At 37.5% G+C, this 60,948-nt stretch overlaps 2 protein-coding genes and 1 long non-coding RNA gene across 3 annotated transcripts; 2 read left to right on the forward strand and 1 right to left on the reverse strand.

Moving 5' to 3' along the window:
* The first annotated feature begins 6,251 nt into the window (after positions 1-6,251).
* Positions 6,252-7,624, forward strand: LOC117294259. The gene is made up of 3 exons (XR_004519511.1): positions 6,252-6,271; positions 6,830-6,923; positions 7,471-7,624. It is a non-coding gene; the product is annotated as an uncharacterized LOC117294259 (long non-coding RNA).
* Positions 7,625-10,477: 2,853 nt separating this feature from the next.
* Positions 10,478-18,402, forward strand: LOC117295174 (charged multivesicular body protein 3-like). The gene is made up of 5 exons (XM_033777748.1): positions 10,478-10,927; positions 12,069-12,129; positions 13,824-14,003; positions 15,237-15,470; positions 17,500-18,402. The coding sequence occupies exons 1-5, from the start codon at positions 10,883-10,885 to the stop codon at positions 17,634-17,636; spliced, it is 657 nt and encodes a 218-aa protein (XP_033633639.1). The 5' UTR covers positions 10,478-10,882; the 3' UTR covers positions 17,637-18,402.
* A 5,926-nt stretch (positions 18,403-24,328) lies between these two features.
* LOC117294711 (atrial natriuretic peptide receptor 1-like) lies at positions 24,329-58,160 on the reverse strand. The gene is made up of 19 exons (XM_033777222.1): positions 57,467-58,160; positions 53,575-53,821; positions 52,494-52,590; positions 49,437-49,563; positions 42,846-42,916; positions 42,078-42,219; positions 40,016-40,091; positions 37,194-37,284; positions 36,131-36,364; positions 35,406-35,591; positions 34,675-34,846; positions 31,910-32,056; positions 30,739-30,952; positions 29,025-29,168; positions 28,182-28,374; positions 26,884-27,058; positions 26,159-26,349; positions 25,692-25,783; positions 24,329-25,037 (listed from the first exon to the last, which is right to left on the reverse strand). Exons 1-19 carry the CDS (start codon positions 58,158-58,160, stop codon positions 24,329-24,331), a joined length of 4,002 nt encoding a protein of 1,333 aa, XP_033633113.1.
* Positions 58,161-60,948: the final 2,788 nt, after the last annotated feature.

The raw sequence follows: 60,948 nt of genomic DNA on the forward strand, positions 1-60,948 counted from the left end.
GTCTGCAGTTCTGCTGGGGATGTTGTGCTACCTGCTCCTGACAACATCCCAGAGGGTGCCTGGCTATGAGCTACATCCCAGAGGGTGCCTGACTACAAGCCACATCCCAGAGGGTGCCTGACTACAAGCCACATCGCAGAGGGTGCCTGACTACAAGCTACATCCCAGAGGGTGCCTGACTACAAGCCACAACAAGATTTGTGAAGATTTTACATTTCGTTGGCCTGTTTAATTCATTCTTGGAAGTATATGTGCTTTTCGAATTGTTGTCAACGTACTTGAAATGAGGTACTTCATTACAAGTATGTAGACAGAATACATGTTAAACTTGTATCGAGGTACTATACAAGTTCATGTATTCACATACAAAAACTGCATGTTTGTAATGAGGTACTTCATTACAATCATGTAATTATAACATGCTTGCAATGAAGTACCTTATTGCAAGTATGTAAACGTTTCATGTGCGTAATGAAGTACCGCATTACAACCGTGAAACAAGTTAAGTTAATTTGTAATGCAGTTTGCTCATTACAAAATACAAAACAACATAAGTTTATTTGTAGTAAATTCATAACAAATAAAAAGAGAACAATATGTTTAAGGAGTGTGTTTAAGTGTTTATTAGACATTAAGTTTTGTATTGTTACTACTTAATTTGTCTTTCAATTATTTATTAGTATAAATGTTTACATGGTATTTGTTTTGGGGTAGCTTACATGGTGGCCACCATGTTGTTTTGTTGGTAACTCTTAAAGCTTTTAATGTGAAAGGTCATGACATTGTGTTGTGTGAATATGGAGGTTGTTTAAGAGTACTCATTACCGAGGTTATTTAATTACAAAGGTCATGACAATGTCATAGAGTCCTCATTTACGAGGTGATTTAATTACAAAGGTCATGACAATGTCATAGAGTACTCATTAACGAGGTGATGTAATTACAAAGGTCATGACAATGTCATAGAGTACTCATTAACGAGGTGATTTAATTACAAAGGTCTTGACATTGTCTTAGCTGTATAGAGTACTCATTAATAGGTTAATATAATTATAATTATAAAAGTTAAAACATTGTCTTAGCTGTATAGAGTACTCATTAACAAGGTTTTATAATTACAAAGGTCATGACATTGTCTTAGCTGTATAGAGTACTCATTAACAAGGTTTTATTATTACAAAGGTCATGACATTGTCTTAGCTGTAAAGAGTACTCATTAACAAGGTTTTATCATTACAAAGGTCATGACATTGTCTTAGCTGTATAGAGTACTCATTAACAAGGTTTTATAATTACAAAGGTCATGACATTATCTTATCTGTATAGAGTACTCATTAACAAGGTTTTATCATTACAAAGGTCATGACATTGTCTTAGCTGTAAAGAGTACTCATAAACAAGGTTTTATAATTACAAAGGTCATGACATTATCTTATCTGTATAGAGTACTCATTAACAAGGTTTTATAATTAAAAAGGTCATGACATTGTCTTAGCTGTATAGAGTACTCATTAACAAGGTTTTATAATTACAAAGGTCATGACATTATCTTATCTGTATAGAGTACTCATTAAAAAGGTTTTATAATTACAAAGGTCATGACATTGTCTTAGCTCTATAGAGTACTCATTAACAAGGTTTTATAATAACAAAGGTCATGACATTGTCTTAGCTGTATAGAGTACTCATTAACAAGGTTTTATTATTACAAAGGTCATGACATTGTCTTAGCTGTAAAGAGTACTCATTAACAAGGTTTTATTATTACAAAGGTCATGACATTGTCTTAGCTGTATAGAGTACTCATTAACAAGGTTTTATAATTACAAAGGTCATGACATTATCTTATCTGTATAGAGTACTCATTAACAAGGTTTTATAATTACAAAGGTCATGACATTGTCTTAGCTGTATAGAGTACTCATTAACAAGGTTTTATAATAACAAAGGTCATGACATTGTCTTAGCTGTATAGAGTACTCATTAACAAGGTTTTATAATTACAAAGGTCATGACATTGTCTTAGCTGTATAGAGTACTCATTAAAAGGTTTTATAATTACAAAGGTCATGACATTGTCTTAGCTGTATAGAGTACTCATTAACAAGGTTTTATAATTACAAAGGTCATGACATTGTCTTAGCTGTATAGAGTACTCATTAACAAGGTTTTATACAAACAAGGCCATGACATTGTCTTAGCTATAAAGAGTACTCATTAACAAGGTTTTATCATTACAAAGGTCATGACATTGTCTTAGCTGTAAAGAGTACTCATTAACAAGGTTTTATAATTACAAAGGTCATGACATTATCTTATCTGTATAGAGTACTCATTAACAAGGTTTTATCATTACAAAGGTCATGACATTGTCTTAGCTGTAAAGAGTACTCATAAACAAGGTTTTATAATTACAAAGGTCATGACATTATCTTATCTGTATAGAGTACTCATTAACAAGGTTTTATAATTAAAAAGGTCATGACATTGTCTTAGCTGTATAGAGTACTCATTAACAAGGTTTTATAATTACAAAGGTCATGACATTATCTTATCTGTATAGAGTACTCATTAAAAAGGTTTTATAATTACAAAGGTCATGACATTGTCTTAGCTCTATAGAGTACTCATTAACAAGGTTTTATAATAACAAAGGTCATGACATTGTCTTAGCTGTATAGAGTACTCATTAACAAGGTTTTATTATTACAAAGGTCATGACATTGTCTTAGCTGTAAAGAGTACTCATTAACAAGGTTTTATTATTACAAAGGTCATGACATTGTCTTAGCTGTATAGAGTACTCATTAACAAGGTTTTATAATTACAAAGGTCATGACATTGTCTTAGCTGTATAGAGTACTCATTAACAAGGTTTTATAATTACAAAGGTCATGACATTGTCTTAGCTGTATAGAGTACTCATTAACAAGGTTTTATAATTACAAAGGTCATGACATTGTCTTAGCTGTATAGAGTACTCATTAACAAGGTTTTATAATTACAAAGGTCATGACATTGTCTTAGCTGTATAGAGTACTCATTAAAAGGTTTTATAATTACAAAGGTCATGACATTGTCTTAGCTGTATAGAGTACTCATTAACAAGGTTTTATAATTACAAAGGTCATGACATTGTCTTAGCTGTATAGAGTACTCATTAACAAGGTTTTATAAATACAAGGCATGACATTGTCTTAGCTGTAAAGAGTACTCATTAACAAGGTTTTATCATTACAAAGGTCATGACATTGTCTTAGCTGTAAAGAATACTCATTAACAAGGTTTTATAATTACAAAGGTCATGACATTATCTTATCTGTATAGAGTACTCATTAACAAGGTTTATAATTACAAAGGTCATGACATTGTCTTAGCTGTATAGAGTACTCATTAACAAGGTTGTATGTATACAAAGGTCATGCCATTGTCTTAGCTGTATAGAGTACTCATGGACAAGGTTTTATAATATAATAATAACATAAAATAATAATAATAATAAATAATAATTAGAGGGGGTAACATTACAAAGAAGCAATTGTTGTAATGGTTACACACTCAGATGTATTACGATCCCTTTTGTGGGGTGGGAGATGACAACCTTCACGTGGTCCACCCTGTTGTTAACTAATTGTCATCAGCTGTATATACGTATGTATATATAGCTCTATGCATCTAACCAATCTACCCCATCAGGTAAGATGGAATTTGACTCGATGAACTTTCAAGAATGTTCATGATCAGTCCATGAACATGCCTTAAACAGTTCACAACATGTTCATTAGAGCAGTTCATGAACCATGTTCAAGAACTGTTTATCTGTTCAATTGATGGACATTTGATAGGGGAACAAAAGGGAAGCGACGAGTTCTTTATTGGCCGTTTAAAACCAGCAGGGTCGTTGCCAGGTGATAAAGGCCCGAGCAGAAGGCGAGGGCCTATATCGCACGGCAACATACGTTTAAGAACAAGTCACTACTCTTTTATTCCCATTCATAAATGCCCTTTTGTTAAAAAGCGCGCTCAGAAATAGATATTCGCGCGCGCTTAGAAATAGATTACGCCCTGTTACTAAAAGCTATGAATTGCGCGTTCGGCATGAGTATATTGGCGTACGTAGGCCTGACACGCGGAAGCCGGCCGGTTATAAACAGCTCCAGCTGGGCCCAATTTCATGGCTCTGCTTACCGTAAGCAAAAAATCAGCGCTTACGGAAGCAGGGAATTCTGTGTATACGGCAAGCGTATTTCATGGGTTAGCGGCGAATTTTGGCTTTTGCGCGTGCCTACTCCACGTTTCTAGGCGTTCTACGCTTAAAAGGCTAGCTCAGAAAGCCGGTTATAAACAGCTCCAGCAGGGCCCAATTTCATGGCACTGCTTACCGTGAGCAAAGAATCGGCGCTTGCGGAAGCAGGGAATTATGTGTATACGGCAAGCGTATTTCATGGGTTAGCGGCGAATTTTGGCTTTTGTGCGTGCCTACTGCACGTTTCTAGGCATTCTACGCTTGAAAGGCTAGCACAGAAAGCCGGTTATAAACAGCTCCAGCTGGGCCCAATTTCATGGCACTGCTTACCGTGAGCAAAGAATCAGCGCTTACGGAAGCAGTGAATTCTGTGTATAGGGCAAGCGTATTGGGAATAGTGTCATCAGTGGTCATTTCAACTTGGTTTTTAATAGGTGGTTCCTCAGATGTTTAACCCAGGAGGGGGGGGGGGTGTCTGGCGGGCCCAATTCAGCAAATCTCAAGTCTGGCGGCTGATACTGGTATTAATTATAGTATTATTGGTCCTTTCTCTATCTGGTCATTTCAACTGCAGTTCCTCTGTTGTTTAACCCAGGGGGAGGGGGGAGTTGCAGGCCAATGCAGCGAAATTATTGTACTACTACTAGCATACTTGTTGTTATTAAATTATGGGCTCTCACGTTTTTAAAGAATACCAGGTCGACGCGTGGGGCCAGGGCTGGAGCTCCAGAAAGGGGGAGTTTTTAGAATTATGTATTTCAAGAGGCGGTATCACTGAGTATGGATTGAATTTTTGGTGCGTCTTCATAAACTCTTGGAGTATCAAGAAGACGATAGGCCTACCCATGCCGGATTAACATGAGTTGAGATTTGAGAGTTTGGTGTTATTTACCGAGCTTTGTTTGTTTGTTTTGATTGACTGTTTGCAGGGAAGAGGTTGAATCAAGGAAGAGGCTGAGTGAGAAGAATGCAGAGGACTTGAAGCATATGGATAAAAGACGAAGAGACAACCAGGTTATTACAGTTTGGAGAAATCTTTCCATAAAGCTTTGTCCTTTTTCTTGAAACTGTACTTAATTTTGGTCCAATTCCAATCCATCAAGTAATTTATTTATTTGTTTATTTATTTATTCACTTAGGCTTTAAAAACTTCAAAACACACAGCAACAATAAGTAGAAATGTGTAATTTTTACATTATTAGTAAAATAATTAGAGACATATCAACAAAAAGCAAGCAGAAGCCTATAGGGATTGCCCAATAGGGAACCAAATCACTATCCAGTTCTTGAATTGGTCTCAACGTTTTGACTAGCTTTCTCTAGTCATCGTCAAGAGATTGACTCCGCGGTAGTGCAGTTAATTATGATCCTATAAAGCTAAAGTAGTTGTCCCAGCCAATTTTCTATACCTTCCGCCCGGGTATAGTTACAAAATAGGACAGTTCTTTCCAGAACAAGTCTCTCAAAAATCTGATAATCTACTCTTTGTGGTAGTAGAATAAAGAAAGACAGTTCTCTAAGAACAAACTCTACCTGGCAAGTAGAAACACACATGGTGTTACCGCAAACCAAATATATATTGATACCTCACCATGCAGTGCCTAAATTCTTTTGTACCCTTTTCACTGATGAAAGAGGTTTCTAAAAAAATAATTGCCTTGTTAGTGATTTCCAATCCATGTTTAGTTTCACCTCACATGTAGGTACTTGTGAAATTTGTGTGTAATTTCTTTTCCCAAAAGACTTTGATGCTTTATTTGTCGTTAAAAAGACAAATAGTTAATTATTTTCTGCAAATTATTTATTATGACCCATCAAAATGAACTAGGCATATCTGAGCTGTTAAGGAAGTGGTGGTTCTCAAATGTAATACCGTAAAAAATTAACTATGCCTAGTGATCAAATGCACACAAAACGTGCAACTACACAGCTGATGTAAATTTGTCCGATATTTGTCGTTTATTTTAGGTTGCGTAGAGAACCCTACTGAAGTACTTTCGACGAACAGTAGCGTCTAGACAAACAGTAAGTACAGTCTTTCTTATGATTTTTCTCCTGTAGATGATCAGCGTATATTAATAGAAACATGAGTCTTTAACCAATAGTTCTTTTCCGAACCAACACTACTCATAAAGAGATTCACATGTGTTATCGCAAAATGTTCTTATAGTTACAATTCCACCATACAAAGTTTCAAATCCTACTGATGGTGGTGGGCATCAAATAGGTGGGGGTGGGGGGGGGGGTGACAAGGGGAGGGGGGCACAATATCAAATGTCCCCCCATCTTTTTGACCACCTTAATCATGAAGCCCAAGTATTGCACTGTGTAAGACCAACCCTGTGTCTCGCCATGGGCATTAATCCTGGGGGCTATAAGGATGACACAACTTTTTAGAAGGGTGGGGGACACTATATCAAATGTCCCCCCTCAAAATTTACCAAAGATTGCACCACAGAGCATCTAAAATGCAGAATTTTCCCGTGCCTATATCCGCTTAGGGCTTAGATGAAGTGTCATTTTTAGTAACAATACAAAGTATGAGAATACTAGTGAATTCTTTTTTTAAACCCTGACTTGCAGCTGCCCCCAAGCCGGTTTCCAATGCATCAGCTTTCTACAGTAGAGGGCGCCAGATTGCTGGTTACTCTGCCACGGATGCATTGCTACAATCAAGGTGAGTTTATTGCGTTTTTTAAAGTGGGGCCTTAAAAAAACATGTTATTTTTTATATGGCATTAGTTCTATTTGTCCTCACAACCTGATGTTGATTTCTTTAGAGCACAACAACTTTTTTTTAGTTCGGGAGACTTCTCTACTACCTCAGATTAGATTCTCTGAATGGACCCTACCCATGAAATATGCTAATTACATTCATGCATGCGTACAGACCCTGTTGGTTGCAGACGCGCAATCGCGTCTGCGTCACGCACCCATTAGCCGTTTAAAAAAACAGCGCGATGCTCCCTCATTTTGCCAACCAAAACGTTAGTGCGCACGCGCTATGTGCAATTTACATATTTCATGGAAAGGGTCTATTGGGGAGACTTCTCAGTTCTGAAAAGAACTGTCCTGCTTCTTAAATACTACCTAGGCAGAAGGTAGGAAATCTACCTAGCAAGTAGATACGCATGTTGTTATCGCTAACATTGATACCTAGGTTATTGATACCCCACCGTGCAATGCCTCAAGTCCCATATTCTTAATGTTGTTTGTCCCCTCAGGCAAACCAACTCTAACGTCACGGTAAAGCGTACCCCTGGATTCCTGAGCGTCTCTAACTCAAAGAGGTTGTACCCGATCACAAGCTACCCGGCTGGAGGCAGAAGAGCATCCCCACAGCAGTCAAGACGTCTCAGATCAGTCTACAAGGGTAGGTCATTCACACACTTAAAAAAAAAAGTATTATTATTACTTTTTTACCCTTTCACCGATGTGTGTTAGCACTGTATACTCAGTACTTTCCCGATTGCTGTGGAAAAATATCACCAGCATGTTACTCGGGTGGGATTCGAACCCACAACCCTTGCAATTCTCGAGCAGTGTCTTACCAATAAGACTACCGTGACTGCCAGTAGCTAGAGGCAGTTTGAATCCTATGTTTTGGCAGCGGGTACCACAACGATATAATAGATGTTAACATAGGATTCGAACTGCCAATACGGGTACTGCATTAATATTCTTTAGCACCAATGTAACATTACCATCTATAACAATAATAACATTAATTAGTTTTTATCTCAAATGTCTCAATGTGCAATGTGCTTTTTATTTTTTGCTTATTTGTTGTATTATCTGGTGTCAGTTTGTGAAAACGGAAAATGCCTTTTTGCATTCCCAACATTTTTCACGGACAACATTGAAACGTGACCCAAAGCGTTGAGATCCGTTCACTCTAAGAAAATAGTTCTTCACTCGCGTGTTTAAACCGGAAACGCTTGAGAATAATTGTTATTCTTTTTTAACCCGAAAATGTTTTTTGCAGAAACTAGTTTTACTTCTGCCCTAAGAATTAGCGTTTTCAAAACACGTTTACCTCAAGATACTGTGTCTCGTATAAATATATCGAGAGTGAGTTGGCTCGGCGCCAGAATTCAACCAAACTTTGCATTGTGTTGCACCTGCTGCTGGCTGGATGGCCGAGTACAATACGCGCTGACAATCAGGTATTTTAGTGCTTGGAGCTCTGCGGATTTTTGACATTCTCTATCTCTCTCTCCGTGCTCTCAAACATCAAACTAGCCATTTTGATGTATAGTTTGGACTCAAATTGTTTCTTTGTTGCAAAGACACTCGACAGACATGACATAAGCCTACAGGGAAGTGCATACATTCGGGATAAGGCATAATATTTCGCCGCCGGGAACTGTTACCAATGACTGCAGTGGAAGCTTGAAGAGAACATGAGTACTTAGTTCCCATGCAAATACGTTACAGTTTTCTGCTGCTGCTCTGATTATCACGCACATGGGATATGGAGTTGCACAGTTTTTGCAAAACATTAATGTTATGTGGTGTTGGACTTGGCGGAGGATAGGAGCATGCAAGATTGAGACGGAAGTTTCTAGGATTGCCATGGTGTTTATCTAATGATGATCGACCGGGAATTTCTTGGATATAAATTTTTGTGCTGGTTGTAGTCTAATGATCGATTTGTGGTGAGCAAGGATTGTATCAAGACGGGGATGAGGTCACATCTGGCATAGCTAATAAGGTAGGCCTAAGTTTTGTCGAGCAAATTGAATTCGAAGTATAATATGTGTAGTGCACTGTTATGGCTACCACTAACAAAATGCACGGCCGTATTTATAGTGTCAAGTTTCATTGCACGGCACTCAAAGTATTCAAATTATACCGTTTCGGGAAATTAAAAGGGGAAAAATGATCTTGAAAATGGGTTGAAGCAACGGATTTCAACTTGTTAGCGATTTTTTAAGATATTTGTTGACATCAACACGTTGAAAAGTTTAGCCTGCGTTTATGTATATAAAAGTGTTATTATGACTATTATGAATATGAGGAAATACTTTAGGACATGACAACATTGCAGACTCGGCATCCCTCAACTTTGTTGCGCATCATACTCGCATAGTGTTGTGAGTGTGTCAGTGAGTTGGCGAATAATCTATAGGAGTAAGATCTGAAACTTTTTAACACAACCTATATATAGTATATAGGCTAACAATGAGACCACTTTGGCTGTAGGGCTTAGAGAAGTCATCATCGTCCGACCCAGAGGAGTTTGATTCCGTGGCCTCTTTCTCACAAAGCTCAGGCTGCCAACATCCGAGCTGCTATTGGGCTGAGATGGCGTGAACTGGTGTCGGATGGCGGTGGTGTCACATCGGTGCTGTCTTGACTGAATTGAATCCGTCACTCAAAGACAATGACCTGCCTCCAGTTTGTTTACTCAACTTGTAAACTTTCCTCCACAATGTTTGCTGCCGAGAGGGGACTCGATAGTTTTTGTTGTTGATTGTAGGCGCCCGTTGCTCTCATAATTATGTGCGCACTGCTGTTCTTCATAAAACAAATGAAGTGTAAAATGTGTTGCCCGAATGTGTTTGAATATCACTTGTGAGAAACGCCGTCCGGTTGAATATTACCGACGTTAGTGAATGTCAAGACGTAGAGATCTGTCTCACGGTCAGCATGTCATTATGCATCATTGTATACAAAAATATTTGCGTAAACAACAGTGTATGAAATGTGTTTGTTGGATGTTGAGGTGCTTGTTGGGGTGTTTGTTTGTTTGTATGTTTTGGGGTGTTTTTTTTTAAAGATAATAAATTCATCATTGGCAGCTCAGAATCAATCTCTTATAGTGTAGCCATAGAGCTATTTAATGTAGAGGGTCTGTAGAGTTATGTCTGTATATAGCTCTATGAGTGTAGCACAGACGTGAGTAGGTTCTTTATGTCTGTGCTGTGAGTATACCACTCATCTTATAATACCGCCCCCTATTGACAACTTACAGTGTATCATGCGAAGGTCCTTGACGTTCGTTGACGGACGTGCTACATTCCCATCAAAAGTGAATGCAACGCAAAAATTGTGGAACTACGGCTGTTCAAAGTAAAGGCGGTTGTAAAGAGTTTCCATGGGTTTCCATGGGTTTCCATGGGTTTAAATGGGTTAAATGGTTTAAATGGGTTTCCATGGGTTTAAATGTCCCAGTTCGTCAAACAGCCGTTGGTTATTTTGTTGCAAAAGTCTAGTCTTTACAGTTAACATGTGATTAAGTTATGGTGTAACTTGTTTATAGATTGGGGTCCAGACTATTTTTTTTACTAGTTCGCTTATTGAAAATTTCCTGACAACATTTCTACGGTGTTGCCATCAGTTTTTCTTGGTGATAGCTTGTTCATTCCTCCATCATGTCCATGGTTCATTCGACATGGATGAAACACTGATTATATGAAGCCACAAAGAACACAAAAATCGGAATCTGTTGATTACAAAATGACTGATTGCTGGATTAGTGAATCACTTGAGTTGTGAGTGAATTCAGAATACACAGGCCCTAACACAACAACACAAGCAAATTAGTCATCAGCAGCCAGCGCAGTGCAGTCAGTAGAGAGATCCTTAGACCTTACTTTTTTGTTATTCACGAGATTGTTCTACACATTCACCATGGGCCTGTTTGGTAAAACACCACAAAAGGATCCAAAGGAACAGGTAAGATCACTACATGCTACATAATTAACAGTTCATGTTTAGTTTAATAAAAACTTAACACAGTGTTAAAACTGTATTTAAATTAAATATAAATACAACACAGAAACTACAATTTGATTGAGTTGGGTTTCTTATATTTTTTTGTAATTAATTTTTGTATAAAATGTAATAATTACTATTACTAATCACAAATGTATCAAGGTCAGAATCAACTGGTACAAGGCCGACAAAAAAGCCTAGAACTATGACTTGGGTCAGTTCCGCTATCATCTGATTCTTGGAACATGTTGTTAATGTTATTGTTAGGCCCCTAACCTAAGGGGGGGGGCCCTACAAGTTTCCCCGCCCTTCACAATCACTAGTTGCGATGACCGTAACATTTCGACAATCGGGAGGATGAAGGACAGTAATATTATAATTTTGTCACACCTCTTTAAAAAAAAAAGTAATTTAACAATGGCATAGATATTTTTAGTAGCTCCACCACTGCCTCCTTGTCAGGGACCAGGGGTGGATTTCACATCTCGAGTTAGGACTAGGACTAGCCTAAAGTTTTTAATATCTCCTAGGACTAGTCTTAACTGAACTATTTGTGAAATCGACCCTTTCACAAAAAGTAAGGACTAGTCCTAAGTTAGGACTAGTCCTACATGTAGGAGATATTAAAAACTTTAAGGCTAGTCCATAGAAATAGAACCCGGAGAACGCTGAGCTCGGCCACCCTCTGTGACGTCTGTGGACGCAGCGTATCGATACCGCGTGATACGCGTGTATGGCAAATTAATGATCATAGCGTATGGCAAAATGGCAAGATGTCAGCGCTCATAGACCGTTTCTAGTGTGTTCATTGGTCAATGGTGATGTCATTGTATGGCAAAATTGTATGGCAAAACATTTTGCCATACACGGATGCGTAACAAAAATGGCGTATGCGAGTCCATGAAAATGGTCTTGCAACGAAACCGCACGCACAATGAGACACTCAGCATTCTCCGGGTTTTATTTCTATGGGCTTGTCCCAAGTCCAGATAAGACTAGTCTTAACTCTTTGTGAACTCCACCCCAGAGCAGAGGCTTTTGATGGATCAGGTCTGATTGAAATAAGTTTGATGATGTATGGTTTTCTTGACAATGTTATCAGGTACAAGAGTGGACAAGGAATTTAACAAAAGAAAGCCGAAAGCTTGATAGACAGATCAGATGTGAGTTTATTTATAAATAAAATATTCAGTCCTTCATTTTAAGAAATATTACTTCGGAGTTCTATAAACTGTTCTTTTTAAATTATTGAGGAATTCTAGCTGTTTGTGCTCCGAATTTGTCATAAAGCAAATTTGACGTGCTGCTTAAATTAAAAAATAACACGATATGCAGAGTTAACAGTGCAACATGCAGGATGTGAAATGGACCATGCAATACGGTTTATAATCTTTAAAGTCACCTGGAAATATATATTTTTTTCCTTTCAAACATAAGAGTATATGCTTACGAACAATAAAACAATTTGTTTAGTAATTGTTTATCACGATTTATATGTTTAAAAAATATATAAAGTTGTTTGGGGGCTGACTCCGCCTACCATTTTTGTGACGTCAATCGAGGCAGACTTTGCCTGCAATGCGTGTAGTAAACACACGTGCAAAGTACATGTACGTCCAAGTCGTGAGTTGGTACATTTCAAAAAGTGTTTTTCTGCATTCAGCAGCAATACACCTGGTCGGCATTTTGAAACTTACAAACTCACGACTTGGTCTGTACATGTACTTTGCAATTGTGTTTACTCTACGCATTACAGGCAAAGTCTGCCTCGATTGACGTCACGAACAGCGCCCTCTCGGGTCGGGGTCTACTCTTAAATTTGTAAATAACATGAGAACTGATTTTTTTAAACCTTAGTTAACTGTTTAATCACATTCCACTCATCAAAACACATATATTAGTGACAAAAGCTTTATTTTGAAAAAATACCACTTCCAGGTGACTTTAAGCAGGCTTGATGTATATCCGATTCTGATTGGTCGATCCATATCAAGAAGGAGTGTGATTAAACGTAAATCGCACTGCCCATATCACACCCTGTGTATTGTGTGTTCTAACTCCTTATATTGTGCTTTTATAAGCTCTATGCAAAACGTGGCTTTGATCTTTACTGCTTGCCAAGTTTGCTTGAAGATAAATTCATTATCACACGCACACTCCTGAAATACAAAAAAATACAGTGAGTCTGCGTCCAATATCCAACTCTTTTTTCGTATTCCACTCACGCTTGTGTGATAACTTATATTATATAACACCCAAGCAGATCTTTGCCATTTGATTGGAGGATTGTCCGTCATGTGTTAGCAAATAAAAGTACTATTGCATGCTACATCAAAGTTGTATCCTCCAATCAAAATGACAGAGATCTACTTAGATGTTATATAAAACAACTTAATGAATGTTTTTTGTTTGTGCAATATAGTTGCGATAACGTAACCCTCCTGCCGTCGTCAGGAGGGTTACGTTATCGCAACTATGTGCAAAAGTGCAACTATGTTCATTCATTGAAAGATGAAATGTTCCATTAAACTCGGCTCCGCCTCGTTGAATAGAACATTTCCATCTTTCAACTCATGAACATATTCGCACCATTGCACTCATAAACATTCGTTATTTGTATAATAATAATATCATAATATTGTTACCATGGATCAGCCAATCAGAATCGAGGATTCAAGTTTACTTAAAGGCAAACTGGTGTTACCACAAACCTTACTAGATAGTTTTTCCACCCTGCAATGTAAAACCAAACTTAAGGCCCAATTTCATAAAGCTGTTTATAAAAGCTGTTTATTGCTTAACAAATTCTTTTGCTTTGGAAAGTAATTGATGTTCTTACTTCAATCCGGGATTATAGCGATTGAAAGAGAAGAGCTCAAAGTGAAAAGATCCATCAAAGAGGCGGCCAAAAAAGGACAAAAGGATGTATGTAAAATCCTGGCTAAGGAGATCGTCAACTCAAGGAAAGCTAAGACGAGGATTCACACCTCCAAGGCACAACTCAACTCGGTCAGTATGCAGATGAAGAACCAATTAGGTAAGGAACAATACAAACTATGAATTGCAATACCCGTCATCGATCGCCGTCTTTGATGTATTTACAAGGGAAAAGTGTGCACTTTTCCTTTGTTAATAGGTTAAAGACAGTGGACACTATTGGTAATTGTCAAAGACTAGCCTTCACAGTTTGTGTATCTCAACAGTATGCATAAAATAACAAACCTGTGAAAATTTGAGCGCAATCGGTCTTCGAATTTGTGAGATAATAATGAAAGATAAAAACACCCTCCGTCACACGGAAGGTGTGTGCTTTCTGATGCTTGATTTCGAGACCTCAAAGTCTAAACTTGAGGTCTCGAAATCAAATTCGTGGAAAATTACTTCTTTCTCGAAAACTACTCCACTTCAGAGGGAGCTGTTTCTCACAGTGTTTTATACTATCAACCTCTCCCTATTACTCGTCATCAAGAACGGTTTTATGATAATAATTATTTTGAGTAATTACCAATAGTGTCCACTGCCTTTAAAGGGTGTATGTAACTTTTGTTGGACAAAAAACACATTGTCCACAGATTTACACTAAACTTACACAGTTTGAAGATAATGATAGTAGAAAGCTTCCCTGAAAATATTACGTGCTGAGGTGCTGTAGTTTTTGGAAAGTGAGTAAAACAATGTCATGAAAATAATTTTCGTCTCATGAGACGAAAATTATTTTTATCATTTACAAACGTATTTTCATGACATTGTTTTACTAATTTCTCAAAAACTACAGCACCTCAGTAAGTAATATTTAAATGGAAGCTTTCCACTATCATTATCTTCAAACCCTGTAAGTTTAATGTAAATCTATGGACATTTTGAAAAGGTACCCAAATCCTTTAAAGATGGCGATCGATGACGAGTATTGCAAATTGCAATCCATCTATTGTGACTCGCAGGGGTCACGGTCTTTCATTCAAGGACTTTCATTACACACAAAAACCTGAACAGGGGTTTGCTGGAACTATGAATAAAAGGTTGAAACCTCATCAAGGTTAGCCCTATATTGTTAAGATAATTGGTGAAAAAAGAAAGAGGAGACTGAGAAATAATTGATAAAGACTACCGAGAGTGAAGTTTCAATTGATTCGTTATTATTTGACTTTGGATCACTTACATTAGACAAATATACCGCTTGTTGTGTTTCGATGTGTGTATGGACTATATGCTCAGTACTTTCCTGAGCTCTGTGAAAGAAAATCACAGGCATTTTCTGGTTACTTTTTAGCTGTTATCCGGATGTCGGGTGCTCTATCGAAGAGCACCGAGGTCATGAAGTACATGCAACAGCTGTGTAAGGTCAGCGAGGTACAGGCAACAATGATGGAGATGTCTAAGGAGATGATGAAAGCAGGCATCATCGAGGAGATGTTAGAAGACACCTTTGAGTCTATGGAGGATGATGACCTGGAAGAAGCATCTTCGGAGGAGGTGGAGAAAATCCTCTTTGAGATCACAGCAAGTGAGTTTGTACTTCACTTTAAGTTTAATCTATTTTGTGGAATTTCATTCCATACCAACACATGTAAGCCCGGTTCATACTCCCTGAGAATATGAGTGCGATAAAAATTTTTGTCACAAATTGACAAGAGATAATTCACATCAGTTGACGTGTGCTCAACAACTGCGAAATATTCAAAGCGAGAGTGGAGCCAAAACATCACAACTTGCATCTAATTCACAATCGCAGGAAGTATGTACCAGGCATTATGATTGGAAGACTGCTTTTCAAATAAGGAATGGGAAGGGAAATATGATTTGTTCTTGAAATGCGTACAAATACACGTTTGGTAACAACTCAAAACAAATTAACTTAAAAACTGACTTGGTAACGGGCAAGTGAGCACTGTTGATAGTATAAAACATTGTCTGAAGTAACGTAGTTTTTGAGAAAGAGGTAATTTTGTTACTAAAATAATAAAAGACTTCTAACTAGAAGTCTTCTATTCCTATCTGAAAGCACACAAACTCGTGTAACAAGGGTGTTTTTTTCTTTCATCATTTTCTCGCAACTTAGATGACCAATTGAGCCCAAATTTTAACAGGCTTGTTATTTTATGCTTATGATTGGATACACCAAGTGAGAACACTGGTCTTTGACAATTACCAAACGTGTACAGGGCCTTTAAGAATGTTTTATCTTTCTTTTGTCTATCTGTTAACACCTTTGTACTGATTTTTTTTTTCTTATTGTAAACTAAAAACATGGTCTTACAGCTGGAAGGATTGTCTTTGATTTTATTGTGTATTTCCTAGCTTTTATTGATAAAGTTTTAAATGTTCTTGTTCTGATTGTCCAATGTTTTTATAATTTTATCATTGTCTCTTTTGATTATAAGTTGTATGTTTGTTGGTAATGCACTAATTAAATTGATTGGTATGGGCGCTACATAAATCAACAAATTATTATTAAAATATTTATTTACATAAAGCTTCTTTAAAGGGTCTATGTAACTTTTGTAGGACAAAAAACACAATGTCCACAGATTTACACTAAACTTACACAGTTTGAAGATAATGATAGTAGAAAGCTTCCCTGAAAATATTACGTGCTGAGGTGCTGTAGTTTTTGGGAAATGAGTAAAACAATGTCATGAAAATAATTTTCGTCTCATCAGACGAAAATTATTTCAACCATTTACAAACGTATTGTCATGACATTGTTTTACTCATTTCTCAAAAACTACAGCACCTCAGTAAGTAATTATTTGAAGGGAAGCTTTCCACTATCATTATCTTCAAACCCTGGAGGTTTAATGTAAATCTATGAACATTTTGAAAAAGTACCCAAATCCTTTAATACCTGTCATGTATTCGGTTCTCTCTATGTTTCATTAAGGGACCAACTGTTTATCAGTCTAGACTTTGATTTCACCAAACTCTTCCTAACTTAAGATTAATCGTAGTACCTAGGACAAGTTAATTTGTGTAACCATAGACGTTAGGACGCATTGAATCTATCTTAAGTTTACATAAAGCTGCTTATACCTCTGTCATGTTCTCTTTATGTATCATTAAGCGACCAACTGTTTATCAGTCTAGACTTTGATTTCACCAAACTCTTCCTAACCTAAGATTAATCGTAGTACCTAGGACAAGTTAATTTGTGTAACCATAGACGTTAGGACGCATTGAATCTATCTTAAGTTTACATAAAGCTGCTTATACACCTCTGTCATGTTCTCTTTATGTATCATTAAGCGACCAACTGTTTATCAGTCTAGACTTTGATTTCACCAAACTCTTCCTAACTTAGGATTAATCGTAGTACCTAGGACAAGTTAATTTGTGTAACCATAGACGTTAGGACGCATTGAATCTATCCTTAGGTCGAGTTACTCGTCCTAACTCAAGATAGGATTAATCCTAGCGATTCAGGGAATCAGCTGCTGACTATTTACCTTTCCATCTCTGTTTGATCCCTCTTTTTTATGGCAGGAACTTGCAATGAATCCACTATGTTAATAATCCATGTTTTTTTTTTGTTACAGATCATCTCAGCGACGCTCCCAAAGCAGTCAAGGATGACCTCCCGGCAGGAGCAACAGCTGTTGTGTCCGATGAGGAGGAAGAGGTGGCTGAAGACATCTCGGAGATGCAAGCAAGACTTGAAGCACTCCGCAGTTAAGACGGTAAACCAAGATTTCTCAACCCCAATAGAAAGTCCTTCCTCTAAAGCCCGTTTCATACTTCCTGCAAATGCGAATGCAATGGTAATTTTGACGTCACAGCTCTATTTTTGCAGTGAATGTTTCGCAGCAGTTGAGCACACTGTTGCGAATTGTTTGTTGCGAATTTGTGACGTCAAAATTCGTATCGCATTCGCATTCGCAGGAAGTATGAACTGTCTTTATGACATCACCTAAATCAAGGCTCAAATTACAATAAAATCTACACTCGGTCATAGCGATGAATTTTCACTAAAACTGAAAATGTTTCTACAAAACCAAGTATATTTCTTTTTCTTGGCAGCTTTGGAGCTTCAGTATGTAGCTTAAGTTTAAAGTTAGTCTTGAAAAGTGCGTTAAGAAAAACTTGGGAGTGCTGGATGGACTTGTTTTGTTTTGAGGTTAATGAACCAATCTTAAACATTAACTGGATCCGCTCTTGCTGTCCAGTGGAAGAACCCTGTAGAAAGATGGACACCATTTTTAGAGTCAAGAGACTGATCTTTGAGCATTACAAACCCATAAGTCAAACTTTTCGAGTTCTAGAAAAGGCAGATAATAGGAGTGCCATAAAGCCAAAAGGGGAAATTGTTAATAACTAGAGAATTTGTTGTTGTATGGGCAGAGACCATGGTCCCTTCAAAAAAAACAGACCCTGTACTACCAGCCGTCGATTTCACAAAACTCTTCCTAACTTAGGACTAATCTTAGGACTTAAGACGAGTCCCAAACCCTGCACTGTAGCATGCAGACCTTAAGATTAATCCTAAGTTAGGACGAGTTACTCATCCTAACTCGAGATAAGACGAGTCCTATTAACTCTTTGTGAAATCGACCGCAGGATCAATTAAGTGTAGCTAATGCTAAGCAATGAAATACTGTGGTTCACATGTTAGGACAAAAAACAAACAGGTGTTTGTGGCTCATTCTGAGTGTGTAAAGCAGTAAAATCTGCTGACCAGTAGAATGAATACTGAAACCACAAACTCATGACAGCGCCCTCTTGTGTTAAGAACATAATAATAGTCTTTTTTCAGAAGGGAGTTTTGTTGGTAGTCTTGTCATTAACATGGATTTAATTACAACATGACAATCTCTATCAGATTCCCTGTCCTTGACGGAGTATTGAGCATTGTTTTATAAAAAGGAGCCTGGCTATTTACGCACCAAGCCTGGGTTGGATTTCTCTTGATTTTGATATTTAGGAGAAAGATTTAGCGTAATCAGTTATTTTATGGAATTTATTTTTGTCCTAACATTTTATTTACCAAGTCATTGCTTATGGTGGAATTAAAGGATTTTTGATTTTTTTCGTTTTCCTTTTTATTTTTCCAACATTTTATTTACCAAGTCATTGCTTATGGTGGAATTAAAGGATTTTTGATTTTTTTCGTTTTCCTTTTTATTTTTCCCCAATTGTACAAATTTAAAAATGAACTTGTAGATTTCTAACTATAAAAAAGGTCTATAGCATGGTTTAAATATTTTATTGCATGTAGTATTACATTATTACATCAATGAATCATTAAAAAATTTGTACATATAAATTAACCTTGTCACTAACACCGACACATATTTGTCAAATGGTTCGATGAAAGACTTTTGAACACTAGGTAGCAGCAAACACATTGATTAAATTTCCTTTGGTTACGTGGTTCTGAGGTTGCGCTTATTTCTGAAAACAGTTTGCTGACCTAGTTAATTTTACTTAAAGCTTAAAAATATTCTTATTTTGGTAGCTGTGGCAAAACCTTCACTGGTTTCAAAGTAAGGGATGAACTTCAGGCCGTGTCCGAAACGGCGACTTCGGCTACAGCTACGGCTAGATCGCGCGCGTCTGCCTATTCTTCAACACTGGTAGACGCGCTGATCTAGACGTAGCTGTAGCCGAAGTCGCCGTTTCGGACACGGCCTCATTCTGACACCTTGACCATTATCACGCTGACACCATCTTTGTTTAGTCCCCTGTGTGCAATATTAGCAATGTATACTGATTCCAATCTACAGCAAATGCACCAGACTATGTGCTTCCAAAATACGGTGCGTTTTTAGTTTCCCCTGGTCGAACCCTGGTACTTTCGCATAGCTTTGACGCCATTCCAGGGGCTGACCCGGGTCAGCCCCCAGTGCCCTGCTTGTGGAACTGGTCACTTGGAGCTGGCCCGACTGGGTGCATGGCGTCACCATGAGAGGGCGAGTGATCGTTCGAATAGCTCTTTTAAGGGGCTCAACGGTCGACACAGGGAAGCTAATCAAACACACCCATAATGAGTGTTTAAAGGGTCCCAACACTCAAGATGAAAGTCTACTTTGATTTCTGAATTTTTGCTCTTTGAATGATCAGAAAAAATGTGATTTAATAGGCCTATAGTATAAGACCTAGAATAATTATATAAACAAGTTGGTCAACTCTTGTTCTTGAAAAAAACCCTACATTTCGAAGGGCCAAATATTATGTCTGACGATATCACATGAATAAATGCATCTAAGACTAATAGTGCACACTTCACCCAGTCAACCCCCCATTGACATACACGCTAAGGTACACTACATTATAAGTTCACTGTGTCAGCTAGACTTGTGGACAAGTCGTTAAATCGGCCCCACGCGCTGAGATAGTGCTTTCGCGAGATCACTGCTCTCGCGCGAACTGATGGCTCCCCGATTTCGACTCCGCGTTAATGAGGAGTCGAAATCGGGGAGCCATCAGTTCGCGCATGAGGAGTCGAAATCGGGGAGCCAGTTCGCGCGAGAGCAGTGATCTCGCGAGAGCACTATCTCAGCGCGTGGGGCCGATTTAACGACTTGTCCACAAGTCTATGTGTCAGCCTGCAATTATGACATCTTGATATCTTGTGCGGACTGTCTGTATCTAAGATGTACCCTCAGACAGAATTCAGACAGTGGGAGTGATGAATGTATGCATTATGTATGATTAATATGCTTTGCTTTTTGCAAAGGGACACCAACTACCTTAAAGGCCAAAATGTAACTGGCAACTGTGTGGTTTTGATGAACTAGTTGGCATAATTGTATTTATTTATTTGTGTATTTTGTGAACATAAACACATTTCCCAGAAGATTTTTTAGACTGGCCCCAAATTAAAATTAAAATTTGTAAGGCACGAAAAAGCTCAGGGCACCTCGGCAATTGTTGTGGGTGCTACATGTAGCTGCGGGTTATTTCAAGGCCTGGGTTTGGTATTGATAATTATGGTATTCTGTTTCTTTTCTGTTTATCTCTTGTTTTGGGGGGAACACCAACAAAATATGCACAAACTGTAGTTATTGTCTTGATTTGCATTGACTGATTCTTCAGAAACAAAATATTTGTGTTTATTTTAAATGGGACTGTATATCAACAAGACTTCTGCAAATATTGTGCTTAATTAACTCCCAGATTAAAACAGTTGAGGGAGCAGTTTGTTCAATACTGTGTGACATCAATACAGTGTTTACTCATTAGGAATGTCAATATTAATTTCCCTTTTGGTGATGAGGTTGGTAGTTCTTCAAATAAACCCCGGAGTTGAGTTTACGTTCTAATAACATACCACTTGGAATGTACTGTGCAAGCTCTGAAAATGCTTGAGTATTGAGGTCTGTTTACGTGCATGGTTTTTTCTTTGTATGTTTTAAATGTTATGTTATAGGCAGTGGACACTATTGGTAATTACTCAAAATATTTATCATCATAAAACCTTTCTTGATTACGAGTAATGGGGAGAGGTTGATGTATAAAACATTGTGAGAAACAGCTCCTTCTGAAGGAAGAAGTAATTTTCCACGAATTTGATTTCGCGACCTCAAGTTTAGAATTTGAGGTATATAAATCAAGCATCAGAAAGCACACAACTTCGTGTGACAAGGGTGTTTTTTCTTTCATTATCATCTCGCAAATTCGACGACCGATTGAGCTCAAATTTTCACAGGTTTGTTATTTTTTGCATATGTTGAGATACACAAAGTGAGAAGACTGGTCTTTGACAATTATTGATAGTGTCCACTGTCTTTAAAGGCACTAGACACCTTTGGTAATAGTGAAAGACCACCAGTGTTCTTACTTGCTGTATCCTATTCAACATATGCACAACATAACAAATCTGTGAAAATGTTGACTCAGTTGGTCATTGAAGTTGCAAGAGAACAAGGAAAGAAAAATACCCTTGTTGCACAAATTTGTGTGCTTTCAGATGCCTAATAAAATATTAAAAGGCTTCAGGCCTGAAGCCTTTTCTCACAATGCGTTATACTATCAACAGCTCTCCATTGCCAGATTATTGTGCAAGCACTCTATTTAGAGTCATACAATATCACAAACTTCAAAAACTTCAAAAGCTTCATGCCAGAAAATGCTTCATTGGCATTGCGTCAATGGAATCGTTGATATTTTGTACAGTGACAATTAACGCATTTGCCACATTATTGTTTGCTCGTCAACTACTACTTTTGTTTATAACCATCTGTACTAGTCAGTGAGTAAAACTGGCAAATAACGGTGAATACTCCTTTAGAATAGTTACCATTGTCACATGCCAGTAAAAAGTGCTTTCTTTGTTCAAGGGTCAGGCATGGTAAGCCTACTTTGATCTCATGTTCAGTATTTCGTAATATCAATAGATATGTTTATACCCTTAAAGGCTCTGCACGCTATTGGTTATTGTCAAAGACCAGTCTTCTCACTTGGTGTATCTCAACACATGTCCCTCGAAATCAAATTCGTGGAAATGACTTCTTTCTCGAAAACTACGCTACTTCAGAGGGAGCAGTTTCTCTCACAATGTTGTATACTATCAAAAGCTCTCCAATGCTTGTTACCAAGTAAGTTTTATGCTAACTATTTATTTGGGTAATTACCAATAGAGTCCACTGCCTTTAAATGTATATGTAAAAGACTTTACCATAAGTAGAACGGCCCTTGATCTTAAGAAGGTTTCATTTCAAAGGGTCAAATATCATGCCTGAAGCCTGAATAATAATTAAAGATCATTGTAAATATGGCCAGTTTGAAATATTAAAGTTTGCAAACTTGATAACAATTTATGGTTCTCTGAATTGTCTCCTTTGTTATATGTTGAAATTATCGACAGGTGCTTTCTCAAAATCTGTTGAATAATTTTTGCCTTCAGACCTTCGTTAAAGCCATTGGACACTTTTGGTAAACAGTAGTGTCCCAAGGCACACACTTCGTGTATCACAACTTGTATATTTAAAATAACAAACCTGTGAAAATTTAGGCTCAATCGGTCATCGGAATCGGGAGAAAATAACCGGAAAACCCAGCCTTGTTTCCACACGTTTTTGCCGTTTCATGACATGTGTTTAAAATAAATCCGTAATTCTCGATATCGAGTAATGACAATATTGTTTTAATGTTTTCTCAAAAAGTAACGCATTTAATAAAAAAATATTTCAAGAGAAGTCTTTCACCATTACCTTCTGTAAACCCTGTAATTTATTTGTAAATCTATGAACTTTTGAAAACAATTCTGTTCCGAAAGTGTCCAATGGCTTTAATGTGTTGCTGCATATAAATAATGAGCTCTGCCAATTATCACCCAAGACAACCCTGTGGCACTTTTGAATATGTAAGCCACGTGATGGCGATGGAATTGTTATACATTACAATGTCTTGGCCGAGTGATCTAGTTTAGTTGAGTTCTGGTGGAGAAGTTGTGTGGGTTCAGGTCCCGGTCATGACCTTGCCTTCAGGCAAGGTGCATTGCATAACTATAATTGCTTCTCTTCATCCAGGAGTACAAACGGATACCTGCACACTGTGGCAGCCCAGGGCTTGTACTCCCAAAGAAGTTGAGGAATGTTATTTGCTCAATGGGGAAAATGTTAAGGACATTACTAGGTTATTGTAAAATGTAACAACTTTAATAATGTATTGGCCCATGTTTGTCAGAAAATTAAAAACACTAAAAAAAAAGAGATAACACCTGTATCGTTGACCAGTTTTCAACCTGCTGAAATGGTGCTCACAGCATGTACTCATTTGTTAATATTTTAAAGAAAGCCATACCTAAAGTGCAACGATACGTTATTGTAAAATGGGCTATGTAACAAATTTCATTATAATTATTTTTAAATCAATGCAATGACCCATGTTTGTCAGAAAATTAAACACACAAGCTTACACCATGTTGTTTACTAGTTTTAAACCTGCTGAAAGGGCTTGCAGCATGTAGTATGCCTACTCATTGGTTTATATTTTAAAGAAAGTTTTACCTTGAACAAAAATAATAGAGATTTGCATCTTTTTATCCCCCTTCTTTGTACTCGATGTGGGACAACCATAATGTCTTTATTGAAGTCCTATAGGCTTTGTTCACTTTACATTTTTAATATATTATTGTTATGATAAAAATATACAGTACATAATTTAAATTTGTTTTGAATAACACTGTTCCTGTTCAATATTTATACAATCAATCCTGAAAACAGACCTTGATGGTAAACTAAATTCGGCCCGCAAATAATAAGTGTTTTTACAAAAAAAAAAACAGAAAAGGTTTGCCGAGCAGTCATGTGCCAGATCTCTTTGAGTTTTTCAAACTTGGTAAAACATTTTTTTTTAAATGCTATACTCTCTCTTTGAGTTTAATCAGTAAGCTTAGAGCCTTCAGATGATTGTTTATCTGACCCCTCATTTCAAGTCTGTGTTGCGGTTGAACTCGGTTCTTTTAACAGGTGGTGACTCTTGCGCTGTGCTTGAAATCTCACTCAGTAACTGTGGAAGTGGGACTGTGTATTTAAAGACGGAGTTTCGCTGCTTTTCGCTCGGCGAGTCGTCGTTAATCGTGATGTCGGGTAAACTCGGTACATTCGGCATGTTTGTTAACTCTTTGTCAACGCGTGGTGAGGGACTCTCAAAGGGCGACTTAACAAATTCACCACTTAGTGTTCGAACGACGACACATTTATGTGTTCTTACGTACTCGCCATCTCTTAAGGTAAGGTCGGCACTTGTTGACCTGATGATGCCACAGTTTTCTGTTGTGATGTCATTGTTTTTTGTGTTCATGTCTGATGTTTCGCCTGCTGTTGCGATGTCACTACACTGAGGTGCTCTGGTACCTTTAACGCCATTAGTGGAGTTTCTTGGGCTGCTTGAGCCTGACGTCTTTAGAATATCAGTACTATCTCGTTGCGAAAAGTCATGGTTTGCATTTCCGTTTCCCATCCGGCGTTTTCTTGGAGACGAAGCTGAGGATGATGAGGGCTCAGAACCTAACTCAGAAGGGATCTCTTCTTCAGGGACTCGACATACGATGAGAGAGTCTTTTGAGACGTCTTGTAAGTCGTTGTTGGATGGCGATAGCAGACTGTCCTCGCTTATGACCGTATCTGTTGATCTGTAGAATTTGGATAGTAAAAAATAATAGACATTGCTAATATAGCACATAATATCACCGTAAGGTCCCTATGCGCTTTCAAGACAGAAAGAAATCTGTCGAAAAAGGGAGAAAAGAGTGAAATTAATAAATAATAAATAATAAATAATAATTTATTTTTAATGTAGCGTCTTACATAAAAAATCTCAAAACGCTGTACATTGATTGAACAAAATTTGCTTCAACCAGAGTTTTGAAGTGATCAGTAGTTTCAGACTGTTTGGCATTGTGTGGTAAACCGTTCCAAGGTGACAGGTTATTTCCGTTTACTCATCTCTCACAAAAAGAGTTCATTGAAATTATAAGGAAACTGATATCTAAACAATAATTTGCCAAACTTACATTTTCGTGACTGATGCTACTCTTGACTGGAGTGGAATTTTGATATCTTGACAGGATATTTCAGTTTAATCATCTCTCACACAAAAATTTCATTGTATAAGAAAAATATTTAACTGGATATCTAAAAAATAATTTGCCAAACTTACATTTTCTTGATGGATTCTACTCTTGGCTGAGTAGAATTGTGATAGTGATCTATGACAGATATTTTCCGTTTACTCATCTCTCACCAAAAGATCGTTGTAAGGACAGTATTAAATTTGCCAAACTTACATTTTCTTGACTGAGTGAATGCCATCTTGAAGTGTGGCACTAAACTGTTCATCCTTCCCTAGCAGCCAAAACGTAGTCATCATTCCTTTGCCCTAAAAATAAATGAACAGAAAACCAATAACATTTTGCTCTAATTTGACATGCAATACAAAGCTCAATTACTCCAGCGTCTGTGGAGGAAAAACAAACTTCTTGGCACATTATATAGACAGCCATTTTGACAAAAAAGACAACAATCGACTTACAACAGTTGTAACTATTTGTGTCACTATCCCATTTACTAGAAATACATTTATCTTTTTATATAATTGGAATCTGATGATTTCCTTTTTTTGATTTTTGATTTTTGATTTTTTTTTTGGGGGGGGGGGGGTGGGGGCGGGGGGTTATGTCTTCTTCTGTACAATGTAAAAAAAAATGTGTTTAAGTATTTGAACATGGTGGGCAGGGTAGGGGGGGGTACCTACCTTAATCTTCATCTGACCTCTGACCTCCAGCAGGTACCCACCGATGTTGGTGAGCAGTGTTGCTGTACTCCAGCTGACATGAATGCGTTGTGGCATCCCATGCGATTCCATACGTGATGCGGTGTTGACCGTGTCACCAAACAGACAGAACCTGGGCATCATTAGTCCGACAACGCCTGCAGCCACCGAGCCTGGCAACATGAAAAATGATTAACGGGAAGTTAGATCTACGCTCTTTCTATATTTACTTCTTCTTATCTTGATTTGGATCGTCATACAGAAGTTTTTATGGATGCTGATTGATAAATTGCTCTGTCTGCTCTGAATACATTTGAGATGAAATGAAAGCCTTCAAGAATTATTTGCTAGGGTGGAAACATCAATGATTTTTTTTTGCATTGCTGTACCAAAGGTCCTTTTGTTTGGTAAGCAGTTTGCAACAGTTCTCTTTTCTGAAATTATAAAGATGTGAATATAGATTATTCATTTCGGTTTTACCCATGTACACCGATGTGTGTTAGCAATTAATACTCAATACTTTCCCGAGTTCTGTGGAGAAAAAAAAATCAAAGGCGTACTACTCAGGTGGGATTCGAACCCACGACCTTCCATTATAGATTGTTACTATTATTGTTCCCCCACGATAATGAGTAGATTTTAATAATAATTATATAGAAATGAAATGTCATGATATATTGGGGCAAAGACAAGTTTCCTTCCATTACCTGAGTTGATTCCAATTCTGATCTGTACTTTTCTTTCTGGTAGATGACGAACTTTGAAACTCTTGACCCCTTCTCTGACAGCGAGAGCCATACTGGCAATCTCCGAGGCGTGTTTGTTACCGTTACGGCGGGGTAAACCACTGGCAACCATGTACGCATCGCCTATGGTCTCCACCTATACAAATGGTTGTTTTAAGTTTTAGTATTCATGCAAACAAACAAAAATGCAGCATTTTATGGGTCTGTCAATTCTTTATGGAGACCTTTGAGGAACTGCTTCCTCTGAAGTAACGTAGGTTTTTAGAAAGAGGTAAATTCTCACTTAATTTCTAAAAGACTTCAGGTCTGAAGTCTTTAACATGTAGGCATTTGACTGAAAACACATTTTGATGACCAATAGTTGAGTCAAAATTTTCACAGATGTGTCATTTTATGCAAACTAGGCCTATGTTGGGATACACCAAGTGTCTTTGACAATTATCAAAAGGATACCTTTAAAATAGATATGTGTAACAAATGCTTCAGCAAGATGCTTTTATTATGAGATTATGACAATATTTTGAAAAGTATCCTTTCACCAATGTGTAACAGCAGACTACCAATAATGGTCTAACACACTTCCATATACCTTCCGACACTAAAACCTCAGAAATAGGAATACCAGTTGTACAAGTCCACAGATAGTCATGCAAGAAAGCTTGCGAGTAAAGCCTATTACATTTGCATGCACATTTTAAAACAATGACAAAAAAATCCCTTTATCCCATAAGAAAATCTTTACTTTTGCAAGCAAATGGTACCCTCTGAGGCAGAACTTTTAAAAGATGTTAACTGCTGTCTCTTGTCAGAAATAGGAAATGTTCTGATTTTATGCAGCCTGCAATCTAAAAAACCTGAACAGTAGGAGTTTCTCGGGTGCAGCCCCCACCTCTCACCCTTAGATCACAATCTGACATTTCTTCATTCAAATCCAATCTCAAAACTTACCTCTTCAGTCAAGCCTGCCATTATTTTTTTCCATGGTCATACTTTACAGCGCAGTGAATAGATGTTTCTAGATACCAGTGCTTTATGAGATTTATTATTATTTTGTTATAATTACCAGATGGCAGGTATATGCATTTCAAACCAAAATAGATAGGACAACCTTGCCACCTCTTTTTTATTCGTGTTTACAGAAAAAATACCTCATTCGAGTAATTTAGTAACCATTCTATTTCATTATGAATGAAAAGGCAGTGGCAGGATACAGAAACTTTTCCTGAAGATAGAACCCAAAATAAAAAATAATGATTCACCTTATAGACATCAAATGTTTCCAAGATGGCATCAAAGCAAGTATAAAGATCATTGAGGAAGTCCACTACTTCCATGGGGGTGCTCATGGCTGATAGTTCAGTAAATCCAACGATATCACTGAAGTACAGTGTCACTTGCTCGTAATATTCCCCAGGAAATAAATGCCCTTTCTTAAGCTCATCCGCTACGGCTCTGGAGAGAGGAAATCGGCAAGAAAAGAATATTAAATGAAGGAAGACTTTATGAAAAGGAATGAGAATTGCTCTCGAGCTTATCTGAGGTGTTTTCATTATAGGCTGGATGATTATTTTGAAAGGACCCAAAAGGAGTTGATGAAATGTTCTTGTTGTTGAATCATTTGTTTGGGGAGTTTAACTGCAAGGCGTGTGTATAAGGACTGCATGCATGATGAGCTATTGATGTTTTTATGGTAAAAGAAGCAAATCGTAGCAACTTTCCCAAATTAAGTTCAGTCATTAACTTAGTTTATTTAGTGGTTAGGTTTTAAGGAAACCACTTTAATATCAATTGTATATGCTAACAAGAGAAGATTATTAATAATCACAGGATTGGTTCAACAATGTGCAATATTGTAATGAACAAACAGCCGTCATAAACGGTTTTTGTCCGCCATGTTGGATTTTGTCCGCCATCTTGGAGTTCTCACCATTGAACCTTAATTGGATTTTAAGTGTAGAACATTGTTTTCTACTGAACGTATAGAGGGGTGTCATTCTATGTGTTTGCCTAGGTATGTCCCCTTCACCTTTGGCTGCAGTATTCTCCCATTTTGACCTATGACCTATCATAGATGGTGAATTAAACGAACTGTCATGACTTACTGTGGTAACATCCTATACAGTAAGGCATCGGTTTTCTTTTTCTCCTCGAGAAGTTGAGCCGTCCTGCTGGCTACCACATGCTCCAAATTCTCAGTATATTTTTCCATTTTTTCAACCATACTGTCCATCAGGTTCGATTCTTTTCTAGTAAAATAAGAAGAGTACAGAAATGTTATAATAATAACATCAAATACAACTGTGTAAATACCCACAGCTGGTTTAAAAGACAGCAAAGGAAATTATTTTCCCCTAAAAGATAAATTTTCGGCTAAAAACGATGTTCGAAATCCTCCGCTCACGACTTCTGCCGACCATGAAACCTTACTTGGTAAAGAACAATGGGAGAGCTGTTAATAGCCTAGTATAAATGTTTGAAGTTCTGTATTTTTAGAGAAGGGGGTAATTTTTACTCCTTGAAGGCAGTGGACACTATTGGTAAATACTCAAAATAGTTATTAGCATAAAACCTTACTTGGTAACGAGTAATAGGGATCTGTTGTTAGTATAAAACATTACGAGAAACGGCTCCCTCTGAATTAACGTAGTTTTCGAGAATGAAGTAATTTTCCACGAATTTGATTTCGAGACCTCAGATTTAGAATTTTCGATCTCGAAATCAAGCATCTGAAAGCACACAACTTCGTGTGACAATGGTGTTTTTTATTTTTAATAATATCTCGCAACTTCGACGACCAATTGAGCTCAATTTTTCACAGGTTTGTTATTTAATGCATATGTTTAGATACACATCCATCCAGCCGCATCCGAATCTGTTATACATTTAGAGTATAGCCTTCTAGGGAATGTATACTTGTGGTAATTACTCAAAAAGTTAATGACCATGAGACCTTACTTGGTATAGCACTGATGGGAGAGCTGTTGATAGCCTATTATAACTGTTTTAGAAGCGAACCCCTTTGAAGTAATGTATTTTTAGAGAAGGGTTTTAATTTGTACTCCTTAAAATTGTATTTGAGAAAGACTTAATGAAGCCTTTTCTTATAGGCATATTGAAAGCACACAATGCAATGCAAATAGGTTGTTTTTCTGTCATTTTTTTCTTGCAACTTCGATAACCAATGGAACCAAAACTTTTTCAGGTTTTTATGTTATGCATGTGGGGAAACACACAGAGAAAATTCTGGTCTTTGACAATGATACAAAATTAAATGCCTTTTAAAGACATTGGACACTATTGGTATTTGTCAAAGACCCGTCTTCTCACTTGGTGTATCTCAACATATGCATAACATAACAAACCTGTGAAAATTTTAGCTCGATTGGTCGTCGGAGTTGCGAGAAAACTATGAAAGAAAAAAACACTCTTGTCACACGAAGTTGTGATGCGCTTTCAGATGCTTGATTTCGAGACCTCAAATCCTAAACTTGAGCTCTCGAAATCAAATTCGTGGAAAATTACTTCTTTCTCGAAAACTACATCACTCTTCAGAGGGAGCCGTTTCTCACAGTGTTTTTTACTACCTACAGCTCCCCATTACTCGTTACCAAGTATGCTTTCATGATGATAATTATTTTGAGTAATTACCAATAGTGTCCACTGCCTTTAATTACAGAGCCCGAAAATCACACAATGTGTTCCTTTCATCTTTAAGACATTGACCAATGACCAATAGGCCAAAATGCACACTCAGGATGCATCATTATTATTATTCTTTTTTATTTTGAAATGAAAATAAATTAAATGAAAACCTACCCCTTTTTATCCATGGCCCTCAGACGGTGCCTGATGACATTAAAGTCCGGCCGGTCTTCGGGGTGCTCCTCCCAGCAGTGTGTCCTGAGCTCAGTGAGACGGGACACCGTGCCGTCTGACTGGGGCAGTTGGGTCGATAACCAATCGTCTGTGCTGGCCGTCATCTGCGGACGGAATGGGGGCTCTTCGCGCTTCATAACGCGGCGAATGATAACTGTTGGGCATCAAAATATGGGCGAAATCTTATAATATTCAGATTTAAATATTTGGGACAGTATTATTAACCTTTTCTGAGTAATTCTACTTAATGGTTTTATTTATTGCTTGCAAGTTGTGTTTGTTGTTAAATGTTTAATGTGATAACGTTACAGACAATTTACATACCATAATATTTGAATTAATTATTCGAACCGAACTTTTATCGTGGGAGCAACAAAGTAAAAAAAGAAAAGAAAAAAAAAAGCCATTGGGAAGGGCAAGGGCCCCCTACCCACTACCACCACCACAACAACAATTACAATGTCCCAACAAGAAGAACGTACTGATAAATAACTAACATAGAAATAAATAAAGTAAAACAAAAACAATTCAGTCTCACAATTTTAAGGAACAAAACAAAATGCTTTTTTGGTAACTGAATCATAATTGTAGGATGTTAATTAAAAATCTTGCAAAAATGAAGAGAAATTCCGCCACATTATTTTACAGTACGTTGCGTTCAAATAAGTCGTTTTGAACAGTCGTAATGTTTTGCCCTGTTTCGGCCCTAAAGAGTTTTGCCCTTTAATATCGGCAAATTGATTGAGAACACCTTTAAAGCCATTGGACCCTTTCGGTACAGAAAAAAACCAAAAAAATTCACAGATTTACAAGTAATTTACAGGGTTTACAGAAGGTAATGGTGAAAGACTTCTCTTGAAATATTAGTCCATGAAATGCTTTACTTTTTGAGAAAACGGTAAAACAATATAAATTCTCGTCATGACACGGCGAAACGTGCGGAAACAAGAGTGGGTTTTCCCGTTTTTTTCTCCCGACTCCGATGACCGATTGAGCCTAAATTTTCACAGGTTTGTTGTTTTATATATAAGTTGTGATACACGAAGTGTGGGACTTGGACAATACTGTTTACCGAAAGTGTATAATGGCTTTAAACTTGTATCACACCCACCTTTAGAAGACAATTCAGCTTCCTGATATGGAGTCGATCGACTTAAAATCTCCTCAATCAAGACGCCAAAAGAATATACATCCCCCTTTTGTGATCCCTTGGTTGGAAGTTCGTGGCGAAGCAGCTCAGGGGATGTCCAGAGGAGCTCTGAAATCATGTTAAAATAACAAAATAATGTTATTGATTATTTTTTGCCAAACTGAGATGAGATGCATCATTGGACTTTGAAAGAGAAAACATGTTCCAATAGCTTTCAATAAACGAACAATACAACTCTGAAACCATGTTAAAAAAACAGCATAATTTCACTGATCAATTTATCAAACTTTGTAAGCTGGATCATTGGTATATTAGTAAGATAATGCATAGTTTCCATTTTAAACTCACAATACAACTCTGAAATTGTGTGAAAATGTCAGTAAACCGATGATTTTATGAAATGACTTTTTGGGATGCATCATTGGATTTCGGAAAAACATGCATTCCTCTGAAATCATGTTATCAAAATATCAAAGATTGTGTCATAGAAAAAGCGCATTGAATTATATTCCACAATACATAATTAAAAATAGAAGAATATTTTGAAGTGACCGGAATTAGGCCCTATGTTCTTTTTTCTTGTCGTGTTGGTTTTATTACAAAATAGTGATACATTACAAATATAAAAAAACCATACCAATCCAATAAATGAGATAAAGGATTTTTTTATTATGAAAAATAATTCAAAACTTTTCTGCGATTTTAATCAGCAATTGAGGTGTGGCAGATGCACTCGACGCTTAGGCTTGATTTAAGTCCCATCCCGTGCAATACAAGGTCATTCCTTACCTCATCGTCAGAAAACTATTGTTGTATACATGTACTCCATGTTCTGCGTTACATAATGTTAGGGACCTCGCAAGAAAAGGGACTTGAGTAAAGTCTATTCGACGCTCAGCCAACTGGGCCTTATTTCATATAGAGCTGCTGCCCTTAGCGGAAAAGAGCAGGTACCAGTCACACATTGTACATGCGACATGGTAGTTTTGCTGGTAACCGTATTCTAGTAAGCATAATGTTGATGTGCTTAGCTGCACTTTTTGTGCTCAACCAGCTCTATGACATTGGGCCCAGGTCTTGTTGGAATTTATCTGGCTTAGGAATCTCCAACACAAAATAAACAAGCTGAAAAGATAATATCTGTAAGCTGTGTGATTAATGTTCGCCCCAAGCCTTCTTCCAATAACTATTTATAAAATGAACTCTGGTCTAAAGGGACTCGCGTGTGAATGTTTGGCGTCCTTGTGCTGATTAAAAGTTATAATGTAAAACATCAACAAGATTTAGATGATGATTATCGTTAATTTACATCTTTCTTAAGATATAGTTGCTACCCAGCACTAAAAAACAAATTGTTTGCAAGGCCATTTTTAACAAAGCTATAAATTAAAAGCTAATACTAAAACACAAGCTATGCTGATGGTTGTGAATATCATGAAGTACAGAAACCAGAACTACAATTGTTTTTTGTTTTGTTTTTGTTTTTTTGCCAAATTTTACTTTTAAAATGCATGCTTATGGTAAATACCATGCAGTACACACTTCAAAGTTTTTAAACACAACGGGTAGTGGTGGAAACTTTTTCCCTGCGCCAAATAAACTCACTGCTAACGATCAGTTTGATCAGAAATTAAGTTTACATTGGTGTTAGAGTAACAATTTAATCGTAAACTATTTTCTCGAAAATATTTAAAGATAAATATGACGGTGTCTCACAAATCCATTTGTTGAGAGAAGCGCTTTGTAGTGATACCTCCTCATTTGCTAATAGTGTTATCAGCATTACAACTTAGATCAGCTTGTTTAAAGATGCTATGTCAGATTTTTGGCCCCAAACATTAAAAAATAGATTTGTTTGAGTGAATGGTATTTCAAAGAGTATCACCCGCTCTAGCAAAAAAAAGTTTAACTTTTACTTTTAATGGTCAGGAACCATGACAAAAAAATAAAACGTTTCTTATAAAACACATAAGAATTGGTCACGTGATATATTGTCGGGATCCCGACATAAACAAACTTTTAGCACTTGATTTCACTGCTACTAATAATTGGCGGACTTTTTCGAGCAATGGCTCAAATGAAGAGCTTGTAACTTTATCGACCCCAATCAAAATACCTATTGAATTTTAAATCAATTTTTGGGGGTAAAATCGGCCAAAAATCTGACATAGCATCTTTAACATAAAATAAACATGAATGTTTAGTTCTGTTAGCTTTTTATCGGGGATTTTCGTAGTTACAAAAGTGTAGCTGATACTATTTGTAGTCGGAGTTAAGCCGGCAGCTTTGTCTATGACGGAGATTAAGGAAGATTTTGGCTGTACATCCGAATGAAATATAAAGGTCACTTCGAATTTGGTAACAGTTTTGAGTGTACGCACATTTCCTTCAAAAAGTAAGGTTGAAAGTGTATCAAAAAAGATTAATTCATCTAATGTGTAGGGTTTGAAACTGTGCAAGGTGGAAAATAATACGGTATATTGCTTTAAGTTTTTAATTTATTTTATTTTCCGGACAATACGATAATTATAAAAACAAGCAGAGGCCGTCCTGGGAAAGGCAAAAGTAAAAATAAAAAAAAAAAATAAAAAAAAGCTGTCATCAAAAAAGATGTGCCCTCCCAAACCTTGCTCGTAAAAAAGGTAAAATTGCAATAAAGCAAAAAATTGATCTTTTTTAGCCCCGATGTAAATTGAACATCTGTTATTAGAAACACTAAAACTCACTTCCGAATCTAGCTTCTGGGTCAACAATCTTCTCCCCCGTTCCTTTTGACATATGGAAGGAGACGACTCCGAAACCCGCAATTTTGAGGACCCACCGGCTGTCTAAGTAGCAAAGATTTGAGCAGAGTAGACCATGCGACTTGATCACAGTGTTGTGGAGAAACTGCATTCCCTGTGGTGTGTGAACATACAATGTTTTAGTTTTTAGAATGAAGCTCAACTTTGGAACATACATTTTGCAATAATGCTCAAACGAAACTGTACGGTTTATTATCTTATACAATACAATAATACAATACAATGGTATGTACTGTTTTTAGGAAAATAACCGGTTTTTCAAAATTGCATTTAGGACTGTTTAAAATTAAGACTTTGTTTTATATCTTTTAAACAAGGTCTTAATTTTAAACAGTCCTAAATGCAAATTTGAAAAACCGGTTTTTTTCCTAAAAACAATACAAAGATAATAAACTGTATAGTTTCGCGCTTTTATATAAACAGAGTTTGATTTGGTACATATTGAATACTTTTTAAAATCAACTAATGCACACATAACCAAAGAAGGAACTCGACTGAAAAGACAAGTCTTTTATAATCAAAATCAGCTCTCACAAAAGTTACCATTTAAACTTGTTTACTACTGATAAGTTGTATTTTTTGAGCCGACAAAATTGTCAGATGGTAGGTACGCTCTGAGCTTTAATGGCAACACGGACTTGAAAAAAACTTACCCTTGCTAGATCTTTAATGAAGGACACTTTGAAGCTGAGGTCTAGTTTAATGTCATCATTGGCCAGTATGTTCTTAAGATTTCCCTTTGGGCAGTACTCGGAAATGTAGTAGAAATCGTTGCCACCTCGCGTGGGGAAACATACCCCAACAAATCGAGTCAGATTCTCGTTGACCAACCATCGCATCTGCACGGAGAGAAGAAACAAATCCGGCTTCAATTTTAACTTTATTTTATTTGTTTATTCAAATACACACTTATTTCCATTCTGCCAAGCGAAAATATCCACAGTTTGATAAGCAGAGGCTTGTAAAAAAAAAAGCCAGACAGACAAGGACACAGACAGACATGCAGACAAAATGACGGAAGAACACAAGACATGACACAACAAGTTCGTAATATTAGCAACAAGATGGCAGAACAGTTTAAGTAGTTTGAAATGACAACTGCTATTTAATTTAATGTAAGAATAGTAGAAAGGAAATGTAGTAATGAAGTTAAGGACAAAGTAAGCCTTTGGAATTTTAAACTTCAGTTGTTTTAATGCTTTGTAAAAATGTAAAATGATTGTGTACAAAACTAAAACATTTCATTTCAAAAGTTGGTAGCGTTTTGGAAAAATCCGGAGCGGTTATGTACAAGCAGGAAGAATAATCCGTAACATGACTTAGTGTTACCATCGCTTGTACTTATTTATTGAATAGATTTCCTCAATAAAACAACTACCTCTTTAAGTTCTTTCTTCGTAGTCTTGTTCAAGCTCAACGTGTTACCCATAACTGCTTTCCTCAAAAGAACAGTCTCTGATTTGTACTTGGCCAACTGATAGTCGGGTTCCTTAATTTCACCAAGTGCTTTTCCCGCGTTTTCTTGGTGGACCGAGCGGCCCGTCAATGTCTGTTGGCTAAGGAGTCGGCCTGAGACATTGGGCAGACGGCACATTGAAGGGGTACCTTGGACCTGTCATGAAGAAAATCGGAATATAACTAGACAAAAGCTGTTCCCTGTTGTTTTCCTTCAATTAAGTGCTTCAAAGTTTTAAGATCTGATTTTAGGACTGTTGACTCTTGACCTTTGACAGGCTTAACACCTAAACCTGGTCTTCTGATACAGAATCTTAAGGAAATTCTAAACAAGAAATAAAGGCCAACATGGGGTCGTGGTAACCCTTGTATAACCTTTAATGCTCAAAGGATTTATAAGCGAGTCTCTAACAACAACAAAGTTTGAAAATCGGTTGTGTAGTTCTTGCGATATGGTCCTCTTTCCGGTTGACCCGGAAGTAAAGGTCGACATGGGGAATAGAAGGAGGATCTTGTAGATGCTGAGTTTTATTGAGATAATGAGACAGTAGTTAGGGCCCCTATGAGTGACTCTTTTGGCTGCACTGTGCTAATATAAACACAGGAGATCAGTTTACAAATTACCAGGACAGGGAGCAGATTCTTCGATGTTATTTACAAATACTTATATTGATGTCACACGGGATTGTTAGTGAAGACGGTGTGGTGCCGTCTTACCTTTTTTTCTCAAAAAAAAAAAAAAAAACAGTGGATGCTCGCCACAATCTTCGTGCTCAATGATAGTCTATGGTTGTTTTTGTGATTATTATGTTTGTGGTCCAGTTATGGTAATGTTGAAAAGTAAGGGGAATTATAACATTGGACGAAAGCTATTATAACGTTAATTCATATTAACTTGAATTTCAAGAAAGCTAAAGACTACCCCCTCTCGATCTCTCTCTCTCTCTCTCTCTCGGACCATACGATTTCTTTCTCTTTTCCCTTACCCCTAGACTGCTTTGTTGCATCGACAGGAATGTTAGCTCCTCTATTTCAATCTGCCAGTCTTTCCGATAAATATACTTTCTGTACTTAAAACTGAAAACAAAACAAAAGAAACATCCAATATTAAGCAAGTGCGTTGATTTGTTCATTATCTCCCATAAATGGATGCATTGTTCATCTGATATTAAATCAATTCAAGGCACTATAGGTGCCTTTACAGAATGGACACAGTTTCATAGGATAGTATACAAATAATGAATATTTATGAGTGCAATGGTGCGAATATGTTCATGAGTTGAAAGATGGAATGTTCTATTCAACGAGGCGGAGCCGAGTTGAATGGAACATTTCATCTTTTAAAGGCAGTGGACATTATGGGTAATTACTCAAAATAATTATCATCATAAAACCTTTCTTGATTACGAGTATTGGGGAGAGGTTGATGGTATAAAACATTGTGAGATACGGCTCCCTCTGAAGTGACGTAGTTTTCGAGAAATAAGTAATTTTCAACGAATTTGATTTCGAGACCTCAAGTTTAGAATTTGAGGTCTCGAAATCAAGCATCAGAAAGCACACAACTTCGTGTAACAATACTGTTTTTTCTTTCATTATTATCTCGCAAATTCGACGACCGATTGAGCTCAAATTTTCACAGGTTTGTTATTTTATGCATATGGTGAGATACATCAAGGGAGAAGACTGGTCTTTGACAATTACCAATAGTGTCCACTGTATTTAACGGAGTAACATATTATTTGCACTATTGCACGATACAAAGTATATAGCCCCAACATGAATTTATTTAGCTTGTTTGTAAGCCATATATAGACCCCTCAACCCACCTTACGTTATAACCCTTATCCCAACTCATTAAGGGTATGCAGCACCGGTAGCTCAATGTGTGCACAGGTTGCTAATCCTTCTCACTAACCAGATCTACCCTCGCTTGTATACCCATTCTAATACCCATGGTATGATGAGAGGGCAATTCCATGGTCAGTCGCGTTACACTTTTCTGTGTCATTTCTTGATCTTGGTGCTAGTAGTTCTGTGTGAGATATTCTTTCCACTAAAGTTTATAGACTGATTTGTACTTGACACCCAAGGCTTTGAAGTGATGATATTAAAAATGTTGTGGGCTTTGTGCTCTGGATGTTATAACGTTGTAAAAAGCGGTCAGTCGCATTACAACAAAAAGGACATGGAAAACATTCACTAGTCACAATTCAAAAGTTTCCTCTAACTAAAAAAACTTTGGAAAGTTTTACTTCATGCAACACCCAACTTTTATACATAAGTATCGATACTTATATAAATGGTCAGCAACTTGAACTTATAGGTATACATGGCAAAACCATGGTCAGTCGCATTACGGTCAGTCGCATTACAGTTTTCCAGACAATGTAGCCATGCCTACATGGAGCCCAAGCTGAGTTCTTATTTGCCAAAATTGGGTTCATTCCTTGTCAACAACTAAAACTAAACTGATTTCATAATATGTTAGCTATAACTTCTAAGTGGAAAGAAAGTTGTGACAACATTTTTTGCTGGCGTCATGTCCATGTTTGGTTTGCTTGGAATTGCCCAATAGTCAAGTGTCTTACTCGGGGGGCATTTGTCACGACCGTAACTCGAACCCACACTCTGACATGCGACCAGAACTTTAGTTTTATGCACTAAATATAGACCGACGATTTAATTAATTTAGCCTCATTCTTGTATGAACTATTTAAACTTTGAATTGTAATTGTCTTAGAACAAAGTACATGAATGAGACATATAACATAACTTTTTCATAAAACGTAACAATCAATTTCATAGATTTTGCAACATTCAGTTCATCCCAAACCAGTCCTTGAAGTATTGAAGTATGTTCAAACACAAACTGTGTCTAACCATGAAGGAGTGAATCCCTTGTAACTACATCAGCAACCCCCCCCCCCCCTCCCTCGCATCTACTCAACTGACCGATGTCTTGTTTGTTCCGAGTCTCTCAGCAAACACAAGTCGGTAATTTATCAAACAGTTAGATTTATAACTGTCAAGAACACGTCAGCTAACAATACAAATATAGGCCTTTGGTCCGATCGCTTTCTGTGAAACATAAAATAGCATTGATAATCACGTGGTTGGAGCGTGAACGGTGGTCCATCATGTGCTTAACAATTTACAGAAAACACAATAGAAGGGTTATAGTTTCTAGGAAGTCAGACAAATTCCCCAATGTCCAAAACTCCATACCGAAAAGGAATTCCGGTTATACTGAAACCGACTCCGTATAAGTCAGGATCCACTCCGAGTCGTGACTCAAATTGGATCGATATAGGCCCCCCTAGTCACTTAAAAAGATATAAAATTATACGGGGTTGTCAGTTTCCATGTTAAATTCTTCCATAGTTTTGAACCAAAGAAAGTAAGTCACAAAAACAATGTAGGGGATACTGAATTAATCGAACCATTCATTGCTGCATGTCTTCGATCTCATTTGGGGGAAATGGCAGAGGGGACAAAATGGGCAAAGGGGCAAGGGTTCTGGGCCTAATTCATAGAGCTGCTAAGCACACAAATGTGCTTAGCATGAAATTTCTTCCATGATAAAAACAGGATTACCAACCAAATTTCCATGTGTTGAATGTTGCTTCTTACTGGTATTCAGCTGCTGTATGCTTGTCCTGAAAATCACGTGGAAATTTGGTTGGCATTCCTGTTTTTATCAAGGGAGAAATTTCATGATAAGCAAATGTTTGTGCTTAGCAGCTCTATGAAAGTGGGCCCTGGGCGGGAAGGGTGTGGTTATAATATCTTCGTATACACAACTTACCTTATGTAAGGAATGATCATTATCACCACTAACGTTAAGACCGACCCGACGACTATTGCCGTAACGATACCGCTATCTGTGAGAAGTCAACATGAAATAGTTACATGGTTACATCTCCATCGGCTCATGATACGATGGGTTTAAAGGGGGGAGCGAACATTGTATAAATACTGTTTTGTTTGTCGCATTTTTGAGAATTTTGCTCTCAATTTATCACTCAATGTTAAGTACGTGTTTTTTAGAGTTTGTATGGAGAAAACAGTTAAACGTATTTAGAAGACGATCTTTTGTTAAGGATTTAATTCCCTTGAATTAAATTAAATAAAACCCAATTGACATTGATCGTGAAAATACAATTACAAGGGAATTCACAAATCACGATGTATACTTATGTGACATATTAACACTATAGAATTATAATGTAGTAAAGTATCACTATATGATGATCTCTAAATGAGTTGGGGTGGTTCTGAAAAGAACAGTTGGTTTCAACTGGACATCTCGATCAGTATGCTTGACTCCGTCTTATATTGCAAATCTCCTTGTACCTTATGCCCCCTCTCGCACTCTTCGTTCTTCTGCTAAGTCCCTTTTAACTATTCCTAGAACTTCCTCATCATATGGCGATCGTTCCTTTTCCGCTTGTGCTCCTAAACTTTGGAACGCTTTACCTAATAACATCAGGCGCTGTAGTTCTCTTCCATTGTTTAAAAACTTGCTTAAAACTCATTTATTTAAATCCTCTTACACTTAGCTCGTTACATGTCTTGACAGTAGATTATTCATTGTATAATTTTGTATTATGTTCTACATTTCTTTTTTGTTGTATGTATTGTTTTTTGTTCTGCGCCGCGGAATAGGGTCTTGTACACTAGATAGATGGCGCATTATAAATGCATTATTATTATTATTATTTATGCTCGGTTTGTCTTCTGAGCCAAAGGGCAATAAACTTGTTACATGTTTTCAACAGGTGCGGGCCATAATCTAGATTAGGAGAATTTGGCTCATGTTATATCTGAATAAACCTTGTTGCTTAGTAATGGTGATGATATAGTCCGACGAGAGTCGACTTTGTGATGATGGTGATGATGATAATGACGGGTCCGACTCTTCGTTGACAAAACAAATAGTTTTCTGAAAAAGATACAGGTAACCATGATTGTGTGTATCTACTTGCCAGGTGGATGTTCTTTTGTCTTGGCACACAAATCCTCAAATATTTGTGAAAAAAAATCATGTACGAAGATATGGTGCGAATAATGGTGCCTGCGGCTCGGGCCTTTATCACACGACAACGACCCTGCAAGGTTTTTAAACGGCCGTTAAAGAACGAGTCACTACTCTTTTTATTCCCATTCATAAATGCCTTTTTGGTTAAAAGGCGTAACAAAGTAAGAAACTCTGTAAAACTTATCCGTTTCCGACGTGCTTGTTATGACTGAGACGCCTATTTCCGACAGTTTCCGGTTCCGTTCGTGCGCGTATAGCCTTAGTGCAACACGTTCTCGTTTTCCTTTCACACACAGCGCGGCAAACTCACCTACAGCGCCCGCATCGCCCGTAACAAGAAACGTCTTGCACCAAGACTAGCGCGGAGTATCCGCTCACAACCGGTTATAAACACTGGTCATTGTCAAAGGTTTAAACACCCCCCACGTGACGCGCTCTCAACCAATAGGAATAGCGAAACTGTCTGAGGTATTTATGAGTTCCTTATAATATGTTTGTGTTGGTGTTTTAGTTTGCTTTTAGTGTTTTGGTGCTGCTGCTGCTGCAGGCTGCATGCTGCTGCTGCTGTTATCCTGTTATCCACAGTCATGCATGCCAGTGAATTTGTTGTTGCTGCTGTTGTTGTTGTTTCTACTGGTGATGTTGTAGTTGTTGTCATCTTTGCTGCTGTCGTTGGTTGCTGCTGTTGTTGTTGAATGTTGTTTGTTGTTCGTGATGTTTGTTCATGCGAGTTTTTATATACGTGTGTCATACATTTTGTTGTGTTCTATTCACCAAGAAAAGAAACACAAATATTATTGAGATCAATTTATATATTATTTGTTCATACCAAGGCATTTTTCTCCATTGTAGCCACATTTGGGTTCTCTTGGTATCAGTGCACCAGGCCATGATATCTCCTCTCCGGCTATTGGCTCATAGTCCAGCTGTAGCCCACTGATGTAACCAACGGCTTCAAAACTAGTCCCTTCCTATTCCAAATGACAACAAATTTCAGAAAATATTCAAAACTGGAAGACAGTGTTTCTACAGTTTTTCTCCAGCTGACTAATACAAAACAAAAACTGTATACGTTCTTCATAAAACATTCTTCTTATACAGCTGAAGAACTAAATATTATGAGTAATTACTAATAATTTCCTCCTTTAAAAAACACCTTATTGGTCTATAGCGAAGACTGCATAACGACACACTGAAAAGCAAAATCCGCACGTTTCGGCTCTTTTGATGCCATAAGTATAGTGTTTGAACCATCCATGCACATTACACGCACAAAATGAATAAAATAAGTGGGTAAAAAATGTTGTGTAAAATATTACACGATTACATAATGCTTATGTTATGTATTATGGCTACTTTAAGGCAAAATGTTGTCAAGTTTCAAATCAATCAACATTCATCTCATAGTGGGAGAAAATATAACAAACTTATTAAGTACACTTATTTAAGTCTAAAGGCAGTCAAGAACAGGTCAAGAATATAATTTATGACAATGAAAATGTGTAAGATAACATACTTGTATAGTAAGGACCCACCATTAGCATGTGCGTTAGTTGAAAACTAATTACGGGCCTGGCTCTAACTCTCAAAAACTTACCTTCAAATCAAGAAGTGAAAAGTTGGCTACTCTGTCGCCGGAACTATCAAGCGTGACGTAGCCAGTCATACCTGAAGGAGAGAGAGACAATAACAAGAAGTCTTAAAGTATAATTAAAGAGAAACAAACATATTTGTGGTTCTCGTTATAAACTTTTAAAGGTTTCAATCTGAAATGTCAGTGATTGTGAAGTTTTTATATCCTGCAAAAATTGGAATGTTAAAATTGGCAACATGGGTGTTGTTATACGAACATAGGTTTTCTGAAGTTGTATTTTTTTATAATTGATACAAGACACGTGTTGTATGTACAGACACGTGTTTTGTTTGGTTGTATAAGTTATAACTACAGTTCTCTTTGGATTATGAAATCTCGATCGTTTTGCCCATAACAATTATGATGTAAATATTGTTTTTATGAAATTATACCGAAGAGGGATTCAAAATTAATCTTAGTGTGTTATAATAGCACAGGTATAATTGTTGTGGTATAAATTAATGTTATTTTACAGGCACTGGACACTATTGGTAATTACTCAAAATAATTGTTAGCAAAAAACCTATCTGGTAACAAGCAATGGAGAGCTGTTGATAGTATTAAACATTGTGAGAAACGGCTCACTCTGAAGTAACTGGTTTTCGAGAAAGAAGTAATTTTCCACGAATTTGATTTCGAGACCTCGGAATTAGATGTCGAGGTCCCGAAATCAAGCATTTGAAAGAACACAACTTCGTGTGACAAGTTTTTTCTTTCTTTCTTTAATTTATCTTGCAACTTCGACGACCGATTGACTCAAAATTTTCACAGATTTGTTATTTTATGCATAATGTCGGGATACACCAAGTGAGAATACCGGTCTTTGTCAATTAATAAAAGGTACCCAGTGCCTTTAAGCCAAAAGCGAACAAACTCAAAATCAAAAACAAATCGCTAAAATCTCGTTCTTTTACGATTGTCGTTGTCACTCTTAATCGCAACCGCCGTATCTGATTAGAGTTATTCATTCTTGGTTGATGGTGTGTTTTGCTTAGGATTGGGAAGTAATTTACCCCACCCCCCAAAAAGCAAAAATTATTTGCTTCATTATAAACTCAAAGATGCTATAGGGAATTCAAATGAATAATAATGCGCACGTGACTTACATTTCAAGGTTTCTGAAACATCAGTTTAATTACAGTAATTCATTTACATCGTAATGAGTTCCACTCACGCATGAATCACATTAAAGCTAGCATCAGTGTCTATCATGCTCTTTTTCTTCTTCTTCTTTTCTCTCAAAAGTGTTATTTGACATTTCGGAATTCAATTAATCGTCTTAGTTTAAAGGAACATCAGAGAATTGGAAAGAACAAAACTAATCTTTATATGACCACAGATTTGCATACGACTTTTACGGTCTAAGTGTTGATATTAGAAAACATTCCTTGCAATATTTCTGTCTGAAATATCATATTTTTATTTGATGAGAAATACATTTCCCCGTTTGGAATTTATCGCTCGGTGTGCGTATTATACTTTTTTTAAATCGATGTCATGCAAAAATGTGAAAATCGGTTTTTCACTATTTTCTCGTGATCCAGGTGGGCGATCGATCTCAAACTTCTACAGGTTTGTCAGTTTATGTATTATGGTGGATTACATCAAGTGCTTATTGCCACTGTTTTGTTAGCAAAAAAACAAAAAACAAAACAGTCCTGTAATGTTCCTTTAACAGCTTGTGGGAGGCATGGTGAATTAAAACGCATTCAATAATTCACTAGGGTGATCTGATGCAAGCTTGGGTAGATCGGCGGCAATTTCCTCCTCCCACTGACTAAATAAAGATTAAGCTTTAAACAAAAATGTGTATCAAAAAATTGATTAACATTTACAACTTCTCGGGATCTCTATGCATGGAATAAGGTCTGGGAAACCTGCAGCTGAAAACAAGGCTGACTGTTGTGTATTTTATTTGTTGGAGGAAAACTCTCAAAGCAATCTACCTTCAATAAGTTTGTCAAACTACATGTAAAAGTTATGCTTATAAATGTTTTAATTGCAGAATTTTTTCTTAAATTCAAATAATATCTGTCATTAAAGTGCGTTCACTGAAACCGTTCACAAATTAAATGCGCACAAAATGGTTACAGCATTACATTGAGATGTGCCAACAACGGAACAAAAAAAATTGGGGATAATTTTACAGTAAAAAGTGCTTGACTGGACACTAATGCGGACCGTGTAAGTTCATAAAGTATATAAACAAAACAATTTCGAGGCCTATTTGTGTAAATAATTATAGTCTACTATTACTTGTCTTCCAACCATATTATTCATTGTATAACAAACGCTTTCAAACGCTCTTTATAGCCCAAGGGTGCTCAAATCCAAGGTATTTATTACGTCTTTCCGATCATATTCATTGCATAACAAACGCTTTGTATAACCTGAAGCGCCCAATTCAAGACAAAATAATATACCACTTTTATGGTATGACATTCGCTGCAGTACCTACAAGCTTTCAAACGCTTTATTGAGCCCAAAGCGCCCAATCCAATGACTTTCGCAGGTTTTTGAAAACCAAGTAGCTTTATCAAACGCTTTATATAGCATAAAGCGCCCAATCCAAGGCAACGTGCCTGTTAACGTTTATGGCATTCGTGTAGGAGTTGAGAATCCAATAGCTTTGTGTAAATCATTATAGACAACTTTTCTAAAAATCTTTCCAACCAATTAATATTCATTGCATAACAAACTCCTTCAAATGATTTGTGTATGGCCCAAAATGGCAAAATCCAAAACAAGCGTGTCCCTTTATTTTATTATCATCTTTCCAGCCATATTCATTGCAAATCAAACGCTTTATAAAGCCCAAAGTGCCAAAAATCCAAGGTAACGAGTCCCTTTAATGCCATGACATTCGCATGACTTGAGAACCAAGCTTGTGATTTATCGAATACTCTTCTGCTAGAAAATTACATCACATTCTCCCATTGTATCAATCATCTCTGATGAGAAATACTACCCTGGTGTCTCGAACCCGGAACCCTAGTCATTTAAACGGACTTGAACTTGGATCAACCATGCACTTACAAATAGCTTGAGATGGTTGTTAGTATTATCAGGACAGAAAAAGATATTAAATGATCTTTGGATAATTACAAACTTCGATTGGAAGTTGACAAACTTTGTTTGAGACGAAATTAAAGACACTGGGCAGCTTTGGTAATTTTCAAACACAGTCTTCTCACTTGGTGTATCTCAACATTTTTGTGCACAAAATAACAAACCTGTGAAAATTTGAACTCAATTGGTCGTCGAAGTTGAGAAAATAATAATGGAAGAAAAATACCCTTGTCACACGAAGTTGTGTGCTTTCAGACGCTTTATTTCGAGACTTCAAAATCATATTCTGAGGTCTCGAAATCAAATTCAAATATTTTAGTGGAAAATTACTACTTTCTCGAAGCTTAAGAGGGAGCTGTTTTATCACAATGTTGTTTTTTTTTTACTTATTAACAGCTCTCCATTGAGCGTTGAAGTAGCTTTTTATGCTAACAGTAATTACCAATAGTGTCCAGTGCCTTTAAAAAAAACTAAAGATTCCTCCATACCGAGGAATAAATTTCAGTTTCCCCCTCTTTTCGTTTATTGTTTCGTAATTTCCCCTGATATTTCCCCTCATTCCCCAACTCCTGCGAAACATTCGCTGCGAAAACGGCCCTGTGACGCCAAAATTAGCTTCGCATTTTGCAGGAAGTATTAATCGGGCTTTACTATTAAAGACACTGGACACTATTGGTAATTGTCAATAACCAGTATTCTCACTTGGTGTATCTCAACATATGCATAAAATAACAAACCTGTGAAAATTTGAACTCAATTGGTCAGCAAAGTTGCGAGATAATAATGAAAGAAAAAAACACCCTTGTCACACGAAGTTGTGTGCTTTCAGATGCTTGATTTCGAGACCTCAAATTCTTAACCTGAGGTCTCGAAATCAATTGCGTGGAAAATTACATCGTCTCGAAAACTATACTCCACTTCAGAGGGAGCCGTTTCTCACAATGTTTGATACTACCAACCTTTCCTCATTACTCGTTACCAAGTAAAGTTTTATGCTAATAATTAGTTTGACTAATTTGTCCACTGCCTTTCACAGATCTTAAATAAAGTTACACCAAGTGAAGTCCAAAATGTTTGTATTAAAAAAATCATAAATATTTTAGTTGTGTCATTACTCAATAATACTATTCGGCATTCAGATAATCTTCACTGCAAAAATCCTTGGATTGTCATTGAAGTTATTTTGTTCATTGCAAAAAGTCCCTGGGATTTTTGTAATTACTCAAACGTTGCTTCAACATCTCTGCATGCCATGAGTCTTGTTTGTATTAAAAACATCATAAATATTTTAGTTGTGTCATTACTCAATAATACTATTCGACATTCAGATAATCTTCTTTGCAAATATCCCTCACAGTTTATGATGTGGACTCTGGTAGATCAACCGTTACCTTAAGGCACTGGTCACCTTTAATAATGTTCAAAGACCAATTTTTTTCACACTCGGTGTATCCCAACATAATGTATAAAATAATAAACGTGTGAAAATTTGGATTCAATAGGAGACTTTCCAACGCTAGGTGGCAGCAGACATACCGGGTAAATTTCCATTGTTTACGTAGTTATGAACATGCGCATAATTCTGAGAACAATGGATTTACCCGGTAAGTCTGCTGCCCTCTATCGTCCCAGAAAGTCTCCCAATGGTCATCGAATGTGCAAAAGAATAATGGAAAAAACGTGTTGCTTTAAATACTATGTGTGCTTTTATATGCATAAATAAAAGGCTTCAGAGCTGAAGTATGTTAGTATTTGAGTGAGAAGTTACATCTTTCTCAACAAATACGGTACTTCAGAGAGAGCCGTTTCACACAATGTACTATCAACAGCTCGCTATAGCTCGTTACCAAAAGTTAGCTTTTATGCTAATAGTTATTTTGAGTTTACCAATGGTATTCAGTGACTTCAAAGGTAAAGTATATGTTTAGTTTGCGGAACCGTTCGATTGTTTTAATTCTATAAATGGAAGATGTGTACAATTAAATTTACATGTGAACATTTTATTTTATACAAAATCAGGAAGAATAACCCCTCCTCAGATTCCAAGTTATTTGGCATAACAATTATTTTATAACCACATTATGTGAAATGTTTCTCAAAATGGTTTATACTATCGAAAGCTGCTGTATAGGCTTTTTCCAGTCAAACGTTTTTATTGCCATTGATTTTAAGAGTTGTTACCAATTGCGTCTTCCCTTTAATTTAAGTTGATAAACTGTATTTTCATGTAACTGTTTAAAGCTGTACTTAAGAAAACATCTGGCAAATAATTATACTCTCTTGGCCGAGTCAACCACTAGACGAACTCAAGACATATTGTAGAAGACATGAATAAGTATTGCCTTGGTGAATAAAGACAGTTGAGCAAACATACTTGGCAGGATGCGAGATATTAACAATAGGTCGAGGGCTTAGATTGGTCAGGATGAAACGGGAAATGAGATAAGAAAGCGATAGAGGGGTTGAATTCGTACTGAGATTAGAGTAAAGGTCACCTCTTAGACTCTAGACTTGTGTACAAGTCGTTAGTCTGGCGCAGTTACGCAGTATCGTCAGTTAGATACGGGAGACGTTATGCTAACACCGCGACAGATATTTAACGACTTGTCCACAAGTCTACTTATAATACTCTATTGTCACAAGACATTAATTCGTGTTACCCTTTTTGGATGTATGGGAAATAACTCCCAGCGATTTAAAAGGGAAGGCTATATCACAACTTTATATTTATAGAAGCCTAGATCAGCTTTCGATATTATAAAACATTTTGAGAAACATTCAATTCGAAGTAATGTGGTTATGTAAAAAGATATCATTTTTATTTTTGTATGCTATCAAACTAAAATTCTTGCTGCGTGACGAAACCGTTCCGGAGTTTCGGCGGTATCTCAAAAAATGCGACCTTTTGAAATGAATTGTTCACAGGTTAATTATGTTCATTTAAAGACAATTGAAATGTTCCCATAAACCAAATATTACTTCATCTCCATAGACTTATTTTACATGAACTTGGTTTTCTCCTCCGAATCAACTAATAAGAGGACTATTAAAGGCAGTGGACACTATTGGTAATTACTCAAAATAATTGTTAGCATAAAAACTTACTTGGTAACAAGCAATGGGGAGCTGTTCATAGTATAAAACATTGTGAGAAACGGCTCACTCTGAAGTAACGTAGTTTTCGAGAAATAAGTAATTTTCCACGAATTTGATTTGAGACCTCACCGAAACCAAGCATCTGAAAACTCACACAACTTCGTGTGGCAAGGGTGTTTTTTCTGCCATTATTGTCTCGCAACTTCGACGCCCAATTAAGCTCAGATTTTCACCAGGTTTGTTCAGTTGTTCATATGTTGAGATACACCAAGTGAGAAAACTGGTCTTTGACAAATACCAGTATTGTTGGGTGTCTTAAAACAGTTTCCCAAACCAGTTGAAAATAACATTTATATATAAAATACACTTAATTAGATATTTGAAACGTACCTTCGAATGTTATATTTCCTCTTGTGTAGTTGGGCGCTATGTTTCCATCATGGGTGTCCAGTTGATATATAGCGGCATGGGCACAGATAAGTACAGCATCGTAAAGAAATGCCGACATGATGCTAACCTACAAGGCGTGTGTAAAGCGGGAAAACAAGTTATGAAATTACCGGGAAAAATTCCAAATTATCAAACAAATTTATCAGTTATTTTAATGCGTAAAAAGTATGAAGTCGTGACATCTAAATCAGAATGCCTTACTTTATGAATGTCAAACAGTTATCTTTGGATTGCTTTGAACTATGCACAATTCGTGAAGAAATCGTAATAAATTGTGTCGTTTCGAAATCACGGCTTTGCGTTTGAGAGCTCCGTCCGCATGTTTGAAGCCCCGCACCGAAAGCACACGTTTTTTAAAACTAAGAATCATGACGGGGTTTCGAAAAGGGCCTGTGTTACTGTAAGCAAACTGAGCTGGTGTTTTTGTATGAGGGAAAGGGGCCTATTAATGGTATTCCTTGATATCCTAGAATTGACCATTCCACATATTATTTAAGAGGGGGGGGGGGGTCAGGTCCCAGATAATTTTTGTGGATGACGTGGTAGTAAATAAGAACTAAGATACTTAGAGAAATATACTTGAGAAAGACTTCAGGCCTGAAGCTTTTCTCAGCGTCTTAAGGCATCTGAAGGCGTCTGAAGGCATCTGAAAACATACTGTGTGTATTATATTTTTTTAAGTTGTTATTATGTGCAAACCGAGGAAATGATTTTCATGCTGGCATGGCGAATAACTATTGAATTTCATTGAATTCAATTTAAATGTATCAATAAGAAAATAGTCTGGCCCCGTTCCTTGAAGAACAATTAAGCTGTGTCCAAATTTGTGGCTGTTGCGAATTGTGTTACTTGTGGCTGCGGCTGTTGCAAAGGGGAAGAGTGTGCAACAACGTTAGTTGACTGTACCAAGCTGTAGCCCTGGCCACTATACTCGTACACGTCATTAATTTTCTTTACATAAAATTGCGGTAATCATTTTGGGTACTCGTCAGATATATCCCTGTGTTTGTGAATGCATAAGGGCCTTGTCATAGCCTACAAGGACTTTTTGATAAAAAGGAATTAGCCAAATACTATTCCATAGAACATTACGTGGAAATTTACAATTTGATTGTATGTTGTTGATTTTGTTTATTGGCCCTAAACTGGTTGCCTATAAAATGGTCTCGTGTTCAACAGAGACCTGATGCATCACCATAAATATCTGTAAGAGATTGGTTCCGCTTTCTAATAAAAATAGGATAAAACATGTGTATTAACTTTATTATGAACGATTATTCGTTATAAAGTTCACATAATAGAAGAACAGTCTTTTTCCGCGAAATATTTCCCCATGAAATGAATTCATATTCCATAAAATAACCTGTCTAAAACAAACAGCTGATTTTGGCGGTTACAACCAAAATTAAGTAAATTGTGTTCACATGCTGAAAATTGTACACGTACTTGGTTTTGTTAGGCAGTTTGTTCCTGACTCAAACAACAGATTAAGCTCAAATTTTCTCATGTTTGTTATTTAATTTGATGGTTGATCACACAAAACATGAGTATTACTCCAACCAAATTGTCCTAATTGACACATGAACGAGCATTGAGGCAGGGCTCCAACCCTACCCGGCAGCTCTCGTGTTTGACTTGATTTAATTAAAAGCCGTTGATGTCTAAAAAAAGAATCGTCAAGCGACCACATTGGGTGAAGCCATACGGACAATTGTTTGCTTCTGACATCTAAAATTGACGCAAAAAACTGCAAGGATTCTCTCTAAATGCTTCACAGTAAATTATTCAACGACCTCCAGGGTGGGACACATACGGCTTCACGGCTTATTAAATATTGACAAGAAAAGAGAGATGTTTAATGATTAACGATCAGCCAAGATTTTATGTGATATTTTAAATGATTTATAAATCGTACCCGGTTGATTTGCTCTAAAGACACTCGGGTCAGAAATGACAGGGGCCAATTTTATAGAGCTGCTAACGCACAAACTTTGCTTAAGCACGAAAATAATTGCTTATTTTAAATCGTACAGGTTGCTTCGCTCTAAAGACACTCGGTCAGAAATGGCAAGGGCCAATTTTAAAGAGCTGCTTACGCACAAACTTTGTTTAAGCACGAAAATCATTGCTTGTTTTAAATCGTACAGGTTGCTTCGCTATAAAAGACAATCGGTCAGAAATGGCAGGGGCCAAAATTTTATAGAGCTGATTACGCACAAACTTTGTTTAAGCACGAAAATAATTGCTTATTTTAAATCGTCCAGGTTGCTTCGCTATAAAAGACAATCGGTCAGAAATGGCATGGGCCAATTTTATAGAGCTGCTTAAGCACAAAATTTGCTTAAGCACTAAAATAATTGCTTGTTTTAAATCGTACAGGTTGCTTCGCTATAAAAGACAATCGGTCAGAAATGGCAAGGGCCAATTCTATAGAGCTGCTAACGCACAAACTTTGCATTATACACTTTCGGTACAGAACAAAATAAAAAGTTAATTTACAAATGATTTACAGGGTTTACAGAAGGTAATGGTGAAAGACTTCTCTTGAAATATTATTCCATGAAATGCTTTACTTTTTGAGAAAACAGTAAAACAATATCAATTCTCGATAGCGAGGGTTACGGATTTATTTTAAACATAATCCATGTCATGACACGGCGAAATGTGCAGAAACAAGAGTGGGTTCTCCCGTTATTTTTTCCCGACTCCGATGACCGATTTAGCCTAAATTGTCACAGGTTTGTTATTTTATATATAAGTTGTGATACACGAAGTGTGGGACTTTGACAACACTGTTTACCGAAAGTGTATAATGGCTTTAAGCACGAAAAAAATAATTGCTTATTTTATACATGTTACTGGCCAAAATTGCATGCCATATTATACGACTGGTATTTAGCTGCTGTTTATTTGGCATATCAATTGGTGGTCTTTGACAATTACCATGTAGGGCCACATGCTCTAATGAAAATTCTGGCCCCAAATTTTAAGACATACCTTTGTGTAGTTCGGCATCTTATACTCAAAAGGAGGTTCGGCTAGTGCATCTGGGATACGTTCAAAAAGTTTCTCGATTCTTCCGTCGTCGGGTAATCTATAAATAAAAAAATCATTACAAACGAAAAGTCTCTTAACAAACACATATCCATTGTGAAAATAAAATGCCCCAAAAGAACATGCTGCAAAATTACCTGGGATCAATTTCATATAGCTGCTAAGCACGAAAACTTGCTTAGCATGAAATTTCTTCCTTGATAAAAACAGGATTACCAAGCAAATTTCCATTTGCTGCAAATTGCTTGTTACTGGTATCCAGCTGTTGTTTGCTTTTCCTGAAAATCAGGTGACACATTTGGTTGGTATAGTCTTGTTTTTATCAAGGAAGGAATTTCATGTTAAGCAAATTTCTGTGCTTTGCAGCTCTATGAAATTTACCCATGGCTTGTCGCAAGTACCCCGCTCTGAATTTACCAGGTAGCGTTGGCGACGAACTGTGTTCTGGCACGGTACTGTGTAATTGATATATACTGATACTGTGGCATGGTTTTTCGAGGATTTTCAACCTCGTACAACGAAGCGGCTTCGTTTTCGGCTTCGCTATACGAGGTTGAAAAACCATGCTTCGACCCCACGATATACTGCATATCAAGTATGAAGGTGTGATTTCAGAGCGGGGTGCTTGCGTATAAAGAGCCTTGGACAATGCTACAAAATGAGTGATTGAACGAGACTCCTTGCATTGAATGAAAATTAGTTTGATATTGGATATTGGACATTCACCGTAAAAACCTACAGTAATGTCCAATAGAAAAGTCACCATTACTTTCTACTTCTTTTTATGACAGACGAATTGTGTTACTTTTTGGAAGCTTTCTAACACCGCTTTTCAGGTAGGCCTTTAACAATTTTTTTTACGTTTTAACTGAATACAAAGAAGGTGAATCCTAAACCTGGATACAATCCGTGACTGGTAGTATGCTTATTGTTGCTTAGCAGAAAGGTGCTAAGCATAATTCTCTGCTTAAGCCCTGATAAATATGGAGAGTGTAAATAAAATGCAGATGATGTTTTTGATTACCTATAAGTAACGATGAGCATGGATTCGTAAGCCCTCCGCAACGCGTCTTCCCCGGGCTCGATAGTGGTGGTGAAATTCTTGGGAACGATGACGGGCGACCAGGGCGTTTCGTACCCGGGGTCCGGAAATAGCTCGAGACGCAAGAAGACTTGGTCCCCGTTCACCATTCCAAGGTAATCTGCAGCTAGCATGAAAATCTGTTCGTCACTTTCCAGGGTGGTTATTCCTCCGATGACGAGCCATATCACTGTGAAAAAGGAGATTTTAAACAAGTTTTGACAATGAGATAAAAAGCAAGTTCTATAGATAAAGGTTTTGGGGCAAATTTCAGCTGTAAAACATATTCAATTTCACACGCATTCATAAAGCCATTGGACACTTTCAGAACAGAAAAAACAATACAAATTCACAGATTTACAAATAACTTACAGGGTTTACAGAAGGTAATGGTGAAAGACTTCTCTTGAAATATTATTCCATGAAACGCTTTACTTTTTGAGAAAACATTAAAACAATTATCAATTCTCGATATCGAGAATTACGGATTTATTTTAAACGCATGTCATGACACTGCGAAACAGGCGGAAACAAGGGTGGGTTTTCCCATTATTTTCTCCCGACTCCGATGACCGATTTAGCCTAAATTTTCACAGGTTTGTTATTTTATATATAAGTTGTGATGCACGAAGTGTGGGCCTTGGACCTGTTTACCGAAAGTGTCCAATGGCTTTAACGCACTTGTCCAGACGTATTAAATCACACTTTAATCACTCAATATTAGTCGCAATAACAACCTTTGACTGGAAGCCTACAGCGACAACTTAATAGTGTAAAGCATTTTGAGAAACATTTTAATTATGAGGTAATGTGTTTAAGTAAAAAGATATCAGTTTGTATGCCCCAAAATTTGAATCTGCGAACTCAGATTGTGTATTTCTATTAGTGATTATTCTTCCTGCGTGGATAAAAATTGCTCCTGATCTTGGGCTATATCTAAATAAACGCGACCACCTTTTGACGTTGAATGTCCATTATGTATGACCTTCATTGGATAAGATTACAACAATTGAACGACTCCAAAAACCAAAGGTAAACTTTACCTGCAAGACTTAATTAAAACCATTCTCCAGTTGAGTTTCTATACCTATTTGCAATAATTGGACAGACATATCGATTCCAATATACGTACTCTAACGGCACCGGACACTTTTGGTAATTATACTCAAAATTATTGTTAACATAAAACTTACTTGGTAATGGGGTTAAAATGGGGAGGGGGTTTACACCCTCGATTTAAATATTATGGTAATTTGAATACAAAAACAGAAATATAACAAAAATGGGGTAAAAATTAAGGAAAAAATATATGTATGGCTGATACATAGGACCTTATCTGTTATCTTCTTCACGCGTAACGCAACGTGACCCTGTGCTTGAGTGACTTCCTTGCCTGCCTGTGTGAAGCCTTAGTATTTCTTTTTTGTCTAAGAGTTCCCTTTTTGAGTCGATTTAGAAGACAAACAATTCCCCATTGAAAAGCACTACGACAGGGACAGTGGCAATTTTGAAGTATAGAAAAACAATTTGCGTGGGGGCAGGCGACCCGGCCCCCGGCCCCCCACCCCCCTCCCACTTGTTTACGTAAAGCACATGTTTAATAATAATATGCCACGTGAGGGTTACTTAATGAATTTTAGTATCAACATTTACCCATTGTTGTTCTTCAGGTTGCACTCAAATTTCTACAGATTCTTTGAATCGGTATATCTCATCACCGAGCTAGTGCGTTTTTGTGCAATGCCGGGTTTGGCTTTTGAAACTGAAGTCCTCAGATGTAAGTGTCGTGGCCGAGCGGTTAAGACCACCGAGTTCAAACTCTGGTGTTTCTGATCAGCAGCTATAGTGTGGGTTTGAGTCCATGTCGTGACACTTGTGTCCTTAAGCAATTATTGATTCGTCCTTCGGATGGGACGTAAAGCCATTGGTCCCGTGTGTTGTGTACGCATTTAAAATAACCCAGTCCAGTCGAAAAGAGAATGGGTTTGCCACAGTGTTGTTGGTTTGATTGGCAGCATATTGCACCAAAGCATCTTGTAAACCAGCACATGGTGCTATGTAAAAGGAGTAAATCTCATTATTCAAACTTAAACCCCGATACCTTGCAGGAAATGCACCTTTGTCGTCACTGAGTAACGAATATAAGAAGCCACTATTATTTTTGTCAAAGAAGAGTCATATATTGTTATATCATTCGTAAAATTAACGGAAAAACAAAACACATTTGGTACAGCAGCTTTTGATAGAGAACCCATTTTTATATATAGATATTTCCCCCTAATAGGAGCAACCACCTTCGAAATGCTGCTCAGCTCACTGATGTTAAATGTAGAACCAGCAGATATAACAATAGTTATATCCACAAATTGACTAGTCTGCTTAATCACAAATCTTAGTATTTTTATCTTTGGTGTTCTGTTTTCTTAACAATTCTCTGGCTGGCCCATTTTTTTAATTTTTTATTGATTGTTCGTTTTTATGTCTTATTTGGTTTTGTTTTTGTTTTTTTGTAGTGCTTTTTTGGAATGCTTTTATACCTGGTTCCTTGTGTAAAATGTGTCTGTTTAACTTTAATGCTTTTTTTCTCAAATGTTAATAATTTGTATAGAATTTTGTTGTGTAGCTTTACTCTTTGTATATTATATGCACTCGCAATTCGGCTTTTTGGCCGCCATTGTGTGCATTTTTAATAAACCAATAATAATAGTATAACTTCGAAGTTATGAGGTCATGGAAAAAATATATCACTTTTTATTCCCAAAATTGAATCTGAGAAGCGTTACTGCAGTATAAGGATTCTCGGATTGTGTATTTCTATTAGGGTTTATTCTTCCTGCGTGGATATTTTCGCTCCGGATTTTCGACGATATCTCAAAAACGCGGTTGTCTTATTGTGCAATTACACATCTACATTTATATAGGATTAAAACAATGATATAATCGAACATATCAAAAACCAAAGTCAAGTTGGGGAGGTAATGCTCTCTGTTCTACAAGCCTGGCTTCTGACTGATGATACCCAAACCTACATCCGTATGAACTGTAAAGGGGGTTACCCTCTTTCAACCCTATGGCAACGGCCCCTGAAAAAGATAGTTGGTTGTTTATCCCACAACTTGAAGTGGCATCAGGATATGTGTGTCTGGCGACCTGCATACTCAGCTAATGTGAAGCTAAGAGTGAAAATGTTCACTGTATTGTCCGAGTCGTGTCTTTTTCACTCTTTTGAGAGTGAAACTCAATATGTGTCACTCTTGTGGGTGAAATTTGAAGGAACTCTAAATCGAGTTGAAAAGTATCCGTCTTTCACTCTAAAAAAAGGTGTCCACCATACATGGTTCTTTGCAAGAGTGGTTTGACGGACAAAACGGGTGGTTATTTACTCTTTTACATTAAAGGCAGTGGACACTATTGGTTATTACTCCAAATAATTATAAGCACAAAACCTTACTTGGTAAGGAGTAATTGGGAGGGGTCGGTTGTATAAAACATGTGAGAAACGCCTCCCTCTGAAGTGGAGTAGTTTTCGAGAAAGAAGTAATTTTCCACGAATTTGATTTCAAGACCTCAGGTTTAGAATTTGATTTCTCGAAATCAAGCATCTGAACGCACACAGATTCGTGTGACAAGGGTGTTTTTTCTTTCATTATTATCTCGCAACTTCGGCGACCAATTGAGCTGAAATTTTATTTTATGCATATGTTGAGCATGAGATACAGCAAGTGAGAAGAGTGGTCTTTGACAATTACCAATAGTGTCCAGTGTCTTTTAGCGAGTACACACAATATGTATACAAAAAATGCCTTTACGATAAATAATATGACACCATGCTTACCATGAGAGACAAGCCTCAAACTCTCTAAAATAGACACTGCGGCCTCAAAGCTCAGAGGTCTGTCATATCCTTCTATTTGTGCGATCTCAACCCCATAGTTGATCATGCTATGGACCATCTTTTCGTTCAGCACCTCCCACGTGCCGCTCTTCGCATACACCAACGATATCGAATCCCATTCGTAATGATTTATCAAACTTAGAGGTAGCTCCGAGATGCGCGAGAATGGCACATAAGTTCTTGCGAAGGATTGGTACTCGTCGTCAGGGGGATCGGCCGTGGTGGCCGGGCAGAACCAAGAGACGAACGGTTTATTCCAGTACGCAGTGAGGTCTCGGACGCTACGACAGGGGTCGGAGCAGGGCGGTCCAATGAAGGCATCTGCGTCGTTGATCAGGTGCAAGTCCACGGCCGACCCGCTCGCCCGTCGCGTCTCGCACTTGCTGTCGCGGTACGTGAAAGTAACGTTGTGGTCGCCCAGAATACCGTCTTCTTTGATGTGTTCCAAGGCCAAGGGGACGGCCCCAACTGTCCTTGACCCAAGGAGTGGGTAAATGTTCGACCCCGTGTCATCCCACGGGCCTAAAACTCCAATTTTGAAACCACCCGAATTCGCTCTGGTGATCCACATCAAAATGAGTGTCAGCAAAAGGTGATACCGCCTGCATAATCCCAACATATGAAATGCCTTCATCTTGTCAAGTACACAATGTGAAATGATGAGCAGGCAACATCACTTTGTCTTTTGCGTGCTAGCATGTTATGCGGGGGAAATGTTGTTCTGTAACTCGAAAAAGTCCTGCATGTATTTCTATCAACCGTCTCCGCTCATGTTGCACCTAAAAATGTACAGTCACATGTCAGCAGACGAAAGAGAACGTAATCCTATCCCGTTTCACATCATAAAATCTTGTTATCAACAAAGATAAGGCCACGGATCTCCCGATTGCAAAGGGATATTTTACAATGTCTATTTGCTCGTAAGTCACACTGGTTTGACGACTGATATCAAACCTCATCTTTGTGTGTTTAATGTTGATTGGTTGCTGTCAGGAAGAGCACAACACCGGGTGTTGATTTATTTCAACTAACTCGTCATTTTTGTTTCCTTGAGAATTATTAATCAAAGCTTTTTTTGTGTAGGCTCTACAAACTTAGAAAACCCTTGTTGTGCAATCATGTTGGACTTCTCCACTAGCAGCATACCACATAAAGACAAACATGGTGTTATTTTTCCGTAGTTGACTGAATGAAGTCATCATAATGCTTTTCTATCACACAGCTGAAAAACTACACAGCATGACCAGCTGGAGACATCTCAACAAGTCATTCTGTTAAACTTCTCCGACTTTGCAGCAGACCGCATAAAAACAAATGTAGTGTTATTCTCATTAGTTTGCCGCATAAAATCACCAAGATGCTTTCCCAGATCACACAGCCGAAAAAACTACACAGTATGACCAGCTTGAGACATCTCAACCAGTCATTTTGAACATCTCCCACTTTGCAGAACAGACCACACACCAATAAACATAATGTTATTTTCCCATCATAGTTGACTGTATGAAATCACAATAATGCTCTTCCATATCACACAGCTGAAAAACTGACAGCGATACCAGTTTGAGACATCTCAACAAGTCATTGTGTTGAACATGTGTCCGACTTTGCAGCAGATGAAGATAAACATAATGTTATTCCCTATATCAAAGTTGACTGTATAAAATCACCCAACTGCCGTCCCAAATCAAACAGGTGAAAAAGAAGAAAAAACACCATACGACATGACCAACTGGAGATATCTCGATCGATGTGTTCTCATCGCTAATACCGTCCCCACGCTACCCACTTCCTAGCAACGGGACACGACCAGCAGCTAGCTAACGAGAGAGACCGTTCCTGCATCGCCGCAGTCCATCTTGGATGATAGAGTTGTCATTCGTGTATAATAGTCACTGCACTGTGATCTTCACGATTAAGAACACCCCCCCCCCCCATACCACCGTACACATTTTTTCTGTCGTAGTGCTTTTCAATGGGGAATTTGTTTCTTTCTAAATCACTTCAAATATTATTATCAGGAATTTTTATTTGAGGATATAAGGAAAAGGAAACTTTCTAAGCTAAAGGAAAAAATTGCCCCGGTGCGCCACTTTCCTTGAAGTAAAAAAGACAATTAATATTTTGTCATTTCCGAACGTGATAAATGTGAGTTGCTAATGTCTGCGACTATTTATTCGACCATGGAGAGTGGTCGAATATTGCCAGCCGATAAGATTAATGTTCTTTTCTTAAACGATACAGAACTGTTGGTATGGGAAGACGAGTATGCTTGTTGGAAGCAAATCCGAGATAAATAGGAAGAAACTATAAATAAACATTCATTTTGGTTTTACCAGTATACACCGATGAGTAGCACGGTATACTCAGTACTTACCCGAGCTCTGTGAAAAAAAAGTATCACAGGTTTATCTCGGGGTGTTGAACCCACGACCTTTGCATTTCTAGAGCAGTTTCATACCAACTAGACCACCGATATTTCCCGGTAGCTAGGGGAGGCAGTTCGAATCCTATGTTTTGGCAGCGGTGCCGCAACTCAACTGGATGTTAAATTTGCATTCTCCCCGATGCAAATTTCTAACATCTAAAACATAAATAGTAAACTTGCAGGTATCAACCATTGTGTAAGTCTCTTTTGTGTGTGTGTGTGTGGGGGGGGGGGGTGTTGGCCCTGAGAGAGCCGGTTTAGTCTCGACGTTTCAAACAGTATACTCTGCTTGTCTTCAGAAGAACACCACGAGATATTGTTGAACGACATCGAAAGTGGGAATGCAAACCACACATTGCGCCACCAGTCACATGGGAAACGATCCCCGTTAGAACTGATAAACCCCGGCCCATCATCAGGGGCCAGGGGTGGATTTCACAAAGGTAGTCCTAGCTTAGGACTAGTCCTAGGCAATGCTAAGAGATAGGACTGGTCCTAAGTTAGGACCAGTAACTCATCTTAACTTAGGACTGGTCCTATCTCTTAGCATTGCTTAGGACTAGTCCTAAGTTAGGACTACCTTTGTGAAATCCACCCCTGGTGTCCCGTAGGGGAATCTGTATCCCCTGAGATTCCGCTCCCCAGTATTGGTAAGTAACATTTTTGTACACAGGGGTAGGGGGGGGGGCAGAAACTCTACGGGACAGAATCTCCTGACACGCTGGTGTCACAGGGAATTCCGTCCGCCGGATATTATGTCTCCCCCCCCCCCCCTTTGGGAAATTAACGTAAGGAGGAAGATTCAAAAGAGGGCGCTACAGAGGAAGTTTGTTTTTGCCACATTCGGGGACAGAATTTCCGGTGGGCAGGAAATTCTGTCCTCCGGAGTTTCGGTCCCCCCGTATAGCAAATGTGTAGCTCCCTCCTTTGAATTATCCTCCCCAGCCCATGTCAATTTCCCATCGGGGGATGGAATCTCCGGGGGTACAGAATC

Source organism: Asterias rubens, chromosome 9 (genome assembly GCF_902459465.1).
Source record: "Asterias rubens chromosome 9, eAstRub1.3, whole genome shotgun sequence".
In the NCBI taxonomy this organism is placed as follows: domain Eukaryota; kingdom Metazoa; phylum Echinodermata; class Asteroidea; order Forcipulatida; family Asteriidae; genus Asterias; species Asterias rubens.

Excerpts from the sequence above, each read along its gene's own strand:
- LOC117295174 (XM_033777748.1), top strand. The coding sequence starts at position 10,883 with ATGGGCCTGTTTGGTAAAACACCACAAAAGGATCCAAAGGAACAG. Across the intron at positions 10,928-12,068 it reads AAAAGGATCCAAAGGAACAG|GTACAAGAGTGGACAAGGAA; the intron begins GTAAGATCACTA and ends CAATGTTATCAG. Across the intron at positions 14,004-15,236 it reads GCAGATGAAGAACCAATTAG|CTGTTATCCGGATGTCGGGT; the intron begins GTAAGGAACAAT and ends GTTACTTTTTAG.
- LOC117294711 (XM_033777222.1), bottom strand. The coding sequence starts at position 58,160 with ATGAAGGCATTTCATATGTTGGGATTATGCAGGCGGTATCACCTTTTG. Across the intron at positions 53,822-57,466 it reads TTTGAGGCTTGTCTCTCATG|TGATATGGCTCGTCATCGGA; the intron begins GTAAGCATGGTG and ends CCTTTTTCACAG. Across the intron at positions 37,285-40,015 it reads ATGATCATTCCTTACATAAG|TTTTAAGTACAGAAAGTATA; the intron begins GTAAGTTGTGTA and ends TTTTGTTTTCAG.